Source organism: Castor canadensis, chromosome 9 (assembly GCF_047511655.1).
Source record: "Castor canadensis chromosome 9, mCasCan1.hap1v2, whole genome shotgun sequence".
Lineage (NCBI taxonomy): Eukaryota > Metazoa > Chordata > Mammalia > Rodentia > Castoridae > Castor > Castor canadensis.
In genome coordinates, this window is record NC_133394.1 from 54,061,365 (window position 1) to 54,126,046 (window position 64,682).

The following is a 64,682-nucleotide window of genomic DNA, read 5'->3' on the forward strand; positions in this document are numbered from 1 at the left end:
GCTAGCATGTGTTGCCCTTAACGCAGAGAAACTAAAGCAGATACCTTAAAGCAACTGAGGCCAATAGGAAAAGGGGAACAGGTACTAGAGAAAAGGTTAGATCAAAAAGAATTAACCTAGAAGGTTAACACCCACGCACAGGAAATCAATGTGAGTCAATGCCCTGTATAGCTATCCTTATCTCAACCAGCAAAAACTCTTGTTCCTTCCTATTATTGCTTATACTCTCTCTACAACAAAATTAGAAATAAGGGCAAAATAGTTTCTGCTGGATATTGGGGGGGGAGAGGGAGGGGGCGGAGTGGGTGGTAAGGGAGGGGGTGGGGGCAGTGGGGAGAAATGAACCAAGCCTTGTATGCACATATGAATAATAAAAGAAAAATGAAAAAAAAAAACTCCTATTCTACCACTTCAAACTATGGATCCCTGTTTTAAAACCAAGCCAGGGAGGCATGCTGCACAAAGGGCATTATGTGTGTCCATCCTCAGTGGATACCTGGGTCTCACACCCCGCAGAGACCTGGGTCCTAGAAACCAAACTAGGGGATGACAGGAGATATAGAAAAGACAACAGAGAAAATATGAAACATGCATAAAGCTGGGACCAGGTAGGCTGTGTGCTCAGATGGAGACACACCTGCCACCTCCATCTCCAGTGAGTTTATTACATACAGCAGCAACACGAATTTGGGACGCAGATCTTGGGGAGGGGGCATGACATTGTACTTATTGGGAACAGGAGGAACCTGTGACAGCTTCTCTGAACTTAAATATTAAAGGAAAAAATAACTGTACTGCATCTTGTCCACTTCTGCAGCTAAGGCTGTGCCAATCCAAGCATGCAAATTACTGGGCATAACTATACTTGCTTCCTTCTGTGGTTTGGGGCTGTGCCAAACTCAAACACACAACTTATTCTATACACCTGTCTGCTCCCAACACTTGGGGATTACCCCACTCTGCTGTTGCTAGTCTTTGCAGACTCATGTTTTCACTAGGCTGGTAGGAGTTGTTTACTGCTTGATCACCACCAAGATTCCTTTGAATATTTCCTGGCATTGGCTTACCTGGAAAAACAAGCTGAATGTTGGGTAATTGTCATGTGATCTACACTAGAAATATTTGTCTATCTAGACAAGGCAATAAATCATTTGACCTATTAACAAGTAGATATATAAATCAGATGGACATTTATACAGCCTGTTGCTATCAATAAAACACTACATTGTAGTCTGATCCTAAATTTCTTTATAGTAGGTAGGAAGGACAAGTTTAAAAGGTCATAAAATCATAAGACTAAGCTTTCTATGTCTTAACATCATACATACTTTCTGAGCTGTCTGACCCACATACACCATCTGTTATCTACAAACTACTCTTAATCTACAGACATGGACCTCAGTTCCCATTGTCTCCCTGGCCATAAGTGACTGGACTATGGATGAACATTACTGCCATCTGTCCTATTCAGTTCTATCTCTAGTGGATTTTGAATTAAAAGTGAGATGCTAGGTATCTCAGGCACATCAGACCCTTCAGCACATGCATGGAAATAACAGAAAACTTGAATCCATAAAAAAAGAGACAGAAGGAGGGAGGTGACAGAAGAGTCCAAAAGAGAGAGGGAAATCTAAAATCTCATCCCCAGAAAACTATTAAAGAGGGTAGGTTCTTTTGTTGCAAATGCCTTTCTAGTCCTTAGTTTATTGACCAGTTTTTGAAGCTTCTTTGGACTCGTGATCTTGGTTTCTCAGAAATATCTGCATATACCTAGGATAATTTTGCTTATCTTTAAGTCATGAAGGGTCACTGGCCTAGAAGAATATTCTTCCTCTTGGGAAAGATTTGGATTATGAATGTGAGCTGCTCGTGGCTCCTTCTGGAACATATTCGCTGATATGGCTCCATATTCTGGAAGGGCAGGAAGTATAGAGTTAGGACTAGAGGCATCATCAGAATTGACCGGATTTCCCCTGTATGAGTACATGTGTACCTAGCAGTCAAGCACCAATGAGTCATTCAGGGCCTTCACACTGGAGTGAAGGGGCTTAGCTTTCTTTGGTTATGTTTTCCTAAGTCCTGGTGATAGGCATGGAGATTTAATTATCATTTTAACTGCTTTGTTACCCTCAGTGAGGTAAGTCAAATAAATTACAATAATGTGCTGGGTTATGTTGACCTGATTGGAAGCTCAATTCATGGCATATTTGAAAAATATCATTAGCATAAATTATTGTACAAAAGGGTTTCATTGTGATATTTAAACAAGGTATATAATATACTTTGATCAAATTCATTCCATCTATACTACTCTTTCTTAACTTCCTCTTTCCTTTTCTTATAGCTTTCAGTGGACTTCATTATGCTACTTTCATACACAGATATAATATTCTTCTATCATATTCAACCAGTCCCCCTCTTCTTACCACCTCCCCCTCGTTTATTTTTCTGAATCCTAATGTATTTCAAAGGCAGAGAACCAGTAACATGTTCTGTAGGAAACAGAAAAAAAAAGTAAAATGTATAAGGAGATGGCTAGTCAGGTACCAATTTTAAATGACATTTTGAGGTATTGATCTTTCAGAAAATCAATATAGCTGACATTCCCACAAGCTTTGAATTAGTTCATTTAGTCAGTATACCTGGCTTAACTATTTCTACAAAGATTTGAGGCAGATTTAAAGAATTAAGTTGCCTCATAATATCCATGAACCTTTTAGTGATTTTTCTCCATATTGTTCTGCTAAAAGAAAAATTAAAAATGTGTTTAATTAAAATGATAAAAGACTGAATTTAGACTGTGTTTACCTATAATTACTTTCTCCTTATTAAGAGAATTTGGGCCACCTTAAAATAAAACTCATATCAAAATACAGCTAAGGAAGATGGAAAATCTCAGCGATATTAATATATGTATAGCTATTTAGAGTAGGTACTCCTAGTTTATCATTTTTATCTGCAACCTACTATTGATGAATATAGGTAAATGAATTTGAACTTGTAGTTCTTCTCTTCATTTATCTGCCCCAATTTCCCTTCTGATACTTCTTTGAAGTTCTCCAAAGTAATTTCCAAGTAAGGAGTATAACTGTCATTAGATTCTCTACCAACTCCTACCCAAGTCCCCAGAGACAATGATCTAGAAATATACGTTTCCGCGTCTCCTTACGATCCAAAGTCTTACTTCCTCTTTCATAATATATGGTAAGTTGAACTTTTTTTGGATATTTCTCTTTTTGTCATTATTTTGTTTCAATGATTCCTTATTTCTCAACTTACTTTCATCTATTTAAATACAAATTCTAGGCTAAATAATGAGTGTTTGTTAGATGATACTAGTTTGTTCCTTTTATTAAAGGAATTATAAATTATAAAATTGGGAAATGTAGTCTTTGATAAAATTTTATAAAACCAGTTTCTTGTTGGGTACAAATTAGACACATGAGGGCTCTACTTATAAAATAGGAACTAATAAATTTTCATTTTTTATTTCCAGTGTAAGTTTCAGAAATATTTTAAATTATGTATCATCATGATCAATGCTCCTGCTGGTATTGAGAATGCTGTCAAATTATTCACTATGGGGAAAAAAATGAACATTGTTGAAGGAGTTGGTGGAGAAAGATTGTAACTGTTTTAGATTTAGAATGACTGGTTTACCTGAAGTGCACTTCTCCAAATAAAAGTTGTGTGTCAAAAATGCCACACAACTGAATATCAAAAAGTTGTTAAATTTTTGTTTCATGTGAAAATGTTAATAAAATTCAGCGACTGTGAAACTGAATTTATTTATTTTTTCTCTTAGCAAAAAGGGTGATTCTAAGCCTTCAAAATTATTCACATAAGGTTAAACTTGGACTAGTGCAATATAAAGGTATTACCTTCAGGTTTTAAATGATTTAAAATTTTACTGAGTAAGGTAATGTATAAGAGGCTCATTTTTTCAATGATTATTCATCATTTTGGAAAGAGGCAGGTTATTTGAAAGAATCTCAACACTGCTAATACAAAATAATGTTAAACTTCAAAACCATGGAAGATCTGAACCAAACAATTTTTATTGAAAGAATTATATGCTGATATATGATAAAAACCATTACATTAAAATAAAAAATGCCATGAATAAAAAATGTGACAAAGCAATGAAACTCCTGTATAGCAATCTTAAGCAAATGAAAAAGCCTTTTTTCAAAAATGGAGAGCAGGAAGGTAAAATAGTTCCTGTCTGGGGCTTGGTACCAGTGGGAGAGGAGAAGATATAAGGAAAAGGTATAGGAGCATGAATATGGTAGAAATACTATGTACTCATATGTGAAAATGGAAAAATGAGACCTGTTGAAACTCTTCTAGGAATGGGGGATGGGAATAAAGGAGAATGGTAGAGAGGGTAAATTCAGCTATGATAAATTGTAAGAACTTTTGTAAATGTCACAAGGTACTCCCAGCACAATAAAAAAAAGAAACTTAAAAATGTGACAAAGTTAGGCAGACTTAGTATGAAGACAAAAGCAAAAGTGGTATATAAAATAGCTCAAATACCACACAACTATAACCAACTTATCTTTGACAAAAGCGCTAAAAATATACGATGGAGAAAAGACAGCCTCTTCAACAAAAACTGCTGGGAAAACTGGTTAGCAGTCTGCAAAAAACTGAAACTAGATCCATGTTTATCACCCTATACCAATATTAACTCAAATGGATCAAGGACCTTAATATCAGACCCCAAACTCTAAAAGTAGTACAGGAAAGAGTAGGAAATATTTTGGAACTAATAAGTATAGGCAAGGACTTTTTCAATGGAACCCCAGCAGCTCAGCAGCTAAGAGACAGCATAGACAAATGGGACTTCATAAAACTAAAATGCTTCTGCTCAACAAAAGAAATGGTCTCTAAACTGAAGAGAACACCCACAGAGTGGGAGAAAATATTTGCCAGCTACACATCAGACAAAAGACTGAGAACCAGAATATATAGGGAACTTAAAAAACTAAATTCTCCCAAAACTAATGAACCAATAAAGAAATGGGCAAGTGAACTAAACAGAACTTTCTCAAAAGAAGAAATTCAAGTGGACAAAAAACACATGAAAAAATGCTCACCATCTCTAGCCATTAAGGATGTGCAAATCAAAACCACATTAAGATTCCACCTCATCCGTGTTAGAATAGCCATCATTAGAAACATCACTAACAACAAGTGTTGGCAAGGATGTGGGGAAAAAAAGTAACCCTTATATTCTGCTTGTGGGACTGCAAGCTAGTGCAACCACTCTGGTAAACAATATGGAAGCTTCTTAAAAACTAAACATAGGTCTGCCATATGATCCAGCAATCCCTCTCCTAGGGGTATACCCAAAGGAATGCAACACAAGTTACTCCAAAGGCACTTGCACACCCATGTTTACTGTAGCACTATTCACAATAGCCAAGTTATGGAAACAGCCAAGATGCCCCACTATCTATGAATGGATTAAGAAAATGTGGTATTTATGCACAATGAAATACTACTCAGCCATGAAGAAGAATGAAATCTTATCATTTGCAGGTAAATGGATGGAACTGGAGAACATCATCCTAAGCGAGGTTAGCCGGGCCCAGAAGACCAAAACTTGTATGTTCTCTCTCATATGCAGACCTTAGATCAAGGGCAAACACAACACGGGGATTGGACTTTGATCACATGATGAGGCAAGAGCACAAGGGAGGTATTAGGATAGGCAAGAAACCCAAAAAAACAAGATAGCATTCGATGTCCTCAATGCAAAGGAACTAATGCAGATACTTTAAGACGACAGAGGTTAATAGGAGAAGGGGACCAGGAACTAGAGAAAAGGTTAGTTCGAGAAGAATTAATTTAGAAGGTAGCACACATGCACAGGAAAGCAATGGGAGTAAACTCCCTGTATAGTTATTCTTATCTCAACTAGCAAAAATCCTTGGTCCTTCCTATTATTGTTTATACTCTCTCTTCAACAAAATTAGAGATAAGGGCAAAATAGTTTCTGCCTGGTAGTGAGGGGGGTGGGGGGGAGAGAGTGGGGGTAGGGGAAAGGGAGGGGTGGGGGAAGGGGGGAGAAATGACCCAAACATTGTATGTACATATGAATAAAAGAAATAAAAAATAGCTCAAATAAATTAAAGTGAGTATTTTATATGGTGAGGGGCCATAATGATAACTCTTTGGTGGACTTAATGTCACTGCCATGTACTGTATAATAAAATTTAAAACTACATAAAAGAGAAAACAATAAGCCCAAGGGTCATTTGTTAGCCTAAGGAAATTTGGTCTTGTCTCCTCAATTATGTCTTTCTAACAGAGATATTAATTTCACCCTCTATCAATATATCTTGTAGTTACTGAAACACTAATATGCATTGCACCCTTTAATTGGCTTAGGAGACACACAAGAAAGAGCAGATACAATTATTTATGGGCTGGAGGTGTGGCTCAAGTAATAGAGTACTTGCCTAGCAAGCACAAGGCCCTGGGTTTAATCCCTAGTATTGCCAAAAAAAGAATTATTTATGCCACAGATATCTTTGGATCAATGTATTCTAAATTCCTGAGTATTAAGATAAATGTGCACAATCTTGATAAGGTATCATTTCATAATAAGGTATTTTAAGTGTATTCATTTCAGAACTGTTTTAGGACCATATCAAGTATTCCAAGTAGTAACAGAACTGTATTTGCAAAGTCCCTGGAATTAGTTAAGCTTTTTGCATTTAATTTTCCTCATTTGTAAGCTAGGAATAAATATTGGGGAGAGATATTAGTAATACATTCCAAGTGTTTGAAAGTGTGCCCAGCATAATGGAAACATTCAATAGATGTTAGACATTATTATTATCCAATCATTTTAATTTGTTGATTGCTTTTGATGCAGAAAGCATTTGCTCTGATTCTATTTAGGGCACTCTACATAGCAACTGAGCCACAGAAAGTTTAGCTCAATGCCCTCTGTTCAAATGGTAAATGTAATTAAGCTATAGAATAACAGTGGCTCAGCCCATGGCAGGGGATAGGCTACAGAGACACTGTGGGATCTGTTCCACATGTGTTTTTTCATTCTGGCACCCAGATGATAGGAGCAGTTTCTGTGTGAAACATTCCCATTTTTGTAGCAAAGAACATCCAGAAACACTGAATTGAAGCCCACAATTGGATTCAGATCCTCATATCCCATTTTGTAAGCCAAAGTGAGTCAGTGTTGTAAGATCAACATTAACAAACCAAGTCAGTGATATTTCACTCATAGGAGAAAAGAGTAGAGTGTGAATATTCAAGAACAGAAAGTACCTCAGTTGATGCTTTTTGTCACAAGCATTCATTTCTCTTCCTTCAAAAGGCAAGATACATTTACTCTCCTATGTGAGAAAGACAACACAAGAGTCGTATCCAATCACAGCATCAAATTCAGAGTCTAAATATTGAGTTTAGATGTGGCTACTTTTGATGGGAAGACCTATGAACTAAAACCAAAAACTACAAATGGTCTAACCCCATCTACAAATATGGTATTGAAAAATGGTGCTACAGTAAACACCCTCATTTGGAAAGGAGAAGAAGAAGCATAGAACTATTGCTGGTTGCGTGGCAGTTCTAAAATCCTTCCTAAAAAAACTGGAAGGTTTATGTTTCTGCATTAAGTGTTAAAATATTTTCTTATATTTTAGTCTTTAGTCTTGTTTCAACTTTTACCCTATGCTATGGTTTGGATCTGAAATAATCCTGAAAGGCCCTCATCTTGGTGCTTTTGGAAAGTGGAAAACTTTAAGAGGTGAGGCTTAGTGGGAAATTTTGGGTCATTGTCAGGTGTGCTTTCAAAGGGGATTGTGAGACGTGGGTCTTTTTCTCTCTTTCTTTTGCACCCAGCCATAGGCTAATGGGCTTCTAGCATACACTTCTGTCATGATGTACTGTGCTGCTACAGACACAAAGCAATATAGCCAATTGATTATGGACTGAAAGCTCTCAAATTAACCCTTTCCAAAAATAATAAACAAGCCAAAACAACCCTTTCCTCTATTTATGTTGATTATATAAGGTATTTGTTACATAAAGTTAACTAATGAACCCTAATAACTTTTATTTCTTATTTGTATTCTCTCTTCTCTCTCTCTCCTTGCATTCTTTGTTTTTCCCAGCGGTTTTAGTTTTCTATTAATGTTTTCAAAGAAGTATCTTTGAGTTTGGTTTAGCCTCTCTTTTTATATTTTATTAATGTCTTTTGTTATTTACTTCCAATACTTTGGCTAGTCTTTTGCTTTTCTCTGAAATTCTGAGCTGATCACTTAGCTTTTCTCAGATTTTCTACTTTTATAATATATACAGCTAAAATTACACATTTCCCTAAAAAATTTATTATTGCTTTGCATGAGTTTTCTTATATACTATGAGTTCCTTTGTTGGCATTCAAGTACATATTTTGTAGTTTTCAATATTTTCCTATTTTTAACTTATGCTGTATTGAAAGGCTTGTTTCATTTTCAACCAATAACTGTTTGGTGTTCTCTATAATTTCACTGAATTTCTTGATGACAGAATATACTCTTTATGATAGTGATTCTTTGGCACCTGCAGTTTTGCATATAGTAGTTTTTATAAATAATCCACATAGATTTGAAAAGAATAAATGTTCTCTATTGAAGGCATAATTATGTTTATATTCATTAATCAAACTTGTTAGCAGTCTATTTTTCTTTCTGCTATATATATTTCTAAGAGAAGTTTATCAAAATATTTCACTATATTTATGGATGTGTCACATTTTCATGGCAATTCTGTTAACCTTTGTGGTTTACATTTCAAAAGATATTCAAAGTTTATATTGACTGAGAACTATTGTATCTTCTAATGGGCTGCAACCTTTGTCATGAAGTTATGAGTTAATTCAGCCTGGTATTGGATTCCTGTTGTTGCCAAACAAATTTATACAACACACACATTATCATGTCACAGTTTCCATACAGCATAGGTATGACTTAGCTAGTGCTCCACTTAGGACTTCATAAAACTTCAGCCAGGGTAGTAGTAATGTGCTCAACAATGTCTCAGATCATTTCTGCTTTCTGCATGTCATTTCTTTCTGGGTTCAATTCCTCTTTTACTAAAAATTTATTTCTTTTTTGGTGAGATTGAGTTAGTGGTGAATGCTCTCAATTTTTGCTTGAAAATATCTGTGCCATTGTTCTTGGTTGATAGATTATCCAAACACAGTATTTCAGGTTGATGGCTATTTTCTGTCAACACTTTAAAAATGATTCCATTGCATTTTGAGATCTATTCCTTTTGGTAGGAAGTTAACTGATAGCCCAGTTGTCATTCTTTTGGTAGTAATGTGGCTTTTATAGGTAATATGGCTCTCTAAGGGTAAATATTTCTTTAAATCAGAAGATTCAATCCTAGAAAATGTGTGTGTGAACATCCATATTCATGAATATATACCCAATGCACTGCCATGTGCAAATATTAGATATATGTAGATATATATCCAGAGAATGACTGGAAGAAAAATAACATTTGATGAGAATTTTAAAGCTATTTTGTACTTCATATTTCTCTGAGCTGCATTCTTTGGGAATAACTTTAATATCCATTTCTTTTTTGGCAGTACTGGGGCTTGAACTCAGGGCCTTATGCTTGCAAGGCAGGCTCTCTACCACTTGAGCCACTCACCAGACCACCCAGCCCCTTGGGAGTAACTTCAGAATTATTGCCCTGATCCAAATTCTTTCTACAGTTTGCTCTAATATGCTATTTAACATATTCACTGAATATTAAAATTTCAATGATTATATTTTTCATGTATAAAATGTCTGGTATAAAAACCTGACCCCTTCTTCCAATTCTCTGGTTCAAACCCCTATTAAGTTTCATTTCTGGCCTGTTTTTCCTATTCTTTTCTTTTCTTGCTCCTGCAGATTTTATTCTCTTTCTTTGGACTTAGGCTATTGGTTTGTCTTTAAAACATTTTCCCACTATTTCTCTGTCAGTGGCCAGTTGGAAGCTTACAGGAAGCTTTTCCTGTAAGTGCTGCTCAAAATAATGAATAAGTTAGCAGACATGAGTTTTCTAGGACTGGTGTAGCAAATTACTGCAAACCGAAGCTTAAACCAATAGAAATATATCATCTATCAGTTCTGGAGGCTGCACTGGGCCATGATCTCTTGAAAGGTTCTGAGGAGCAATCCATCCTTGCCTTTCCTAATTTCTGATGGTTTCTACCAATCTTTCATGTTTCTTGGCTTGCAGATGCATCATTATTCCAATCTCTTCTGCCTCCATCATCACAGGACATTCCTTCCTATGTGTTTATGTCCAAATTTTTTCTTTTTCTAAGGACACCAATCATTAAATTAAGGCCCATTATTGTCCACTTATGACCTCACCTTAATCAACTATCTGTGCCAGAACCTATTTCCAAAAAAGATCTCATTCATAGGTACTGGGTGGAAGTTAGGGCTTCAATCTATTTTTTAGGGAAACACAGGTCAACCCATAACAGTAAGTACACATTTTTCTATTCTTTGGAAAGCCAGAAACTCATTTTTAACATGTACCACATTCACTGATCAGTGTTATCCTTAAATGGAAAATCTGTCAGTAACTGTGCACATTGAAATGCTCAGTATAAGCCATCTTCCAGAATGCAGAAATAGGGTTCAGCAGATAAGAAATTAAGTGGAATTGGACTTCAAAGACTTAATATAATCAATAAGTCAACAAACTTAGTTCTCTGACATTCTAAATAACCAGAGTTAAATATATTTTTGTTAGTTATATAATATATATTATCTGCCATCTCAGATTTCTGTTATATTTTTCTTTCAAAGTTTGGGTGGCAAGAACATGCTTATTTCATGATTATTACTGGTTTTTGTTTTTTATGCTATTTCTATCTCCAGTCATAAGCTTTTAATAAAGTGAGAGTTGTTTGGAGGGTAAAAGCCTGGCCATGAAATGCCTTTTTCATGTAATTATGACTGCCCTCCTTCCTGAAAACTGACTTTGCTGGCACAAAATGGGGAGAAAAGGAACTGATGCGTGAAGTTATTATTTCACCAAAATTAATCTTTTTTAGATTCCAGAATCGTAACATGAACAGAACAAAGACTACACAGCTTGTATAGATTTTTTCTAAGGAAAACAAGCTGGGGTTGAAGAATTGTGGATGACAAAAGTGAAAGATTAATAATAATGAAATAAGCCAGGGATGGTGACTCACATCTATAATCCCAGGTACTCGTGAGGCAGAGATTGGGAGAATCAAAGTTTGAAGCCAGCCTGGGAAAAAAGTTAACAAGGTACTATCTCAACCAAAAAGCTCAATATGATAGTGCATCAGCTATGAAGAAAGTGTAGGTAGAAGATCCCAGTCTGAGACTGACCCCAGGCAAAAACAGGGCACCCTATTTGAAAAATAACTAAGCCCAAAATGGCTGGGGGTGTGGTTCAAGTAGTAAAGCTCCTAACAAGTGTGAAGCCCTGACTTCAAACTCCAGTACCACTAACAACAAAAAAGTAGTAACAACAACAAAAAAATAATAACAACAACTGAAACAGTTCTGTAATGGTATAAACTTTGGGAAGGAATATGCTAATAGGAAAGTTATTTTTCTTTAGGTGTGTTTGTAAAGTAACGAAAGAATTAAGTATGAAGCCAGGAGATGGTAGGAGAAAGAAGGAAAGGTAATAATTGGAGGTCTTGGGAAGGTAATAGTGCCTCTACAAATAAACAGAATGTATCTTTCCTTATGTGGCTAGCAGGCAATCATCCCTACAAAATCTTCCAGTAGTAACATGAGTTACTTTTATTGTTCTATGGCAACTCTAGGTTTCCAAATTTACCATATACATTTTTATATTGCCTTAACTATGCTGCACTTGTTGTTCACTGTACAAAAGCACATTCTCTCTGCTTTGAAATTAACAAAGTGACAAAGAATTAAAAAGCAGTATTAATTGGAAGTGAAATCCTGCATTTGAAAATTTTAACATAAGATTAATATTATCAATGAATTGTGTTTTTTGGGGGAGGTTAACTGGAGTTTGAACTCAGGATCTTGCACTTGCTAGGCAAAAACTGCACCACTTGAGCCATGCCCCCAACCCTTTTTGCTTTAGTTTTTATTTTTCAGGTAGGTTTTGCCTGGGGCTGGCCTTGGATTATCATCCTCCTACTTCTACCTCCTACCTAACTGGGATTATCAGGTGTGTACGCCATGCCCAGGACATGAATCTTTTAAATAAGGCTCTAAAACCAGTTTCATTCCATTGGGGGCTCATTGTAGGCATAATTTATCTACTCATTGCTGTCTAATTTAAGGCCATTGAGTAGGAAACAGGTATCTGGGGAAATACAAAGTCACCATTAAAAACCTTCCAATTGCTCATTTGAAATCCTGAAAACACTATTTCATTTCTAGAGGGCTAACTAGATACTTGGAAAGATGTTGTTAAATATTTTCTGTTGCTCTGCATCATGGTTTTTTAAGGTAAATATTTTGCCTCCATTTTTATGAGAATATTTATATTTAGGGAGGTTAAATAATTTACTTAATGTTCTCCAGCTTGTATTTGGAGAAGAAAGATTTAAATTGCACTACACAAACCATGTGTGCTAGGAAGGATGGCACGAAAGTTTTATTATTACATGTGGAAGTGCCAGAAATAACTGTGGAGTAAAGCACTTTCTTCCTTCCATTATGCATAATATTTAGATTTCTTATTTAGTACTTTTGCCAAAAGAGAAACTGCAGACAAACTAAATTTAGCAGATTTTGTTTGAGCAAAGAATGATTTTTGAATTGTGCAGCACCCTGAATGAGAAAAAGTCTATTTGTCATGGGTCTTGAAGGGCTTCTATTACTCGGTGAAAATATATTTTAGTAAAATGCTTTAAAGCCTTACAATACCAAATCATATCAGAGTTTGTGAGAGCAGGAATACATGGGTTCATTACTAGAGACATGGGCCCACTGCTTCATAGCAACCAGTCTGTGTTTTCCAGGGGTTATGTCTCTACTTGCCATCAATTGGTAATTGATGAGTTTTGCCTCAAGGCAGTGTGTTTGTAATGCCTTCTAACTGTTTTATAACTTGCCCAGTTAAACAAATACACTTGTTGCTAGAGATTACTCCAGGCATGCCACACAAGGGAAACATTTGCTAATAGTCTCTTAGCTACTCTTTTAGTATCTGTGTTGTTACATGGAAGAGCTTCTACACAACTAGAAAGAATGCACTGAATATAGAAGCTGAATGAAATTCATCTCAAAGTGTTCAAAAGATCCAGCACCTGCTGGATCATCTAAGGTTTTTATGGCCTTGCAAAAATCATGGATTTGACAAACCAAACATTGGTTAATAAACCACTTAGGCAACTTTAGAACAGTCACTTCCCCATTTTCTTCGTAATTTGTGTCATTTTATCTACTCTATGATGAGTTATAAAGTGAAGATCTTTTTAGTAATGGAAACTTTTCAAACTTAAGAAAGACAAGGCAGCCATCTGGGCTCTTCATGAGTCCACACTTGACATTGGATGTGTACCCTCTCAAATGCCCATTTATTCCTTCATTCTGGGTACGTAGCAGTGCTTATTAAATAGATTGTTTTAGGCAGTGTGACTTGGCTCAATCTTATAGAAGTCATTGAAATTGCATTTCTTAACAATTCCAGTACTTGCTGACTTAGTATGAAAGTCTGCCAAAGCATTTCTTTATTCAATTATTTCCAGTTGTGCTTGATGTGGGATTGATTTTTTTTTTTTGAAACCACAGTTTTTGCATTAGAGTTTGGGAATTCTTAGCCAGTCTAATAGTATGAGCTTAGCATGAGCAGAAATCTCTGCTTGTCAGAATTCTTTCCATGAATTTCCTCAAAGATAAAACACTTTGGATTTATGGCTGCTTACAATAGCTTTCAGGAAAAGTACCAGAGGAAAACAATGAACCCTTTGTGGATAATAAGACTTAAAATGAGTATGGTTAAAAATCAGGTGAGACTGCTTTGTGACAAAGCACAGTTGACAAGGAGACTTGGTTATTTCTGTGGCATGTGACATTTTATAATAATACCTAGGAGTGAGGGAAATAATGTTATAACAATATTATTATATTTCTATAAATGTCATATAATTTCTGAAACATTAATTATACATCCACATAAATATAATTTAAAGAGGGTTTAACATTGCTTTTTGGGAATGCGCCCCATATAATTTATCACATAAGCCCAATTAGTTTAATATCTTTCTTTTCATAAAAACAAATATTCTTTTGAGATGTCTCAAGACCCCATCTGGAAAATCCCAGAGTTAATTTAAGGCCAAGAAAAAGGCTTAATTTATAATTTAATTTGGAAAAATTTGTTAAAATTATTAAGGGTTTTAAATTCTTAATCAAAATAAGATCACAGGATACTATGGGCAATAGTTAGTTACTCATTTAATCAGTGATAATTGAAAGACTTCAAGGGATAATACAGAAAGTTACATAGTTGTAGAAAAATCTTAGCTGTTTTAATAGAAAAGATTAAGTTTTCTCAAGTGATTAGAAACCTAACAAGACAGGAAATTAAGCCAAGTACCTAAAAGGTAAAGAAAAACCTTTCATAATTTTGTATTAAGAACAGACCCATATTCAAAGAAAACCTTCTTATTTTTACAAAGGAGACCAAATTCTAGTTTCCTATTGGTGTAATTTTGATATTCACGCTCAAATTTTAGAAAATATGATAAATAATTCTGTTAAAATCTTACGCAGTTTGACAACACTTAAAAATGGGCGAAGCACCCAGCCGTTTTGTATTTGCCTTTGAGATAGTCTTGCTAACTTGCCCAGGTTGGTCTAGAGCTTGTGATCCTCCTGTCTCTGCCTCCTGAGTAGCTAGGATTGCAGATGTGCACCCAGCTACTAAATTAAGTTTTTCCTTTATTATTTCTAGTAATTTTAATTGCATATATTAATTAAAATTCTGTAATTTAGTGAACTTTAATTTCCAGTGAATACCAGGATACTTTATGCTAAATGAAATTGCCACCAAGCATTTTGCTGCTACTGATACTACTTGATGCTAAATAAAAGCAATTGCTTAAAAGTATTAATGGAAATATCCAGCTGAAGCCGTGATCCTCAAACTTTAGTATTCAAATAATCTGAGAATCTTAGGAAAATTTGTATTAATTCAGTATATCTGGGCTGGGGTGGCGCAAGACTGAGCATTTCTAACAAACTTCAAGCAATGCCAAGATTGCTGGTCTTCAGACTGCAGTCCTAATGGCAAGGAGATGGCATAATTATTCTCAGATATGGCTGCACATAGGATCAGCTGGATACTTTGATTTAATTGGTCTGGGAGTGGCCCAGCACCAGTTTTAGGGTGTAATAAGAAGCCAAAGTTAAGAACCACTGAACTAAAAGCTAAACCTGCAGCTCTTTCCAAAGGACACAGTGGGACTTTGGTCTCTACCGTCATCCACAGAAGGTAGATTTAGAAATAACAATAATTCCACTCAGAAGTAACATTTCCTGAGCACTTGCTATATGCCAACAATTTTACAAATTATATTAATTCCCTCATTTAATTGTTACAAAACAGGGAGCTAGGTACCATTGCTGTTCCTACATATAGATGAAGAAGTTAGGGTTTAGAGAGACTGAGTGGCTTGCCATACAGCGATTAAATTAATAACAGGGAGATAACATCAGAAAATCTAGTGCCAGAGCCTATGTGCTTAATTACTATACTGCACAGTGCTTTGCAGAACTCCATGGAAATAAGCCCATAAGCTCTGTGTAGAAATCCAAATACTCTATAAAATACCATTCAGGCCATTATGGGAAAGAATGAAAAATCTCATATCCCAAGCACATCTCCTAGAACGCTTATGGAGCCTCCTTCTGACTGTTCCACATTCATCTTTTCTCATCTCCTCTCCATTAGTTTCCAGAGCCACGGCTTAACACCAGGCTACCCAGGTAACTACTGTAGAAGAACTAGAAGAAATTACAGGAGAATTACTCTAACATTGGATGTTAAATATGATGCTTTCTCAGAAGCCAAGGGAAGCAAAAGGCAAGCCTTTTGGGAATATCCTCTCATGGCTATATCCATTTTTTAGTCTTAGTATCCTCCTTTGTCTTCAGGAAGATAATCTTCCCTCATTTTCACTGGATAAACCCTCACTTAGCTACTTGCAGGTAACCTTATTGTCATGCTTAGTTCTTTTTCTAGAATGCACTCTGGTCTCCTTGAACCTTGGACTCCAGCAGGATCTTGGGAGTCAATAATCTATGACAGCACAAGACCAGAGGATTCCTTCCTGTTCTGGAAACCCACAGTTTGGATGGGTTATCTGGTGCCTCCTCTGGCGTCCTCTGCTGGTGAGATTTGATGATGGGTGGCTCCCTTCTGTGACTCCAACCAAATCTGTTCCTGGTTTCCTGTAACATTCATCTCTCTTTCCTCTTTCCCTGTCGCACACGAGGATGAATCTTTGACCTTTCAAGGACAAGACAGTATCTCAGAGAAGCTATGAAAACAGAGTAAGTGAAGGCACATTCCACTGGGCAGTGCCTGCTAATTACCTCAGGGTAGGAATATGTATAAAGATTTTACTGCCCAAATGAGGAAACTGTGCACCAAATACTACAGAGTGGTTTTAGTTCATTGTTTTTTCTCAGCCTGAGAGCCCCTTTTCTGAGGGGCTGCTGCCCTTCCTGAGATTATCTAGCAGTGTGTTGGGTAATGTTGCTGTTCTTACTAGTACATTGGCTTTAAGGAAGTGAAGGAATTTATGAAAGGAAGCCATGTCGATCTCTGTACTATTCTAAAGTTTATTAAAACTTCCTTTCATTTTACCTTGTGTCTAAGAGGCTGCATGATAAAAATAGAAAACTGTAGTGTCACAGAGATCTGTGTTGAAGTTTGTATCGATTATTTCCTAGTTATGGGACTTCAGACAGCTTAACCTTTCTGTTCTAAAAGGGTTTCATTTTACCTCCTTAGATTTGAGGACTAAATGAGATATGAAATCAGGTTAGCTAAACAATTTGCTGTATTCATTCCATGTAATCCCTACAACAGCCTTTTGGAGTGGGTATTATAATTGCCATTTCACAGATAAAGAAACTAAAGTTAAAATGATATGCCCCAAATTATTCAGATGGTATGAGATTTTGCACAAAGAACCTGGTTAAAGGAATGTGAGGCACAAGACAAACAATAGCAAAATGAAAAGTTATAAAATACTAAGGCAGAAAATTTTTAATCATGGGCTTCTCACGACTAGAAGTGTATAATTGTAACAAAGCCTCCATAATGAGGCCAAAGCAGTATTTCTGTGTGTATCCTTTGAATTTTAACATTGGAGTGCTATGTGCTCCGGTCTGAAAAAAAAAAAACAAAAAAAAACCAGGACCCATGATCTTAAAGGCAAATTTGAATGTAATGAAAGTTAGCAGGATACAGGAGGCTTTAAAAATAACATACAGAATGTTTTGTACAAATATGCTCCATATTCTCTTGCAATAAGTTATATCTAAGTTTTGATAGCAGATTTCCATTTCTAAGGAGCCACAATCTAACTCCATTTTAATAGATTTGGAAAATCTATTTCATGCCAATTACTCAGATCTGAGGCAGCTCTTTCTCAGTCCTCCTTACCATGGAGGACTATAATTATCTGGCCAGGCACAGTCAGTAAAGCCTCCTCAAATCATGTCAATATGAAGTAATTATTGCAAGTGCTGCCACCGCAGGACTGTCCAAAACTGGCATTTCAGAGCTGATTCCCTACAGATGCTCTTTAAAGAACAGTAATGTACACTTTCTGAGCATTTATCTTTTCCCCATAGTCCTCTTTTTTTTTTTTTTTACTCTGTAAGGAAGAAATGTCTGTTTTATAAGGAAAGGTTTATTCAGTTTTAATAACAGCCCATATTAATTTTCAGTGAGGTCTTTTTTAATTCTCTCCCAACATTAATTTAGAAAGGCAATTCTCAAAAGAATACACACTAAAGTATGCAATTTATAGTAAGATCATCATCTTCTGAACAACGTAGCACGTCCATGCAATTTATCAGGTCTATGAGGCTTTTGGGTAAAAAGATCTTATTTTCATTTTTTCCTAAGATTGAGCTTTAGGGAAAAAATTCATCAATTAAACTAGGTAGAGAAGATTATAGTTCACTGATCTTTCTGTTTTTGTTATTGTTTTTTTTAAATCTGTGGCCTGGGAGAGAAGATAGCATTTGCCTAATTTCTATAGTTATTACATTATTAGTGGTGTGAAACTTTCCTATTGCTGCTCTAGCAATTTGCCACACATGTAGTGGCTTAAAAGAACACAGATTTGTTACCATATGGTTTTGGATGTCAGAAGTCCAACATGGGTCTTAGACTAAAATCAAGGTTTCGGCAAACCTGTGTTCTTTCCGGAAGCTTAGGGAGAATCTGTTTCCTTACCTTTCCAGATAGAAGAGGGCAGCTGAATTCCTTCCATCTTCAAGGCCAGCAGTGTAGCATCTTCAAATCTCTACAGACTTGCTTTGTGTGTCTCATCTCTCTGCCTTGGATACTCCTAATGACCTCTTAAAAGCACCTTTGAGATCACATTGGGCACTCAAATAATCCAGATATCGCCATCTCAGTGTTCTTAATCACATTTGCAAAGTCCTTGTTGCCATATATGATAATGTAGTCCAGAGATTAGGATGTAGACATCTCTGAAGAGGCAGCTTTTCTGCCCACTGCAGTGAGGCATTGATTAGATGTCTGTAACTTATCTTTTACTTACATACCCACATGTATGCACAAACTATTACAGTTAGCGGCCAGCCATTACGATGCAGTAGGCCCCGGTGCTTATAGCACTACCACTTTGCAGACCACATGGAAGGAGAGACTCTGAAGGGAGCACTTTGTAGAATGGGTTTTCTTTATGGGTCAGCAAAGATAACACATGAGAGTTGACACAAAACACATGAGAAAATGTCACCTGGGATCTGCTGAACCACTGAGTGTGTCCAGAAAGTAAAGAAACTAAATTTCATGGGTGGCACATGGCTGTGTTTTAGTACAATTCTGAAGTTTTCTTAAGTCTGATGAAGGGTTTTTTTTTTCCCCCAATGTTTGACTTGCCAGCAAATTGTTTTGTAGATCACTGAATATGTCAACTCACTGAATGTTTTCCCAGGGTCTGTACCTTTAGATTTAAGACATGGTAGAATTTTAGAGCTCCTCCAATCCACATTTGGTGTGTTGTAGCTGAATAAAAGGACATACAAAAACTAGTTAGCTTCCCAGAGTCACAGAAGGAGAATCTGAGTTACTGGCAGACTCTGCCTTGACTGTTAGTTACTACAGAGCTCTGACTTCTATGTGGTGTTGCTTTTGACTTTGTTTATCTATGCTATTGAGACAGGAAAATAAAATGGCAGGCAGTTAAATTTGCATAGGAGAGCTTTACTTTTTGTAGTGATAAGAAGTAATAAGTACCAGTTTCTGAAATGCAAGAATACTCTCCGGGGAGGATGAAGTAATAATAATAATGGAAACAATGAACTAAAGGAGCATGATGTTCTTACACATACATTTGTATCCTATGTGTCTGACAAATGTAAGAAGAATTGTTGCATCTACCATAGTTTGGTAAAATTGTCATTGGTTTCTATTGCTGCTTTTACTGAAATAATTTTTATTGTTCTTTCTTTCTTTTGGTAAATGTTCATCTACTTTTCAGTTAAAATAAAGTGCAAATTTTCCTTTCTTGGGAGGAGAAGCAGGAATATACAATTGTTTGCTAAGGGAAATCATACATTTTTCAGCATTCCCCTCTGGGAAAAATGTCAGCTTCCTGGGATCTGAAATTATTTTCAGTGGTTTGTTTTTATACAAGCAGAATGTTCCCAGGCCTCCTCAAGTGCAGGTTGGAAATAAGGCTATTTTAACATTGCAGGCCCAAATGTCTTTAGTTCTTTGTCCCCTATTTGGTACTTAGGCCTCCTTCCCATCCCAGAGGCCACCTCTGCATCTCCTCCAGCCTCTCTCCAGGGGAGCTCAGTCTAAGCTGCTCCTCCACCTGATTTCCTCCCTGATGCCTGCAACCTGTTCTTCTCAAACCAGAAGTGGGGAGATTCCTCCCTTCCACACTCCCCAAAGCTAATTCTACATTAAGAGTACTTGGACATGTCAAATGTGAGAGCTTCTGCTCTCTCTCCTTGGTGGGGTTGAGGAATACAAATGACCAGTTTTCTCCATTTTTCATTCTTTTCATCCTGCATGCATACAGTTAATGTGAACAGACATGTATATGTGTGTGTGGGGGAGGGTGTGAGTGTGTCAGGCTCAGCTGGGACCACCTTTGATACTAAAAGAAGTAGACGAAACCTTCTAAGAAAAACTTAAAGCTACCTAACTTTCTTTTAAGAAAAATAATACTTTATTGAAAATACACTTAAGATAACAGAGAATTCAGATAAAAATTACCCAGTAAATCCTCAATTAGAACCTGTGTTATTTTTTTAAAATAGTGTTTTCAATAGCTGAGTCATGAAATCAACCTAGCTGTACATCAAAGGATGAATGGAAGACCATTCTATATCATGCCTATAATCCCTGCTACTTGGGAGACAGAGATAAGAGAAGGTTCACAGATAGCCTGGGCAAAAAAGAAAGTTAGTGAGAACCCCATCTCAATCAATAAACCAGCATAGTGGTGCATACCTATAATCCCAGCTACATGGGAGGCAGGGATAGGAGGATCACAGTGCAGTGCCAGCATGAGACCCTACCTACAAAACAGGTCCTGTCTGGGGGCTGGTACCAGTAGGAGGGGAGAGAATACAAAGAAAAGGGTGCAGGAGAGTGAATATGATGGAAATATTATGTACTCATGCATGAAAATGTAAAAATGAGACCCACTGAAACAATTCTAAGAATGGGGAAAGAGGGATAAAGGAGAATGATGGTGGAGTGGAATTTAACTAAGATATACTCCCAGTAAAACAATAATATGATAATAAAAAAATAAAGCAAAAAGGGCTGGAGGTGTGGCTCAGATTATAGAGTGCTTGGAAAACAAGCATGAGTCCCTGCATTCAAAACTCCAGTACTGCCAAAATAAAAAGAATGAACGCATGAAGAAAATGTGGTATATATTCACAATGCAGTTTATTCAGGCATGAAGAAGAAAATCATGTCATTTGTAGGAAAATGAATGGAACTGGAGATCATCATGTTAAGTAAAATAAGGCCAACTCAGATGGGTACTTCGTGTTTTCTCTCATATGTGGAATTTAGAGGGGAATAAAGGATAAGAAAGTAAAAGGGGGACAAGAAAGCATAATAGAAGGGGTGAGTATGGTCACAGTACATTACACACATGTATAGAACCATAGTGAGACCCATGATTTTGTGTAATTAGTAGACGATAATAAAATGTATAGTTAGCATCCAATTTCTCAAAAGCTATGCTTTTGTTTTCCCAGGCTACTATCAAGGTCCTCTGCTAATGGTTCTGTATCATGATATTAAACCTGCAAAGAGGTGTGAAGACACTCTGTAGGATCAAGACACAGTTTGGGAACAATTTTAATTTATGGGATTTTTTTCTAGGCAGGATTATCAGTTCCTTTTTCTTTCCCAAATTTTATCCGCTGACCATCTGCACCACCTCGACCCATTTTGACATTTCTGTTTCTTTTTAACTATCCTTACATAGATATTTTTCACCATTGCCCCAGCCAAGCTCATGCCTGGAGGCTGGCAGAAATGTCTGTTCTCCATCTCTCAGCCCTGGTTCCTCTTTGCTGTACAAATGCCAGTCTTGATGTAGTGTCATAACTTTAAAAGGCCGTGTTTGACCCTTCCATTTCCTCCATCTGTCTTGCTGGACTGGAGGCTGTTTTGAGATTCGTGACATGTTTTCTGCACCTGCTTCCCTCAGATTCTTCCCCTGTGCTCCTCTCACCACGGCTTTGACATCAGCCCTCATCTCTGTGCTCAAATGCCTCAGAAGAGAACTAAGTGGCTCCTTTGGTAATTAATTTGTTCATGTCGTATTTTGTTATGATGTTCCATTTCTGTTTCTTTGAGATTAAATCCAAGTGTCTCAAACATGCTTTGGTTTTCTTTCTTACTTTTTAAAGGCAGAGAAGTTTTGAGTTGGTAGAGAAAAAGAATGAGAAAAGAGGCATATCTGTGTGTTCTGCTAACCAATATTCAAATATTTATGTCCATATACTGTATGTGAAGCACTGGTCGTAATGATTTATAAGAAGGATATGGTCTTTGCTTTCCCAGAAGATGCAGCTGGAGGTAGCAGGGGTCCTGGGGTGGTGAGGGTGCACATAAGTAGAAATTCAGTTTAGTTACTAGGGAGGTAAGTTGTTTTTATTTTTTTATTACCATATATTAATTGAACAAAGTTTCATTGTGATATTTCCATACATGCATGTAATGTACTTTGATCATGTTTAACAACGATATTATTCTTATCTTCCCTCACCCCTCTCCCCATAAGTTGCTTTAAAAACAGACAAAACATATAGCCAGAGTCTGACAGTGGGAAGTCTGCTCATTGAGGGAGACTTCTAGGCTGAGAGGTTTGTTCCAGGAAAAAGAAAGAGAACTCAGATAAGAGAGAGGCTGTGAAGCTCAGGTTTCTAAAAGGAATGCAGCCTGGCTGGGGTACAGATTCGAAGGGTAGATGTGCAGGCAGAGAAGAACCTTGTAAACAGGTTCAGAAGGTAAGACATTTCCTGAGGGAAACAGTTTCTAGTAGAGCCTGGAAGTGCTTTAAGCAGGAAAGTGACAGACCAGTGAATTATTGCAATGATAAAGAATTTTAAGATGTGGATGGAAGGTGGTAGAGAGCTGTTTTAAATTGTCTAGAAGGAGTGGTGATTTGACCTGAAAACTACCATTGGAAGTGAGGATGTTGGAGAGGGATTTGGGCAGTGAGGTTGACAGGATTAGTGATTACCTCTGCTGTGCAGAGGAGGGGGATTTTCACTGATGTCCTGGGTATCTGCTCATACAAATAAATAGATATTGATATTGATATTGATGCTGTCTGTTGACTGAGAGAATACATGAGGAAGATTGGGTTTTGAAGTAATTTTGAAAAATATTAGGCTTGTATGTGTGGGGTAAGGGATAAAATTGGAGATAAGCATGCATGGATCTGGGGGATGCAGATTGGGGGATTATCACAACAGCTGGTGAAGTAGACAATTCCTTATCCACAATTCCAGATCTCAAAAGCTGTGAAAGTCAAAGGTGCTTTTAAGTTCCATGCAAATGCATTTGAATCAAAAGCGGGTATGAACGAATCTAGCTGTTTTGAGTCTTTATCCAAATAGTAGGATTTTTTATACACTTTCTGGCAGGACAGCTCAGAACACATTCCCATGTAAGCAATGCATGGCCTTTGTCCCCTTTCTTTCTTCCTTTCTCTTTCCTTTCTTTCTTTCTCTTTCTTTCTTCTTTCTCTCTCTCTCCCCCCTCTTTCCCCTTCTCTCCCTCCTTCCCCCATCTCTTTTTCTCTCTTCTTCCTTCCTTCCTTTTTTCTTTCCTTCCTTCTTCCTTTCTTTGTTATTTGGGGTTTTGTAACAGGGTAGGTTGGCTTCAAACTCATGATCCTCCTGCCTCAGCCTCCTGAGTGCTGGGATTATAGACATGTATCACCATGCCTATCTGTCCTCATTGGTTTTTTTTCTTCCTCTTTATTATGTGATACATTGATGATTGCCAAGTTTGTAATTTTCTGCATAGGTACAAGATGTCAAAGTAGTTCTGTGATTGAACTAGAAAAGAATTGAGTACCACCCAGGGTGCATGCAATGACTAATGGATGCTGTGGCAACAGGTTTACTCTTTGTGATGAGGATGAGCTTGTGTGTGGGGCACAGTTCTATTACATTAAATGGGAGCATATTGCTTATCCTAATGTTTCAGTGTGGGTAGAAAGATACACCCGGGTATTATGTAGCCAGTGTGGCACAGATTCATTTCAGTCTAATATGCTGTCCTTAGTTCAGAGGCTGGAATAATAAAAGTGCATTCTCCATGTCCTCCTGTAAGTAGGATTCTGGATATAATTTACAGTCTACTAAATGGATAATATTATGTGAAATTTGGAAAGTAAAAGTAAAGTGGGGGCAATTCTGTTGTTCATGTATTGTTTGTCTTTGGACTATCATCTGGAAATAGCATCTTCCCCCGTGGGCAGCTTCATGGTCATGCCCCACTTTTATTGTTAGCTTCTTGGCTTGTAGTAATAAGCTCATTGCAGTCTGGAGTTAGCAGACTGCTTCACAATTTAACAAATGGATTTCTGATTGTAAGGAATGTCTCTTCTTGTGTCTTTGAAGATGTTTCTGAAAGCTCAAACTTGAGTTTACTTCTGGAGATTTTGCAATAGCTCTGTAGGTACTGTAATTTAATACTGTGTAATAAATCCCTTCCTGCTCAGGTTAGCTAGAGAAAATGTCTTATCCTGTAGATCATGGCTGACAAAAGTGCCTAAAGCAAATCCTCAGGGAAAACAATTTATAACATGTGACAAGAATAGAGAACCAAAATGAGAGTGAGCAGAAAGGCAGAAAGGGAGAAAAAAGTATAATGTCCTGGAAGGCAATAGGAAGAAGACTGGGAGCAACTTCAAAATAGAGACCCCATGGAAGATAAGTGAAACCCATTGTTAACAGAATTAATAAGCTGAGGACATAAAGATTTTTTCCCTAATATTATAAGTATTTCTAATGATTATATGACAAGACATGGTCACAAAACAGCACTGTAGGAACCAGAGGAAAACCACCCTTGTGGAACTTTCATTTTGGATGAAGAAGACTAGGAAGAGAGGCTTATTTTACCCAGAGAGAGCTGAGAAAGATGAAGGCTATAAAAGGCCAACTGAATGGTACATTAAAATGGGTATCTTGTAAAATCTCCGTTGTTAGTGAGTACTTACTTTAGATAAATGAAGCTGAGATAAGTCTACTAAACACAACATTCACAAAATTCCCTGTCCACATACACACTTTGCCTGTCATCTAATTCTAACCAGGTGCTCTTACCGCTTGAGCCACTCCAGCAGCTCTGCCCTTTATCTTATTCTAAAATCCATCCTATCAAGAGTGTTTGAACTTCAAAAGCAACCCTGTAGTTTGGTCTTTTTCTTTCTTCCTTCCTTCCTTCCTTCCTTCCTTCCTTCCTTCCTTCCTTCCTTCCTTCCTTCCTTCCTTCCTTTCTCTCTCTCTCTCTCTCTCTCTCTCTCTCTCTCTCTCTCTCTCTCTCTCTTTCTTTCTTTCTTCATTTCAGCAAATCTAGTGTCACTTGATCTCTCAAGCTTTCCATTTGACCTACTAAACTGACTCTTGGAATTTCTTGAGCTCACTATTCTAAGACTAAGATTTCCTTACTGTTGATGCTCTTCCTATCAAATGTAGGTTCTTGTCCCCATTAGCACACCACTCTGACATATGACAACTATCTGCATTTGTTAGAAATTGTAGAAATTCCTTGGGAAATCAATATCCTATGTGTAGGTTAAAATTTTAAGATAGGAGCACTATGGTTACTGTTCTTATGCAAACGTCCTACCAGCTCCTATTTGCCACTGCTAAGATGAGACTAAGTCCAACATAGAGAACAAAGAACTTATATTCTTCAGTTGTTGCTTGCTCTTGCTCATTGAGCCTATTTTCTCCCTCCCTCTGATGACCTTTAACCATCTAAACCTGAAGATAATTCCATATGTAAAAACAGAAAATTCCCTCTATCTTGCCCATGTGGCTTTTTAGGGATTTCCAAAATGCTTTCTGATATATTTTCTCATTTTATCTTGAGATCACAGTGAAAGAGACAAGGCAGAGTTTTTAAGCCTTGTCTTAAAACATAAGAAAAATCTTAGTTTTAGAGATGTGAATAACCTGCAGTGGGTCACATAGCAGGGTAAATGCTCAAAGTTGGACAAAATTTTGTTCTCTTCTGATTCCTGGCTTGGCTGTCATTCATCTTCACAGTCTTTTCCAAACTTAGCCATGCTACCATCTTATTTTACTGTGTCTAGCTACCGCTGAAAGTTAGTAATTTTGAAAAGTTTTGATAGACTCAACTTTTTATTCAATTAGTTTGTTTAATGGGGAACTTTACACAATCATAAATATAAAACTAGTACCTCTTTCCAAATGGAAGATAAGCAACTACAAATACATAAAAATAAAACAAGGCCAGGCACAGGTGGCTCATGCTACTCAGGAGGTAGAGATCAGGAGGATGTCAGTTCGAAGCCAGACTGGACAAATAGTTCATGAGACCCTATCTCAAAAACACCAATCACAAAAAAGGGCTGGTGGAGTGACTCAAGGTGTAGGCCCTGAGTTCAAGCCCCAGTACCACAAATAAATAAATAAATAAATAAAACAAAATTATGGAAGTCTGGCTAAACAGGTTGCCTTAGTGTTTTGCAGCTAAAGATTCTGAATTATGCACCTACTTTATTATCATTGTGAAAAAAGAAAAGCTAGCAAATGTTAGAGAGTTGTTAAAGCTGTGGTAGCATGAACTGGAGACATTACCTGTGCGAATATAAATGGATTGAAGAGAATTGAAAAGAATAAAAGAATGGAATCACCGTAAGAATGAATGTTTTTAGGCTATGCTAAACAAGAATAGTATCTAATTAGGCTTTAAACAAGTATTCTTCACAAACACTTTCTAATTATTGAGCATATTTCTTAACTGCTAAAGGAAACCAAGCAATATAGCAACAGGGATAGGCATAAGTAGGATAATCTTTTCAGTAGAATTGCTCTTAGTTTTAAGAAATTGTTATTTTAGAAAATAGATTTTGCCACAATTACCAGGTGTCATTTATAAAGAAACTTTTAAGACTTCAGAATAAACTAAAGAGTACTTAGATGTCCTTCCAGTGCAATATTAGAGCCTCCAAAAGAATATTCTCTAAGGGGTTATGCACTTGCCTTTCAGCTACTTTATAAACTGTGTAAATTGTAGATAGCTGATAACAATGCAAATAATTTTTGTCTGTAGGCATTCAAACATATTCTATCTTGTAGTAAAAGCCATGTTTGAGTCCAACTATAAATTCATTTCAACATTTCCTTATTCCAAATAAACAAATGATTCTTTAATCTTTCCTCTGAATAGCCTGCAACATTTGTCTGATTCCCTCATGAATTAGTGAGTAAACAAAATCTTTGATATATATTCATTTTATAATTATATAGGAGTAATGATTTTATTATTACTTTAACTCTCTAGTGTGGAATTTATCTTTAACTCTCTAGTGTGGAATTTTGAAATTGAAGTTTAATTAAAAAAAAATTTTCCATCATAAGCTACAATAATTTGAAAAGACAACTGATGTCTACTTGATGGCACTATAATTATTGCTGTGATTAAACACCTATACCCATCCACTCCCCCCTCAAAACTCTCTTTTGACCTGCTGAGAAACATAGAAAAAGAGAAAAATTCCATAATTATTATAATCACTTATCTAATTGTGTGTTATAAGAAATGTAATGGGTGAGGTAATTCCATATTTCCATTTTAGACTGTTGTTGTCTCAGTCCATTTTCTGTTGCTGTATCTGAATACCACAAACTGGGCAATATAGCTAGAATCCAAGTTATTTAGTTCACAGTTCTAGAGACTGGAAAGTCCAAAAGCTTGGTGCTGGCATTTGGCTGAGGGCCTTCTTACTCTGTCATAGCATGGCAGAGGACCTCACCTGGTGAGACAGACCAAGGATGTTAGCTTGGATTTCTTCTTCTTCCAAAGCCACTAATGCATCATGCTTCTTATATGGCCTTATGCACAAAAATGGCCTTTTAGGTAGAGAGGGAAAGTTATGAGTGCCAAATAGCTCATTTTGGGTGCCACTCTTTCAGTGACGGTGCTGGAAATGCTGGCAACAAACCAGAATCAGAAGAACTGAAAGAAAGTGAGAGTATTTTCATTCCTTCCAAAGGTAGTGGGAACAGGGAAGCCCTGACCTAAATCATTGTCTACATCATTAACCAGGTGATCCTATTTGATTCAGCATATCACAACCCTGTCTACAGGCTGTCCTTTTGTTCCTCTCTCTAATCCAAGTCAGACGTTTACAAAAATTTTCATATATAAAACCATGTTACTGGACTTTGTACTGTGCTTCTGCAAATGTCAGAGGTGAGATGATGTCAATGCACAGATTGAGCTAGACACCATTTAAGCATCCCCTAGTACCACAGTCTTATGATGGTTATTATCTCCTTGCCAAGGAGGAAATTGAAGGTCAAAATACATGTTAACTTAGTGACATAACAGGAATTTTAACCAAACCCGCATATCTTAAAAGTTCAAACTCTTTCTGATTCCTACATTTCCTACACAGATAAATATTGGCCTGGGAGAAATAATAACAAAAGAAGGAAGGAAAAGGGATCTGCTTAGAGATAGGAACTTGTCAGTAGGTGGTACATAAAGAGGTGTAAAGGTACAATGTTGCCAGCACACCACTCTCCTTAAGTAATCTTCATTACTAAATATCACCTCATATGACACCCTTTGGAACGGAGTTTGCTCTGTGTATGCTTTCTATGTATAAAATATTGCCACGGTTGGAGTGTGTTCCCCAAATGCTCATGTATTAGAAGTTTAATCTCCAAGTTTATATGTTAATAGTATGGGGGGAAGCCTTTGGAAGATGAGGATTAAATGAGATAATGAGGGTGGAACACAAACAAACCATTCTTTGAAAGGTTGTGGAATAAAACATGTTCAAATGCTTCCTGAATTTCAGGGCTGGCCATTTTCTATCATTGCCCTTGTGAATAGTTGCATACACATGGACTACAGTGTCTAGAACTGCTCTGTTTTTGCCATTTTGCAAGCAATTCCTGATGGGCTATCAGTTAGCTACTGAGGTATTAAAAAATAACTGTTAATCTTCTTCAGGGATCACTGTTTTCAAGTGATGGAGAAGGAAGATGACATAATTCTTCTACCCTTTAAAAAATTTCAGGTTGTTGTCAAGAATCTTCCTCCACCACCTCATCCCTCCCACGCCTGCATCTTAGGTTAGTAAGTAGAGACATGAACAAAACACAAGAAATAAAACAAAAAGAGGTAGACCAACAAGTGAATCATAAATTGCTAGTTAGATAGGAGTGGGAGTTTGTTTTTTAGAGGCCAAAGTACTGACAACATTCTAAATCTAAAATTATTATTCTTAGATCCTATTGGAAAAGAAAAATATATACTTAATGCTGATTTTTAGCATAAAAATGAACAAACAGAAATAAAAGGAAACTTTACATTATTTTCACTTTTATCTTTTTTTATAGTTCACATCTTCAAGCACTGCACAAAAATCAGAAAGAATGCTTTTTTTACAGAAGTGTGTAAATCAAAATTAATAATATGCCACCTATACTCCTTAGTCTCTTATTTCAATAGAAATTAATTATCCCTGCAATAATAGGGAAAGTAAGAGTTCATTGACTTTATTTTAGTATTATGTCTTTGGATTCTCAAGCATTCTGAGCCATTAATCAGAATTTTGTTAAAATTAAACCCCTATGTGAGAAAACCAGAGATTATGTAGTTACAGCAGTTAAATTTTTCCTGCTGTGCAAAAGAAAGCACTGAGTTTAATTTCTGATTGCTCTTTTTCTACTTGCTCCAAGGACATTGGGAATGCAGTAGAACCCTGATAAATCTTTTAGGAATGAGCTTTATTGATCAAAAACATTTTAAATTGACATGTAATAATCATACATATGTATGGCGTACAGTGTAATGTTCCAATATAGTTTATAGTGATCAAATTTGAGTAATTTGGCATGTTTATCACCTGAGACATTTTTCATTTTTTTGTGATGAAAGCATTCAAAATCTTTTCTTCTAGCTATTTTAAACATATAATCTTATTGCTAACTATAGTCACTGTACTGTACAATAGAATACCAAAACTGTTCCTACTGTTTGTAACTATTTTAAGCCTCAAAACAAGTCTTGACAAATATAAATAGATTAAAATTATTTTTGAGTATCTTCTCTGGCTGCAGTTGTATAATGCTAGAAAGAAAAAAATAGGAGAAACTTTAGAAATTTTACAAATGCATGGAAATTAAACTACATGCTCTGAACAACTAATGGGTCAGAGAGGCAACATGTCCATTGGTCGTGCCTGCAACATTCTAACTGGTTGTACCTTTTTAGCTGTTGGGGTTTGAAATTTATCCAGTCCAGCCCCTGGTGTTTGTGATCTTCAACCCATCCCCCATACACACGGAAAGTCACAAGAAGGTCATGTTAACGTGAGGGTATTGTTGGCAGCTCAGGTTACAATGGAATTTTCCAGGGGCCCTTTAATCCTAGCTATTCTACATATTACCAGCCTAGCTAACCTGTCTAGTGAGCCAGGTGAGCTGACTCCTAGTTTGGTTCCAGGACTAGGGTTCCCTCTGCATCATATCCTTGCTTTCTGATGACAGGCATGCCCTTGTCCACCACAGTTGGTCCTTTACTTAGCTGGGAGTTGCTATAAGAAAGTTCCAAACTGTGACCTAACTAGGACAAGATGACCATAAGCTCCAGTCCATCTTTGAGCTCAGTCTTTGTTATATCCTCCAAAATTCTGCATAGATAACTTCCATCTCCTTGAGAATCAGAGATTAATTTTTCTAACTTGAGAAACCAAAAAACTCATTGGGACCTTTTACTCCTTTAAAGCTATTTGTTTTGCTTTCTTTCCCCCTGGGTGCCTTGATTGTTCTAGACACATTACCATAGCAAGTGTGGATACATGACAATGGAACATTTTTCTTTTCTTCTTGTAATCTTAGATGATTATAGTCATTTATTGATTGATTTTTATTAGTGGGTCTAAACTATGCTCACTTTTTTTGTTTGTTTGGTTTTTTGACTATTAAATTCTCTGGAGAAATCACCAGTTTCTTGGGCCAAATATACATATATACCTATTTTTTTTCCCCTTTTTCCTTTGTTTGCATCCTGAATTTATTTGGGATAAAAATAAAATCTGTGCAGTCCACAAAAACGTCAATTACAATGAAGGAAATTTAGTATCATGAGCAGCAGGTCCTCGGTCCCACACTTACCATTTTTCCTTTAAATTTTGTTCTGTATAACATCTAATTTTAATCATAAAACGAAGTGTCTGAACTAGATATGTTTTTCTTAAATTTATTCAGGCAGTACAGTTTCTAGAAATCAGGGAAACTTTGTGGAATACTGATTTATTAAATTTTATCAAACTAAGGGTGACAAATTTGTCAACAGAAGAAATTATGTTATATTGCAATAATCACAACTATTAAAAGCAATTTAATGCATCCAATGAGTCATAGTGAAGGATGGACTGCAGGAGGTCCCAAAAGGTGATAATTGGCCAAGGAGACACTTCTCCTTCCCAGGAAACTTCTGTTTGTACCTCAGAGACATCTCTGCCCTCAGGCAATACAAAAAGGCTATAAAAACCCAATTTCCAACATGACCCACGGGACCACCACTTTCTGGGTCCCCCTGCATGCCCCCATGCAGCTTTTCTCTTCTCTCTACAAATAAAATCATTGGGACCTCTGCCGCTGGAGTCCACCTGCGCTTTCATTCTCAGAGTGGGCTCAAGAACCCTGGGCCCCTGAAATTGCTGCGCGTGTCATCTGTGCATCAATAGGATGACACTCGTAGATGAAGGAAGGGTACCATGACTAAAAGTTTATCTGAGAAAGACAAAAAATTTCAAAATTCTCAATATTTCATCCTCTGAATTTTCTTCTTCACATTGAAGGAAATGCCAGAGTTCAAAATGAGATTGAAACCACTTTGTCCTGTGTACTAAAGAACTGGGATTTCAAAAAAGAAAACCTTTAAGAATTTGTATTAGTCAACTTTCTGGCACTGTGACAGACCACCTGAGAAAAGTCAATTTAAGCATGAAAAATTTATTATTGTAACTGAACAAAGCGTCTTCCAAAAGATCCAGCCCTTGCACTCCGGCATGGAAGAATTCAAACGGGACATGTGGGCATAATGAGAACAGAACGTTTTGTTACAGGAAAAGGGAAAGGGATTACTTGCTTTACCAGGTGAGAGGAGGCTCCGTGCCAGAGGAAAAAGGAAAAAGAAAGTCTGTGGTAGGTGGTTTTTATACCACCTTAAATTTAGAGACTGAGCGAGATTACCATCATTACCTCACTCCATTGACTTTTGAGCCAGGGGGAGGAGTTGTGTGGACTCTGCTATATACCTATGTTAATTCTCAGGTGCCCCACCCCTGAGGGAGGGAGTTCCCCTTCTTTCTAACTTGTCATAATTAAAATGGAACTCTTAAGGGAAGTCAGGGAGGGGTCCCAGACCCAGACTTTCCCTAATTCTAACCTGACTCATTATGGATCACAGTTTCAGAGCTTTCAGTTCATAGTTGCTTGTGCCAGTTGCTGTGCACTTATTGTGGACATCACAGGAGCACATGTCAGGCAGAGGAGAGATGTCCACACCATGTGGCTGTGAAGCAAAGAAATAGGGGTTGGGGTCCCAAGATTCCCTTCAAGAGCACACCCTTGGCCTGGGCATGGTTTCTAACGTCTATAATCTCAGCTACCTGGGAGACAGAAATCGGTAGGACTATGGTACAAGGCCAGCCTAGGCAAAAATGTAGCAAGACCCATCTCAACAAATTGAAGGTGTTGGTGTACAGCTGTAATCCCAGCTATGCAGGAGACATATGTAGGAAGATTGTGGTCTGAGGCCAGCCCTGGGGAAAAAAATGCAAGACTCTATTAAAAAAATAGTAAGTAAAGCAGAAAGTACTGGGGGCATGAGTCAAGTGGTAGAGCATCTGCCTAACAAGTGCAAGGCCCTGAGTTCAAACTCCAGTATCACACACAAAAAAAATCCTGCTCTCAATGACTTAACTTCCTTCCACTAGATTTCTACCTTCTAAAGGTTTCTTCCCCTCTCAATAGTGCCAAGGCTGCTGACCAAGTCTTTAACATATAAGCCTTTGAGGATAGTTCTAAAGGATAACAGAACTTTCAGACTACTTACATCTCTAAAATAATTCTTTTTCCATTGCTTCTTGTCAAATGTTACTTGTTCTGATTCTCATTGCTTTTCAACCAGGCAGGTTTATAATTTTCTGTAAACATTGACTCAAAGCTTTGAATAGGAAGACCATGCAAAGTGGAATTTCTGGCAGAATTTGTGCTTTATCCTAAAGCTTCCAGAAGACAATAGTATGTCCTAGTGTTGTGGAAACGTCTCCATGGAAACACTCCATCCCACAAAGGAGAGTAAAGTGGCACCCCCGGGCCTGCACTTTTTGCATCATAGCATGATACCTTTGAAATCTGAATCCTATCTTTAATTTTTATGTAAAAACTTGCTATAAAAATTTAAACTTATCACCTCAGAGGGAAAGCCCACATTTGAAACTGTTTCAGAAGACATATTGTTCCCCCAGAAACAGGCTACCCCATTGGGGGTCAGCAGGGCAAATCCTAAGTCCTCTCGGCTCAGGACCCCTTTTTGTCTATCCAGCATAGACTCATCATAAAAATACCACTGCTGAGCCTGAGAATGTTTCAATTCTTCTGTGTTAATATACTGGCTGTATATTGCACTGAGCAAGAAAAATTAAAGATAAGATTCTGCTAAATGTCAGGTTCTATGTCCAGACTAAACTCGAGGCTGCTGTATCTTCTGTGTTGACTCAGTTCTAAGTGATTCATTTTGTAATCTTGATATTGCTGCTTTTTTTTAGGAATGAAAAAACATAGACTAAATTTTCCAAAAGGAAAGGAGCCTCTACTTTGTGATGTATTAATCCTAGGTGAAAAGAAATGAGTGAAATATGAAAAGGGGGGAGGGCAGGATGGAGTGGAAAGAGTTAGATAAAACAACATCCCTGTCTTTTCTACAGAGTCATCTAAAGGATTGTCAGAGTTGATGTTCAGTAGTGAACATTTAATACTAAAACAAAAGTGGAAGAAAAGATATAAACATTATATTCTAACAGCTAAAATATAAAAGGGAAAGATTGAAGTAGCTCATGGATTGGTTCATAAATAATAGATGACAGTTTAAGTATTTTGTTTATTTGTGGTGCTGGGGATTGAACTAGCTTGTTCAAGCTAGGCGAGCTATCTACCACTGAACTCCATTCCAAGCCCTTAAAGGATTTTTTTTTAAGGCTAATAAGCTTAATAGTAAATGTTTGGATAAAGAAAAAGTGCTGGGGGTAGGGGTCCTAGCACAGTGGCTCATGCCTGTAATTGTAGTTACTCAGGAGACAGAGATCAGGAGGATCCCAGTTCAAGGCATGCCCAGGCAAAAAGTTTGTGAGACTCTATCTTGATCAATAAAAGGCTTCTTATGGCAGTACATGTGTCACCCAGTTACACAGGAAGTATAAACAGGAGAATTATAGTCGAGGCTAACCTGTGCATAAATGCAAGATCCTATTAAAAAAATAACTAAAGCAAAAAGGGGTCAGGGCAAGGGTCAAGCCATAGAATGTTATCTAGCAAATGCAAGGCCCTGAATCCAAACCCAAGTATTGCCAAAAAAAAAAAAAAAGGAGGTTAGGAAGTTATATAAAGATAGAAGAATAAAAATTATCATTAGAACAAAAACATGCATGTTCCTAAAATCCAAAACACTTAGAATAAACAAAATAGACCATGTAATGGAAGTTCCACTGTAAGTATAACATCAAATAATTGGGAATTTGAAGATAAAAATATTGATCACTTTAATAAATGTAAATGTGTTCCATTTACCTATTAAAATAAGTTTGGCTTAAAATCAAAATCCAGCTCTATCCCATATACAGGAGACACACTTAAAAGGACATGATTAAAAAGTCTAAAAGTAAAGGAACAGAAGTATACCAGGCAAATGCAAGGGAAAGCAGAAATTAGTCTTGATATTTAACTGTGCAGAACTTAGCCAAATTGTTAGCAAAGACAAAGGAGAAAATTTATAATGGTGAAGCCCTGATTTACAATGAAAACATAGAGTGACAAGTTATCTATGCAGATAATGAAGACATGTTTCTCTTCATTATTATATATATATTATTATTATATATTTCATTTTTTATATGTATATTGTGTGTATATACTATATATATATATATATATATATATATATATATATATATATATATATATATATATATATAGTATATACATATATATATAGTAGGAAATACAAAAAGAAACAAAAGTATCCCAAAATGTAGAGACTGTAATATACTAGCGACAGGTCAAGTGGACAGTAAGTAAGGACATAGAAGATCTGAACAACATAATAAGTAAAGGTCATATGAATATATATATATATTTGAACAATAATAGAGAATATTGCTTTCTTTTCTAGTGCACATGCATCATATTAAAAGCTTTACCATGTGTTACATCACAAACAAAACCTCTGTGGTAGACAGAATGACCTATAGAAGATGTCTGTGCTAGATTCCCTAGAACCTGTTAACATGTTCTATCATATGTCAAAAGGGGCTTGGCATATTTAAGTCAGGCTAAATATCTTAAAATATAGAAATTATTTTAGATTGTGTGGGTATGTCCAGACTAATCACAAAAGTTTTTGGTTTGGTTTTGGTTTTGATTTTTTTTTGGCAGTACTGGAATTTGCACTCAGGGTCTCACGCTGTGCTTGGCAGGCGCTTTACCAATTGAGTCACTCTCTTTTCAGGTGGGCATCTTGAAAGAAGGGCCTGGCGAACTGTTTCCCTAGAGCTGCCTTCTAACCACAATCCTCCTGATTAGTTAGGATTACAGGTGTGGGCCACGGGCGCCGCCAAGCCACAGGAATTTTTTAAAGAAGAAAACTTTGTCCAGTTGAAGTCAGACGACACTGAGACAGAGTAAGATTCAGAGATTAAAGGCACCACCCTGTACCTGCTGTTGCTGGAAAGAGCCAGGTGGAAAGCATGAGGAGGATTGAGGGCAACTCCAAGAGCAGACTGAACTTTCATCTACAGCCAGCAACAAAAGGAGGATCTCAGACCTACAATCACATAGAACTGAACTCTTCCCACAGCCTAAAAGAATCAGATTCTGCTCCAGAGTGGCCAGACAAAAAGCCCAGACCATCTGACATCTTAATTGTAGCTTTGTGGGACCTTGGGCAGAAAAACTGTATAAGTCGATCTGGACTTCTCACTACAGAACTATCATACAATAAATTTATCTAACTTGAAGATGCTAACTTCATGGTAATTTGTTAAAACAATAGAAAGATAACACAATTCCAAAGAGCAAAAACAATTTAAACAACCATTTCTGATCACAAGATGCAGTAAGATTATTAATTAAAAAATTAAGCTTGGGATCACTAGGCAAACATAACCTAAATTGCAAAATTTCCAAAAAAAAGATTAAAATAAAAATGTACATATTTGAATCCTTAAAGCATGAAAATGAAAATTTATAGTCTTAAATACCAATGTTGATAAATTTGAAAGTTAAATATCTACTTTAGCAAGGTAAGAAAAGCACATAAAATAAGCCAAATGAACAAAAGAATGTGACACATAAATCTAGTTCTCTGAAAAAAATTAAAACAGAAATTAATCATTAGTTTTAAGTAAACACATTAAAAATGAAAGGGGGAAATCACTGGAAAAGGCAATTTATAAATTTCATAGAGTGTATACTTTGCAAACTCTAAGTACATTTCACAAACTATTAAAGTAGACAATTTTCTACTTCTAGGAAAATAGAATGAATGTATAAAAATAATGCTTATAGAGAAAGTTTAGAAAACAATTTCCATAGAATACATAAAGAAAATTATCCAAAGGCTTTCTCCTCCCCTTATGCTTGTTTTTGAAGGTTTTTTATTTCTCTTTCGATTTTGAAAGATAATTTTTGCATATAAAATTTAGATTGGCAGTACTTTTTTCTTTTAGGAATTGAAATACACCATTCCATGCTTTCCTGGTCTTTAGAGAAGATTATGTTGAGAAATCTGCTGTTATTCTGACAGCTTTGCCCTTACAAATAACTTGGTACTTCTCCCTTGCAGATTTAATATTCTTTCTTTATTCTTTACTCTTTGCAGTTTAACTGTTTGACATTGACAGGTTCTTTTCTGGTCACACCTATTTGTGCTCCAAAATGCCTCCTGTCTGTACCTGTATATACATATCTTTTCTAAGATTTGGGAAATATTTTGCACTCTTTCACTGAATAAATTTTCTATTCTTTTCTTCTATACCTCTTTTCCTTCCTCTAGACCTATTATTCTTAAATTTGGTCTCTTAATTGTGTTCCAAATGTTTCATATGTTTGGCTCATAATTTTTTATTTATTACTATCTGAATACCTAATCTAGCTCCCTATAGTAAAGTATACATGACGGGGAGGTTGCTGCAGAAATCAAGCAATCTGTCTGCCTCAGGTATAGGGCTCACAGACCCCACCCATGAAGTAATCTACAAGCCACGGGTCTTGCTCCTTGCCACAGAGGGCAGGGCCACCAACAACTATATCCTCAAAGCCTGTGCTTATCACTACCCAAATTAATCAGTAGATCTGCATCAGACCCTGTCTTTCTCTATGACTGTCTCTCATCTTATGACTGTCTCCCACCCAGACACTGTGGCAGGGCATCTCCAAGGACACAAAATTGCAATTGTTCTGTGGTTTCTGATCTTTAGATTAGTTTATCCTCAAACAGTAGGCCACTTCTTAAGTTAGATCTTGTTATAAAGCAGGGTAGATAGATAAGGCAACAGGACAATTACAAACAAGTATTAAAAGAGCCAGACTCAGAAATTAGAACTAGGAACTAACAGAGCAGCTATCTCCCTTCCCATGACCTCCTTTTAGATGTTAAGCTTCAAGAATGTGGAGACATAAAGGAGCAATCTGCATCTGTCTTCTCCTGTAAGATGTTAAGAGGTTACAAAGCTCCTTGAATGAGTAGAGAGACAGAAAATTGGAGATATGTCTGGCAACTGGAAGAAACTTACCTTTTGTTCCTGTGTTTTGGGTAGGCCTAGACCACATCTCTGTGTTTTAGGATAATAAACAACACCCATCTTGGTCTCTCAGAGCCATTGTCTCTAATGACTCTGAGTTACTAGATGACATTACCATGTGTATTTCCTCAGTTCAGACAAAATAAAACTCATGAACAAGCTGCCATTCTGGAGTCTGTATCTCACCCCTGAACTTGAAGCAAGAGGTGCTTTCTGCCTCCTTTTTTTCCTGTTATACTAGCACAGATCCTTGCTAAAACTTCTACCTTGTGAAACTCCTTGAAGTTCTTTTCAGTGTGGATCTCAAGTTCCTGTGATTTTGCATGGAAACTGGGAAGCTGAGGAAACCCATTCATTCCTCATCCAGTAACAGTTATAGTAGTCTGAGATTTGGTTGGTGGTACAATGGATTTTTTGTTCAAAGGTAGCCTGCCATGCAGGTGGATTCACTTTCAGACCAAAACTTTGCCCTAGGTTTCAGGCTTACAAGAGCCATGGGCTTCTTTTGCAGCTAGCATTGTCAAACTTTTATCATGGGAGTCACCTATATGCTCTGGGCTTACCTTGAGGTTATGGCATCTGGTTCTCATCCCCTGGGGAGTCAGGGTTGGAGTTGCAGTCTACTTCCTACTTTGCTGTGTGTTGCCTTTCTGTTTCTTTGTGCTTTTTAGCTTTTCTAACACCTCTTTATTGATTCTTTTGCTCTTTTTTTCTCTCCTCAAAATATTCTTTCTCTTATTTTCCCAACTTTTCTCAGAATCACACAGAGAAAACTTCCAATCTTACCTTGGAGTCCTTCATTTTATTTGCTCATGTGGTTTTTAAGGGAGAACTTTACAAAATCCTTAAAGAATAGATGATCCAAGTCAAACTTTTCAAGAAAAAATAAGTAGAAGGTAATATTATTTTTTAAGGAATGTTTAATTCTGACACATAAACCTAGTAAAAATCTGGTAAAACTTTTTTCATAAACATTCATGAGAAGTCCTGAAATATAATGTTGGCAAAGAGAAGGCACTAATACATTAAACAATCACTAATTAGTAGGTTTTATTTCATTACTGCAAGAATTTTTCAATATTCAGATAATCCATACAGCATTAGATTAAAAGAAAAATGATGATTATCCCATAAGTACTGAAAAGATATTCAGCTAATTAATAACTGAGAGTTAATGGATAACACTAGATTCTCACTTTAGTGCAGGGAGGGGGGAAACTAGATGCATCCTTCTTATAATTGGGAACAACACACTATCTCCCTACTTTAAAAAATTTTATAATTTGATATGGACACACTTGAAATGCATGTATTTCTTTTTTTAGCTAATGGGATTTAATGGACAGGAATCCTACCCTGCAGACTTAAGAAAATGTCATGAACACGTTTCAGTATATCCATTTATTTATTCATCGAATACATATTTTTCCCAAGAGGACACATGCTTTATTTTTATTATTAGGAATAAAAGAGACAATCTAACTGTGGATGGCAGAGCCTTTTTGCCTTCATATGAAAGAACAGGAACCTAAATTTTCCTAAGTTAGAAATTCGCAGGCTTGGTGACCATTAAAATCATCATACAACCAATGACAAGGTTCCATCTACAAAGACTCTGACTTGATTAAAAGGTGATCCAGGTAATTCCAATAAGTAGCTGTAGCTTGCAGATGTTCACAAAATAGTAAATGGGAAAAAGAATCTTGAGTGTGGATTGACCTGTGCTATTGGAAACAAACTGCCAATACAAGCAAGTACCAAACCATTATGTTCCAAAATGAAAAACAGATATGAACATATGAAATATAGGTCACTGGAATAAGAGACAAGGTCAAAAAATAGATACAAGTTGACATGAAAATTTAATGCTTTATAAAGATGAGCTTTTTAATAGTGAGTTTTGGATGAGTGATAGGTTTTTTTTTTTTGAAAATAAAAAAAGTTATGTCTATATTTTCATTCCACACTTTAGATTAAATCTCAAATTGATCAGATCTCTCGATGTTAAAAATGAAATGGTACGGGTACCAGAATAACAAATGGGTGAATTTCTTTTATTTTTTTGTAACTGAAGAATGCCTTTCTAAATGTGACTCAAAGTTATGATCATATAATAAAAATTGTTCCATGCACTATTTACCCTAGTTTGCCTTAATTATATTTATTTTCAATGTGAGCCATGTTATAGAAATAACAAGAAGCAATGAACTCTTTTTCTTCTGCTTTTTCCCTACAAATTCCAAATACTTAGCTTTATTAGATATTATCTATTTTTAAAGAATTTAAATGTCAACCATTTAGAACATCTGAATTTAAATGTCAGCCAGTTATAATCTGTAAATTATAACAAGAATCATTACATACTGAAACTTTTTACTTTTGCAAAGAATAATGCTATTTTGTTTCTTTAGTGTACCATGACACTCTAACTTAAATGAATACAATCCCCAAAGAAACAAGGTTGCAAAAAGTCTTTTATTCTTTTACTTTAATACTTCAATTTAGCATACTTTTAACATTAAAAAATTGCACAAATTTTATATGCATACCAAGAAACACAGTCTAAAACACATCTCTAATGCAATTGTCTATTTATTTTCAATGGATAGGAAAAAAGCATTTTTCCTAGTATAGACAATATAGACAATTCTACAATGTTGTGACAATAATTTAGAGTATTATGTTATCTTCAAAATATTTTTAGTTCTTAGGTATAAGTAAAGCTCATATGCTACTTATGCTCCACTGAACTGAATATTCTGTCATTATTTCTCAGAAAAATATTAATTTAGAAGTTTTCCGCCATTGTAACCTCCAGTGCCATTTCAAGGTCTGTTGTTATCACACAGCTGCTTAAAATTTAGAATAAGCGTTAAGAATGTGGTAATAGAACAGAATCTCAAATTGCTTTTAAGACAGTTTAAGAATGACTGCAGCATTAAATTTCTACCAACAATTGTTGTTCTATCCCAAAATATGACGGAATTAGGAGAAAGAAGTCAGATAAACCAAAAGGTGTCTGAAAAGAGCAGAAAGTAATTTTCTTCAGATTAGATGGATCAAAACAGGTATAGCCAAGAGAACACTATTATATCTTTATCATGAAGTCAATGTAGAGTTAACCTTTATGGCCTTAAGAGCTGCATCTTACAAAACAATTTGCTTGTTCTGATATAGGAAAGACATGTCTTATTTGCTTATTTGTTATTGATAGTGTGCACTGGTCAGAGAGACAGCTGATTCCAACAAGCCATTTTAACATGTTTTGGCAAATTTTTTACTAACAAAAAAAACTCCAAGTAGATAATAGAAGGAAGTGAGAAATGCTTGTGGGTAAGAACTCACCACAGGTGCTCTCTAAAATCTAATTAAGGATGCTACACCTGCCTTCAGTTGGAGTGACAAAGAAGTGTGTGAGATCATGCATTTGAACAGAGGGAAAAGGACTTTCCTAAACTGCTGGACCAAAAGTTTAACACCTCACCTCTTGAACCTTAACATGTCAATACTTACAGGGTTCAAAGCTTTTACACTATTATTTGCAAGTAAATGCTGAAATTTTTGTTGAGTCATTCAGGAATTCTTCAAGGTCAATAGAGCATGGAAGCTTAGAAAACACTGAAGATGTTGGAAGATTCTCCACTTTCTATATATTCTTTACTGTCCTCAAGCTCATGAAATTAGTCAAAATTATCTCCCCAAATTAGAAATTCCAATTTCATGTGTAAAATAGCTTAAACTGTTGTGGCAATATAGTCAGAGGAGAAACCAAGCAACACTCGGAGGAGTGGAGAACTCAGATTTTAATTTTTACGCTAGCGGGCCCAGACGTGTACCAGTGTCTGAGCCCCGAACAAAGGATTCACAGGATATTTAAAAGGCAGTGCAGGGTATCAGGTTACAAGGAATGTGCTCTCCCATAAAGTAGGGCTAGTAGTGGGTTAGAGACCTAAGGTTTAGATAAGAGCAGCGGAGGGGGCCTGCTTTGGAAAGTTTATTTACAAGTGGAGACAAAGGAAGGCAGGAATGGGTGCTTATCTCTGCATGGTGCCTTTCATCTTGGTCCCAAACTTTTGCATGGCTCTAATGGGCAACTCCTTACAGCTCTGTCCAAGGTTACAGCTTTTAATTGACAGTTTACCATGTTTTACAACCCTGTTTCAAGGCTATCTTCCTCTTCATTCCCCCCTTTTGATGCTTTTTCCACTTGTGGACAAGCATCAACACTAGACTTTAGAAATCTTATAAGGTTTTTTTTTTGTCCCAAAGACCTATATTGTGTTACCAGGAGCTGTAACTTTATCACCTCCAATTGCGAGCTAATGAAGTTAGTTATGGCGTTAAGACGGCACCTACAAACACAAGTGTCAACAGAAGCATAAGGAGAGGCCAGGTAATGGAATGAGCCGGATCTCTGACCATTTCTATCTGCTTTACATAAACAACACTCTGTGTTTGAGAAAAGTCAAAGCCCTTCTTCTTGGCAGTGAGTAAATCCAACCTACTCTCATTTTGGAGGATCACTGATGCTAGAGAGTTTAGCTGGTCCTGCATGGTCACTATAGAACTAGCCACTTGTTCTATGTCCTTTGTTAGGTCCACAGATAATTAATTATAGTAGGCAACTGATGAGGCAGTCCCTCCTATGCCTGTTCCTTTCCCAGTCATTATCCCCAGTCCGATTAATAAAGGTACGAATCGGGTAGCTCTCTTCGACCGCACATGAGCCATTAAAGGTGGGGGTGTCTGATTGTTAGGCACTATGTTTATCTGGGGTGAGGAATGCTAATGTGCAAATGCCCTTCCAGTCAGCTGGCAAGTACTGGTAAGCAAGAGTCCCTCAGACAAGGAAGAATCCCAGGCTGGTGCACCATAGCCTGTCAAATGTACATCGAATGGCGGTAGCTGTACAGTTGAGATTCCAAGTTAAGGTTTCCTGTCCTAGAAGGAAGCCTTAACGGGGGTCATGGTGGTGGCAGATCAATGTCTTTTATTGGCCCAGGTCCACCTAGGTAATCACCTCTGGGTGGCCTCTCTAGATCTGTGGCTCTCCCTTTAGTAGTAAACTGATATGGGAGTGGGGTAGAAGGGTAGGGTGGCAAAAGGAGGTTTATTTCCTCCATTGTTTTATGACTTTAAGGTGTCCCTGTCTTTCTCCCAGCAATCCATATGCCCTATAATGTCTTTGTTTTTTTGTAACCCAGTTAGGCTATCAGCTTTCTTTATAGTAAATCATCCCTCTCCTGGTGCATTCAGAGATTGATATGCTGCACACGGGTGACAGATACTGATAAAAGGTGAAGGCATACCTCAGTTTTCCCTGGAAGGAAGGCGGCCTTATGCAGGCCGAGCAGTCATCCCAGCCTCCCAATTGGACAACCTCAAAATGTAGCAGAGTCAGAAGGCAATAACACATCAGAGACCTCATGCCTGAGACTGGAGTCTGGGCTACAGACGACACCAAACAGCAGTAAGGCTTCCTACTATGAGGAGGTAACAGAAGGCCAGCAGTAATCTCTGGCTTACATTTCAATCTTGGGGAGCAGTGACAGCCAGTCCTCGTGTAAACAGATTGCACAATGCTAATCAGCAGGATAAGGTATGGGTGACAGAGAAGAGGATACATCTGTGTCCTGGTGAATGAATCCTCAGGCTTCTGCCATGCGTTGACCAACCAGCTTCCGGGATATGGCTGGGGCAGGGCTGGAGATCTCAACAGTGATGGCATGCTGTTGTGAAGTTCTCTGGAACCTTAATCTGAGGGGTATTAGTTGAATCATGGAGAGCCTGTCAGACATTGGGCTCTGCAGGGGCAGCTGTCCTTTTATCCAGGAGCGATGAGTCCCGGGAGTGACTCCTGTAACTTCAACAGTCCTAAGAGCTGCCAACATTACTAGATGGGGACCCATACAACTGGGTTGGAGTAGTTTCTTTTTAATTTTTTTATATATCATATCTCTCCTTTTTTTTTTTTTAACTGAGTAGAATTACCTTGGCAACAATATACTGTCAGTATATATGTCCAAGAAAACTTTTTTTTTAAAGTTAAAAACACCATCTTTAAGTATTAAAGGACATGTTTAGATCCAGTAAAAATAGTTATTTTGTCTCTATTTAAGTAGAAGACCCTGTCTAAAAATGTGAGTTTGTGTCTGGAAAAGCTTTAATGTCAGATAGCCACACATGCATAAGAACCATTTCTTTAATCCTCTTGGCCTTGGTTATCTTTGAGAGGTCTGGCACCAATGACTCCATTGGAACTTTGATGGCATTCCCCCCTTTGTCTCCAAATTGTTAGTCTCCGAACAGTCTCTTCTGAAGATCTGTCTTCCATCCAAGTACTAACCAGGCCTGACCCTGTTTAGCTTCCAAGATCAGACAAGATCGGGTGCATTCAGGGTGGTATGGCTGCAGACTGAAGATCTTTCTTGATTGGCTGCTTTTTCCTGGATTCTGTTTGTTTGGTTTCAGTCCCACGTTGGGAGGGAATAATGAGCAGATCAGGTGGGAGTCAGTGCCAACTAGACCCTTTTGGCCAAATTTAAGCAACAAAGAGGCTTAGAAGGAACAGCTCTTAGGCAGTGCACTTTTAGACAAGGACAATACAAAACAAAATCTAACAAAAGCAGATGTCTACGTAGTTACCTTGGTTGACACATAGGCACTCATTAGTCATTTTTATGGACTTGATTATAAATGTCCCAGGAGGATCAGAACTGAAATGACAAAAACTTAAAAGAGCCATGGTTAAAATTTTGATGGACAATTTAGCAACCAACAGAACAGTACATCAGTACCACTAGCTTTTTGTTACCATGTTTATCTAAATTTTGTATTGTAGAAGACTTGATATACTTGAAAATACAAATATACTTAATACACAGGAACCAGCAACAGCATCACAACTCTATAGAGGTTAATACACATATTAATTTAGTTGTTGCTCTTGAAGTAAAACTTTAGATTTTTATCAGTTGTAGGGGGAAAGAACAGTTTTAGCAAACCCAAACAGCCCAGTCACAAACTAGCATAGGGTATAAACTGTATTAGAATCATCTAAGACAACAGTTGTTTAACCATGAGGTCATCTAGAAAGTTTTACATAACTGTTAGAAAATAAGAGGCATGGAATAGGCACAGAGACAGCTGAAACACTGGTACAGGGTTTATTATTTAGGCAGGAGCCTTGTGGAGGGGGACCCCAGCAAGACAGCAAGAGCCCATTGCCATATACAGGCTTGGGCTAGACATAGGGGGCTAGTGGAAAAGTACCAGGAAAGTCACTGTCTGCCCAGCTGTCCCTGGCATATATCCAGGATGACAAAGGTGAGCCAGCTGCAAGGAGGGGGGGTCTAGTCCTAACATGGCTGTCTTCATTGTTAACCCCAACATAAACCAACTCTTAAATGAACATGACTCAGTTACCTTAGTAGTTAAAACCCTGACAAAAATCACCAGAGAACACAGGTAAATATTTATGGGGACTAAGTGTGAAGTTAGGAAACATAGTGGCCAAGAACCATGGCTCAGATGTTGATAAGAAATCATATCCCAGATTGTTGACATTAACAGATGGCTCTTGACATATAGCAGAATCCCATTACCTGCAGTCAATGGAACCCCCCCTAAAATAACAGCCCCAATCTGGTCATCTCAGGGAAAAATTTCCTCCATCTGCCATGTGGAAGGAGTAGGACTAACATCTCCACTCTGTTATGTCTAATAAAAACTGGAGATCTTGACTTCCAGTGTAGTGCTCCTCTTGGAGTTTTTACTTATTTATTTATTTATTTTTATCCTATCTGGAAGGTGCACTTTGGCTTTACATAAGTAAATCTGTCTTAACCCTCATATCAGTGCAGCAGTACTCCCTGTGTTCAGCTGCCTCTTGTCTCTCTGTGTTTTAATAAACTCTTGTTATCTTGACAAATTTATGGATTAACTTGGAGTATCAAAAATTTTTGAGTTATCTTGACAAAACAAAACAATTATAAGACAATTTTTGTAAATGTTATCTAGACCAATATAATATTTTTAAGGTAGCCTTGTTGTTATGAGCTTAGAGAATTAAATTTTAGTTTAACATCAGTACATTAAACTTTGAAGTTATAAAACCTTTAATGTAACTGGATTTTAGTTAACTTTAACTAGTTATATACCATCTATAAGCTGTATCATTTTATGACAATTTACTCTGTATCTTTGTGACAATTTATTTTGTATCCTCTGGGGAGCTGGTCTTTATCCTCTTTTTTATCTAAAAGTATTTTTTTAACCCTTTATTTATTTTGAAAAAGACCATATCCTTAATACCTTTTATATATTTTGTTACTTGTTGAAAATAACTCATAAAATCTTTTAACTTAGAGCCTTATATTTGCATGAAAAAAAAAAACAAGAAAGAAAGCAACTCTGAAATTATTTTTTTGTATAAAAGCAATTTATAGAAAACTCATTTGTTAACAGACCCATATATTATAAGAGAGAATTAAATCCCAGATTTTATTTATGACAGAATGAAACAAGCTAAGGTCATTTTAACTACCTAAATTCCAAGACTTTGTTGCAGACTGTAGCCTCTTTTTTTTCCTTCCTAGCTAAGCCAGATTGTTAACCCCTGAGTGTCTGCATCCTAGTGAGGCCTGACTGAAATAAGTTTGAAAGCTTGTTTTTTTTGTTGTTGTTGTTGTTTAAGGTAGCAGTAGAACAGAGTAATAACTTTTACGTTTACTCTACAATAAGAATCATCCTTAAGGTGTTTACATATTTAAATGTAAAAGTCTAAGCAGTTTATAACAAAGATCTTTAAAACAAATATCCTGCTTTTTTTCCTTGAATATCATATTAACCTTATAGTATCAATTTAAGAGCCATTTTTAAGATGTTTACATGCACACACAAAAAGTTTTATAAATTAAGCATGCCAGAAAAACTGTCAATTTAAGCGCGCATAAAATGAGCTGGAATTCCAGGAGCAAATTAAATTTTGCCCGTGCTTTAAACAAATTCACATACACACACACACACACACACACACACACACACAAACACACACACACACATTCACACCAAAGTTATAACACCTTCCTTCCCCCACTCTGGGAGAAGCGCCTGACCTGTGGAACTCCTCTTGGAGGTTCCTGGGAGTGGATTAAGCTCCCCTTCCATCCAGTAGGACGGGACCTGACTGCAGACCTGTGGAACTCCTCTTGGAGGTTCCTGGGAGTGGATCAAGCTCCCCTTCCATCCAGTGGGATGGGACCTGACTTAGGACTGATTTCCTGGGGGTGGTGCTTACCAAGTCCGGACAAGACTGCCAGATGAGTTGGTCCACTTCTTGGAGTCCAAGCCGGGTCAAGACTGCTCAGAGAGTTGGGGCACCAGGGTGAAGGAGAACCCGGAATACCATCGGGTGGCGCGCCACCTCATTCAGTCCTGTGTCCCTCCCTACTCCAATGCAGCCCAGCCGCCGGCTGGTGGCACAAGGGGCCAGTCGGTTGGAATCTCGCTGGGGCCTCCATTTGTTGTGGCAATATAGTCAGAGGAGAAACCAAGCAACACTCGGAGGAGTGGAGAACTCAGATTTTAATTTTTACGCTAGCGGGCCCAGACGTGTACCAGTGTCTGAGCCCCAAACAAAGGATTCACAGGATATTTAAAAGGCAGTGCAGGGTATCAGGTTACAAGGAATGTGCTCTCCCATAAAGTAGGGCTAGTAGTGGGTTAGAGACCTAAGGTTTAGATAAGAGCAGCGGGGGAGGCCTGCTTTGGAAAGTTTATTTACAAGTGGAGACAAAGGAAGGCAGGGATGGGTGCTTATCTCTGCATGATGCCTTTCATCTTGGTCCCAAACTTTTGCATGGCTCTAATGGGCAACTCCTTACAGCTCTGTCCAAGGTTACAGCTTTTAATTGACAGTTTACCATGTTTTACAACCCTGTTTCAAGGCTATCTTCCTCTTCAAAACAACACTTGAGTATGAAAATTCAGTTCAACATATCTGGTATATCCTTTGCCTATAGAGAGATCTTCAAGGAGCAGGGAGAAGAATGGAGGACAGATCCTATTTAGGTAACAGGTCTTACCTTACCTTTCTCACTATATAAATTCAGTGCTGATTAGCATAATCAGCCCAGATGGTTCTACAGTTCAGGAAAGCTAATACCTAGTTAGGGTCACTATGAAGGACCCCTTAGTTGAGCAACTGAAAATGGAGGAAGAAAAAAGGAAAATGGAGGGGAGGAAGCAGAGTGGTTGCATAGATCTCAGGATTGTCAGCCACACGGGGATCTCATTGGCATCCTTTGTGGCTAGAGGTTTCCAGAGCCTAGGATTGGTCACAAAACACCAAGAACACCCTCCAAATTCATAAAATAACCAGAATAGTCCCCCTTGATTTCCTGATTAGGCCTTTCCTGTTAAAAATGAGCCCCAAACCAAGATAATTGTGTGTGCACATATGCATGTGTATTTTTACCTGGCTACATCTTTCATGTTCAGACCACATATCTAAACTTTGATTATTCTACTAATTATTTGCAGTAAACTTTTTGAAATCTACTGGACTGAGTTCAGATAGACATATTAGCAAGGGTGAAATTGTGAGAGAAATGCCAGGGTTGGCTTGTCAGGTTGAGTAGGGTTGGAGATGATATAAAGTACAGCATCATTCTGCTGGGACTATTTTCATGTTTAGAAAGTTTGAAGAACAGTGAATTTTAAAATTTTAATTAGATTCTTAGTGTAACAATGGGTTTGTTATAAAAAAAAATCAACCTCTGTATGAAAGCACACAGTTTGAAGTGAAAGCTTTTTATTGATACCTGCTCATTCCATTCTTGAGCTACAATGGATGTTAAGATTTCTATGTAAGGCATTAGATTTAGAATAGAACTTTTTCAAGAAGCACACTGAAATTTAAAGAAAAAGGACTGCAGTTATAACTCTGTGAAAAGTAGTGTTTAAAATTCCCAAACTAATATTGTAATTTATTAAGTACAAAATCAATTTTAAGGGGGGAGGAATGGCCCAAACAATGTATGCACATGAGAATAAGTGACTAGCAATTTTTTTAAAAATCAATTTTAAGCACAAATATATCCATGAATATACAACTAAATAAACCAGTATTTGTACTCTGGGAATGCAAACAACAGCAGATGGAATGGGAGACACATTTTAGACTTTAACATAAGGCCCATTTTTACAAATTAATGCCATTACTAGCAACTCACTCTCTGGATCTTAGTTTAATTTTAAATAATAGTGTCTATTATTCATTGAGCATTTACCATGCATCAGGTACTGTGCAAAGACTTTATGTGAAATGACTCAGTAGCCTATGAGATAGACAAAATTACAATCTCAATTTGTGCTGAGGAAAGAGAGATGAGACAAGCTGCCCAAATTCCACAGCAAACAAATGACAGCCAAGATTTGGACCTAAGCAATTTCTTCTCTATGAAGAAATGACAAAAATTTTAGGTGATGTGCTAATCACCCTGAGTTGCTCACTATCCAATGTATACATGAATTAAACACCACATTGTACCTTGTGAATATATGCAAATTTTATGGATCAAAAAATAAATTTTAAAATAGTATATATGAAAGTAATTCAAACACTATGAAGTACTATATAAGATACTGTGGTAGTCATATAAAGGAGCTAGAAGTATTGATAAATGCTGACTACGAAGGCAATGTTTCATCACTGTTTCAAAATACCTTTGGAAAATCAAGACATATTTCATAACTTAAACTGATGTATATATATGTATATATATATATATGTAAAGCCAAAAAACCAAATGCATATAATTTTCAGTATAATCTTAAATACTTATATTTGATATTGGCTGCTTTGTAAAATGAAATAAAATATAAAATCAGAATTAAAAATGTGCTCTATACAAACATTTTCTGCTATGTCATTTTAGTCCATGCAAATACACTGACATTCTCTAAGAATAGAACTTGCTAATTTAAGTTTTTTTTTAGGATTTAGCAGCAGGATGATGAGCATAGTTCAAACAGTAACATGTCCCTATTGTACTTCCAGTGGCATCAAAGCCCAGGAATATCACTATAGGCAAGAAAATGACCAAGGGATAATGCCAAAAAGGGAAGGTGTATGTCTAGGAAATGAATTTTAATAAGATGAGTGGGGAAATCTGAGCACAACCTTCCTATAGGCCTGACTCCACAAACTTTTTGGTTTAGTTAATTTTCAGATAAGGTCTCATACTTTTGGGCCAGGGCCAGCCTTGGATGCTATCTTCCTACCTCTGCTTTCTGTGGAGTTGGGATTAGACATGCATTTTCAGCTCCAACTCAAAGTCTCACTCCCTGTTATTTTAAAATAGAATATGGTAAGTTTTTGACTTACTTTATTAATATTAACTCTACCTTCTAAGTGACTATTTTGACACAAATGTACCAAGCTGGAAAGAAAAGAGAGAAGGAAGAGAAGAAAAGTCCAGTATGGGGCAGTAAGGCCAAATGCTCTTTTGGAAAGGACCCTAGAATCCTGGCATTGATGCTGACACAGACTTTTAGGCTGCTTGTATTGTACACATTAAAAAGGATGGAAACTTAGAAACACAAATGGGAAGGTGTCAACTGCTTCTGCCACCCACATCCTTGGTGCTGTCATTTATTCATTCCTGCTTCTCTAGGCTGGTAGTGCTGGAGTTGCTGGGATAGCCATCCTCACCCATTTCCCAAGTAGTGGGGTCAACAGTGCCTTGCCACTAAACCTGCTTACACAGTGACTGAGCCATCAGAGACAAGCTTGCAACCATTTAACTAGAGAACTTTGGCGACATGAGCACTTGGATCCCAAGCTGTAGATCCTGATGAACTTGGGTTTCAGCTTCTTCATGATATGGAAGTACTGGTCCCCTGGGATTGTGTAGCTCTTACCAGCATTAATATTTTTTCCTGGTGGTGACACTGACCAAGACTCATAATTTAAAGAGCTATTTCTGCCTCAAACATCACCAACCCCAGAAAACTCTGAGAAGTATAGATTTCTATGATCACACAGCTAACTTGTGTTTTTCTTCCCAGACTGTAAAAACAAAAAACCTGAAAATTACACACGCAAGCCAACCTAATAAATACAAACACTGGGTATAGTTTTCAGGATGGATGGATGAATCTCATGTGCTGTGTGTTATTTTGGAAATCCAAGGGAATTTATTTACAGAACATTTCCTGATACAAGAGAGTGGTGGGACTTTAGCCTCTTTACTGCATCACCTTACCCTGGAAATTTCCTGTGTGGCTATTGTTAACACAATCTTCAGTTAGGGAGAAGTATTCCTGGCAAGTGGTAAAGCACCTGCCTAGCAAGCATGAAGCCCAAGTATTGCTAAGAAAGAAAGGAAGGAAGGAAGGAAGATTCTCTGGCAAAGTGGTTTTCTGAAAGAAGCACAACTTATCTTATTTTCTCCTCCTCCAAATGCCAGACTTGGGATTTTAATTATTAAACAGTGTCCCAGGTTCAGGTATCTATACATGACAAAGTCAGAAGGAAAAAATCTAATTTGAGATGTATTTACTTACTCAAGAGCCATTTCTACAGCAGTGTAAAAGATATTATTCTTAGTGATTTACAAATATGAGAATGTTTAATTTTTATAACAGTTTTTTTGAGAAAGAAAACTTGTCTCTATAGATGACAAATTATATCCAGGTTTCTCCAGCAGGTATATGTCAGGGTCAGGATTCAAACCCAGGGCATGTGGATCAGTCACGCTGTGTTAGAGTCCTTGGCTGCTTCTGACACAGACTTGCTGAGACTGACTGTAAATGTAATCTGTGACTGGAATAACACACATTTAATCATGTGCATGATATTCAGATGGCTATGCAGTAGTTGTGAAATTGCTGGTAGAATACGTAAAAAAGTGTGACTAAGGATTCTTTCCTGATGTCAGTGCCTGTCTAATGAATTCAATGGTTACTTCTCACTTCAGAATTTCTAAAACAAATTATAGATAAAATTTCTGCCTTTGTTTATTGTTCCAGTTTTGGTCTTTGAGCAGTATACAATCAATTTCTTCAGAAAAGGATTCTGCCATCCAAAACTGCACAAAATTTTGGCTGTCTGCCTTGGGGACCTTGGGAACCCTTTAGCTCTCGGACTGTAATTTGAATGCCTCATGACTGCGTGCTATTTCACGTTTGAGATCTCTCTGCAGTCCTTGGATTCTGCAGCACTAATAGGCAAAGCATTTTTCCCTTTCTTTGGCCAAAACAACTATTTGTTACTCAGACTCAATTGAAAACTGATTTCCCATTCCATGACAATTGGCCTTTTCTGGGAAATGTAGCATCAGTAACTATTTTTGTAACAGTGCCTCATAAGTGGCTCTGAGGGAGAATTTCACTAATGTGTAGGCTACACTATCATAGGAATATCAGCAATTTCTGTTACCCTCGTCATAAGAAACCACGAGGAATAATAAAGGCTTATGATTACAACTTTTCATGAGTACACACACTACTGAGTAGAGCAGATTTACCCCACTGTGGTTTTCTTGACACAGCATCTATTCAATTGACTCTTTGCTCCATTGATTTGGCAATTATTTATTGATTTACATTGTTTTAATGTTCATTCCCATTCAATAGGAAGCCATAAAACAAACTTTATGAATTCAACTCTATCATCTCCCAAATTTGGGCCACAAATGAATTCTTTCTAGTTGGTTCTATGTCATTAGTGGATCAACTAAACTCATGCATGAAAAACCCTCTTCTTACTTAAAGCAAGGAGGTCATTATTTAAATTAGCGGCTCTCAATCTTGATTACCCCTGAGTCATCAGGAATTTTTTAAAGTATCTGATGCCCATGCTCATCCAAATTAGTTTTATCAGTATCTCTGGAAAGGCATCCAGACATCGTACTTTTAAATTTTCCCAGATGGTTCCAACATGTAGCTGAATTTAGGAACTACTGAATACCAGGGGATTTTTTTTTAATGATAATATAATTTAACAAGACAATAATAGGGAACACTTGTTATCTTGTTTTGTTATGTACCAAGCAGTGCAGAACAATGTAACAACTATTCCCTCTTGTTAACAATCTTATATGCATCATCTGCATTTTATAAGTGTTTTATGTAGAGAAACTTATTTAATTCACCCTATGTCCCTATGACACTATTATCTCCAAGTTATAGCTGATGAAAATAAGGAATAGAAATTAAATAGCTAGTTCAAAGTTACTCAAATTCTAAGTATCAGTCACGGTTTGTGCTCTGTCAGTTTGGCTCTTAATCCCTATCTTATTCTGCCTCTAAATTCTTGTATTTTTCAGTGGAGTAGATGTAGCAGCAGTGGCAAAAGTCATTAATAGAGAGTTACTATGAAAGAGGTACTTTTCTGAGTGCTTTATATCCAGAAACCCATGGAGAATAATTAGTTTTCTAAGTAAATACCAACTCTTATTAGTAACTGCTTGGGCTAATGCTATTTTTTTTTATTGTTTTACACTTTGAACAAACCTCTTTTCCTCTCACATACAGTCTCATGGTCATGGAACTTGTAAATAGCTCATTAGGAGCTCTCCCCTAAACTACTGTCATTCTTCCTCCAGTGCTAATCTCCTTTGCAACATTGCTGATTCATTTCCATTCAGCTTCCTTGATACCTCGGTTCTGTAGAAATAAACTAATTGTGGCCCTAAAGATAATGGGAAGAAAAACACAGGAAAAGTACTTGATGATACAGGCATAGGCTAAGACTTTCTGAATATGACTCTAATTGCTCAGAAAATAGAATAAGAATTGACAGATGAGATTGCATGAAATTAAGATGCTTCCACACAAGAAAGGAAATAATTACTGAAATGAAGAGATAACCCTCAGAATGGGAGAAAATCTTTGCAAATTATTCCTCAGAGAAGGGACTAATACCCAGAATATATAAAGAGCTAAAAAAAATTAAACATCAAAGGAACAAATAATTCAATTAATAAATGGGCAAATGAATTGCCCATTTATTTCTCAAAAGAAATAAAAATAGCTAATAAATACACGAAGAAATGTTCAACATCCTTAACCATAAAGGAAACACAAATAAAATAACATTGAGATTTCATCTCATCCAAGTCAAATACTGATCATCAAGAAAACAACAACAAATGCTGGTGAGGATGAGGTGAGGGCTTGAGGAAGGAACATATGTACATTGTTTTTAGGAGCATAAATTAGGGCAGTCGTTATGGCAATTGGTATGGAAATTACTCCAAAAAACCAAAAATAAAACTACCACATGATCCTGCTATATGACTCAGGCATATATCCAAAACAGTGTCAGTCAACATGCAATAAAGATACTTGCACACCCATGTTTATTGCAGCACTCTTCACAATAACTAAATTATGGAATCAGCTTAGGTGCCCATCACCTGATGGATGGATAAAGAAAATATGGTTGCTATACATAATCGAGTGTTATTCAATCATAAGGAATAATGAAATTATGTCATTGCAGGAAAATGGATGGAAATGTAGATCACCATGTTGAGCAAAAAAAAGACAGTGAATGTTTTCATTCATATGTGAAATCAAGATCTAATAATAACAATAATCAAAATAATAACATGACATGATTATGAAAAGGATGCTGTTGGGGGGGTGGAAACCAATGGGAGTGGGAGAGGGAAAAAGAGAGGTAGATGGGGGTTTAATATTACTGAAGTGCATTATATGTGTATTAAAATAACTTAATGAAACCCACTAAAAATTGTTTTAAAAGGTTAGGAGAGGTAGGAAAGGGTTAAGAAAGAATAATACAGAGAGTGAATTTGATCAAAGTACATTATATACATGTATAGAAATATCACAAAATGAAATCCCTTTGTATAATTAATTTGTTAATAAAATACCAGACAAAAAAATACCATGTTCTTCATGCCTCTTGTCCCTGAGATGTGCAATAAGAGGCAGAAAGAGGGACTCTCCTAGTCATAGACCCTGAAAAGTGGGACCTCTAATTGCCGCTTCTACTTAGAATTTTACAGATGCCCTACAATTCTCACAGGATTTATGTTCCTATAAACCCATCATAAGCTCAAAGCATTTGAAGTTGAAAATGCATTGAATATATCTCCCTAATATTATAGGTTAGCAACTCAGTGGACTATTGTCTATTCTCAAGACTGTCTGGCTGACTGGAAGCCTCAGCTCATTGCACTATACAATATAATGAGAGGATTATACCACGTTACTAGCCTAGAAAAAGATCAAAATTCATAGTTCAAAGAACAGTTTCTACTAAATGTGTATTACTTTCTCACCGTTGCAAAGTCAAAAATGTAAGCAGAACCATCGTGATGGAACTGTGTTTCCATTATGTCTTATGGTGACTGGCTGTTTCCTGGACACTAGCTTTCCTTTGAGGTCCTGCAGGTAGACCACTGAATTGCTGCTGAACTGATGCTAGCTAAACCTGGCTGTGGTCCCTGGAATTGGTCCCCCATGAGGAGCACCAAAATGTCACTCAGTTTGAAGTTGGCACATACAGTATGTAGTCCTCCATTGTTACTGATCTTTAACTCATTCTGAAAAAGTCTGTTGATTTATTTCTGTGACTACACTCCATATCTTACTTTTAAGAATTGGTTCTCTGTTTTTCTCTTTTCCGTTCTTCACATTTAATCCTCTGATCATGTCCTGACCAGAGACAATGATCCTTTTCTATTCCTTAAAGCCCCTTTGGAATCTGTCATTCAAGCCCTTAAGTCCACCTCCCAGCCTGGTCTCACAGCCTTATGTTAAAGCCAGCCACTCGGACTCCATTTGCCAACTTCTCTGATGTTTTTTACTTTATGGCTTACTACTGAAACTTATCTCAGTGACCTTCTGTGGCCTGAGGTTCTGGTGTGTTTCTGGCTGTTTGTCTTTTCTAGCCTGACCCATCCCAAGGCCCATTTCAGCCTGAGGTTTGGCAGCTGTCAAATTGGTAAGCAGGTACACAATATGTCTTAGGGTATGCACCCTTTACTCCTCACCCTTTCCAGGATCACTGACCAGCCTCCAACCCAGACTCATCCTTTCCTTTGTCCCTATAGCCCCCTCCTCAGAACCCTTGCCTGTCAAGTTCATTACCCAAGGTACCTATTCTTCAGGCTGTGGCTGAATATTGATCATCTGGATCACTTTTAATGAAATCAGAATCTCTGCAGGTGGGACCTGAGCATTGGTAGTGTTAAGAGCTCCCCAGGAAATTCTAATAGCAAAATTGTTTGCTACCCGCATGAAGAATTGAGTGGTTCATTTCAATAGAACAAACCAAGTGAGCCCCTCCATCTTCATCACAAATCCTCTCCTTGCTGGACACATTGTGTTCAGTGCCCACGGTGCGATTTCCAGTCATCAGCAGAGCTTACCTCATTGATCTCCATTTAGGATTACTTGCTCTATACCTCCAGTCCACAGCAAAAAGATGATTAATATTCAGGGCTGCTAGTTTTTGAGATAAGACAGGTTATATATTTTTCTAAATTTTCTCCTTCTGCATCAAATCAACAGCAGCATCTCTGCTTTATGTTATTCTCACTCTCTATAGAAATCACTTTTCAGAAGTATGACTTGATTTAAGCCATCAGTTTACTTCACGTTTGCTATGAGGAAAGACTACAGAATGTTCATGGCTATTGAAGACAACATCCATTATATAGTTCACTATTTCTTATATAAGGACTAATACAGTAAATTTCTCCCGGAGGTTGGAGCTATAAAAAACGTTGGTTTCTTTTGAGATGCCAGTCTGTTTCCTCTCTTTCTTTCTCATTCCCTTTGTATTTTCTTTTGTCCCTGACTCCCTAGCTGTCAGCAGCTGAGAGCTAAATCTTCTATTCAGTTCCTGTAGTGTAGCTTCCCGTAATCTAGATTTGTTGTTGTAAATATTTGCTTGGCCTTTGGACAAATTTCACGATCTTTTCTCTTTCTTTTTTCTTTTTGTTTTGTCCTAATAGTTTATATGTTTATAGTTTATAGATGGGCTTAAGAGTCTGACTGCCTGGAACTGTGAAAAGCAAACTACCTGTTTTTATCCATGTGCCCTTAAGCAAATTCCATAATAATCTCTATGCTTCACTTTCCCATCTATAAAATGAGGATAATAAAGCTTCCATGGTTGTTGTGAAAATTAAATAAAACAATGCTGTAAAGGATGATGCAAAAGAGATTAGTTTTACAACTTTGTCCTTTTTTATAATTGTGGTCGAATGCCGATTTCAAAATTTACCATCTTAAGCATTTTTTGTGTTAAGTGTATTTACATTGCTGTGAAATCAATCTACAAAGCTCTTTTCACTCTGAAAAACTAAAATTCTATGCCCATTAAACAACGCCTCTTCATTTCCCTCTCCTTAGCCCTGGGCAGCCACCATTCTACTTTACGCCTATGTAACTTTGAGTACTGTAGGTGTCTCATGTGAGTGGACTTCTACAGTGATTGTCTTTTTATGACTATCTTACAAGATATTCACTTAACCTAATGTCCTCAGGATTGATCCTTATTGTGGCATGTGTTTGATGTCTTTTTTTTTATAGCTAAATATATTTCACGGTGTACCTGTACATTTTGACATCCTTTAATGAGCACTTGGGTTGCGCCACCTTCTGGCTATTGTGAATAATGCAGCTACAAGCAACGGTATACAAACGTCTCTTCCAGACCCTGCTTATAGTTCTTTTGGGTACATAAACAGAAGTGGAATTGCTCAATCACATGGTAGCTTTATGTTTTAGGAACAGCCATACTGTTTTCCATAATAACTGTACAAGAATTTGCATTCTTGTCACCATGCAAAAGTATTTCCTTTTCTCCACATTCTTGTCAACACTTGTTATCTTTTGTCTTTTTTAAAATAATAGCCATTCTAGTTATTTCCCTAGCTATTAGTAATGTTGACCATATTTTCATACGCTTGTTGGCCAACTGTATATCTTTGAAAAAACTTCTATTAAAGTTCTCCTTATTTTTAATCAGTATTTTTTGTTGTTAAGATGTAGGAATTCTCTATATATCCTGGATATTAACTCCTTATCACATGTATTATTTGCAAATGCTTTCTCCCATTTCATAGATTACATTTTCATTCTGTTGATTTTTTCCTTTGATACAATGGAGTTGTAAATTTTTCTTATATAATCCAATTTGTCTATTTTTACTTTTGTTGCCTATACTTTTGGTGTCATATCTAAGAAATCATTACCGTATTCAATGTCACAAAGGAAAGGATTTTCCATATATTTTCTTCTAAGGGCATTATAGTTTTAGCCCTTATGTTTGTTTTTTACTCACTTTGAGCTATTTTTTAATATGATGTTAAATATGATTTAAACTTATTCTTGCGCATGTATATCCAGTTTTGCCAGCACTGTCTGTTGCAAACATTGTCCTTTCCCCATTAAATCATCCTGTCAAGAATCATCTGACAGTATGCATGAAGGCTTACTGTCATTCTGGAATTTCTATTCTATTGGCCTCTATGTCTGTCTTTATAGTCACAAGTACATTGTTCGAATATTATAGTTTTCTAATAAGTTTTCAAATAAGCAGGGCTTCCCTAATTTTGTTCTGTCTTTTAAAAAATGTTTTGCCTTCAAGAGCTCTTGAGATGCCATATGAAATTTAGAATGGATATTTCTGCTTCCGTAAAAATGCGGCAGGGACTTTGACAGGGATTGCATTAAATCTACAGATTACTTTAGGTAGAATTGACATCCTGACACTATTAAATCTTTCAATGCATGCACACAGGATGTTTATCCACTTATTTGTATCTTCTTTAATTTCTTTCAGCAACTTTTTTTAGTTTTCAGTACATAAGTATTTTGCCCCCTTGGCAGATTACATTCGTAAGTATTTTATTCTTTTTGATGCTATAGCAAATGGAATTGTTTTCCTAATTTCCTATTCAGATTGTTCATTGTTAGTGTATAGCTATTCAGTTTTTGCATTGATTTTGTCTTCAATGTTGTTGAATTCATTTATTAGTTCTAACAGTTTCTTTGATTCATTCTTTAGATGGAAAGATTTTTAAGCATAAATTACTGCTAATCATCTTTTATGGTAATTAACATGAATGTAAAAATACTCAATATTATTACATTATCTTTTCTCTCTGCCTCTCTCTCTCTCTCTCTCCCTCTCTCAGCACTTTTCATAAAAAGCAGTTTATTCTGGACCATCCCAAAATCACAATTGTTTAGACATTTCTGCATCTGTTTGGGTATTTGTTTGTGTGTCTCTCCTAAAAGTAAGGAGCATAGTTCAAAATATTGGTTCTATGCATTTTTTATAGTAACTGTGGCTGCTGTACATTTTTTTTTCTGCTACTATGCTGTCAGAAATGCAAATGTTAGAGCTCCTCAGCCCTCTCAGGCAGCTGCCACTTCAGAAACTCCAGCCAAGAGATCGTATGGTCTTTTGTAAACATCATCAAGCTGGTTTCTTAAAACTTTAAGTTTGATAGAGCATGCCTTGGCTTACCTCACCTCACACCCAAAATGACAGCAATATGCTTCTCAGACTGCTCCTAGTCAGACCCACCTCCAACTCTCCCGCACTGGTCAGGATTCAGAACTCTTAGAGGGTTCTCCCCAGCCTTTCTCCCTTTTGAGTGACAAGATTCTCAACAAGGTGAGGAAAATACTTACTACATGCTATGCTTTTAGTCTGCTTATTCCTTTAGTCAATGTCAAGCTAACCCTGCATTTCTGATGATTTTGTGCTCCTTTCTAAGAAAGATTTTATTATTACACCTCTGTCTGGCAAAATATACACTCGAACATTCTCCTTAACTTATCACTTACCTCTTCTTCTGCGTTTATCCAAAGACTTTTTCTCATGTTCCTACCCTTCATGTTAGAGAGCTCTTCTGTGATTCTCCTCTACCATACTAGCTTTTTTCCTTTGGAATAAGGACGCTCTATACCTCTTGTGTTCTAATGAGAACTGGCAACAAGTGCTAGAAGCTAGACTCACCTTCCCAGTTTACACTCCACCAGCATTCCTGAGCTCTGGTGTAATTACTTCTACCTTGGGATCTTTGGGGAAGCTGCTCTCCCTCAGTGTGAAATAAATAGTGTTTCTCTTATTCAATTTAGCCTTCCCTCTAGGCCTGCTTCACTCTTCACTTTCTCTGTGCTGCATTTGCAAATCTATCTTGGTTTGAACTTTCAGAACATGTATTTTCTGTGTATGGTTGTGGAACTTAACATCTTGCTTTGGCCTGTGGATATCTGTCCTGCCACACCAACATGCTCAGGGGGGTAATAAACTTTTTCGCAAAGGATCAGCTAGAAAATATTTTCTATTTTGAGAGCTGTGTAGTTTCTTTCACACATATGCAACTATGCCATCATTGCATGAAAGCAGTGTAGACAATATACAAATGAATAAGCATGTCATATTCCAATAAAACTTTTATTTTTATAGATGTCAAAATTTGAACATCATGCAATTTTCATATGATTATTTTTCAAGGAATTGAAAATAGGTACACCATTCTTTGCTCGTGGTTGCTTAAGAAAGGCAGTGGACCAAATTAGCCAGGCTGTACTTCTCTAACCTCCAATGGCTGAGCTGTATCTATGCCCTTATCAGCATGGTGTGGCTCCCTGCACAGTGGGAATTAACTTTTATTTTACTTGGCAGTACTAGAGTTTGAACTCAGGGCTTACACATCCAGCCTTTTTTGATTTAGGTTATTTTTTCATGTAGGAATTTTTAGTTTTTTTGCCCAGTACTGGCCTCGGCCCACAACCCTTCTACCTGTGCCTCCACATAGATGGGATAACAGGAGTGACCATCACACTCAGCTTATTCGTTGTTTGGGTTAGGCTCAAACTGAGATCTTTCTGATGTATGACTCCTATGTAGCTGGGACCACAGGCATGAGGCGTCATGCCTAGCTCTAATCATGCATTATTTCAATGAACTTTTTCCTACTCTGGCTCCACAAAGCTTTTTACACATCCCAGAAAAGTCATCAAAAAAGGTAATCTTTGCTTCTTACACCTCCCTAGTTAACGATGATCTCAGACTCATTTGGCATTTAGGAAAGTCCTGAGATATCTTCTCTTGGTCAGCTGAGGCTGGGATCCATGTACAGCTCTTCTCCTGGCCGTTTTGATCTCAATACCAAGGACCAGGGAGAAGGAGGGTGTGTCTTCCATCTCGGTGCCTCCTGAATCTTTTCAGAGTTATGCTATTTGATCCCTCCCTAGCCTCCAGCCAGAGAACTGGGCTCACAAACATGGGCTATTGCTCCCACAAGGAAGCATAGCGAGGCTTCAACCACCAGGACTTCTTCTTTAGGCTTCCTTCACAGTTACAATGCTATCCTGTGCACATGGTTGCTGTTCTGGAGAATCAGACAGCTTTTTTTAAATACAATAACATGGCACTCTTGTATTCTTTAAAAATTTTGTGTAACAACATTCCCCGGAGATGTATCTATTTTGTAGAAATGTGTGGGTAGATGCCACGGTTAGATGTAGACAACCGTCACATCCAGGGGTATGTCAGCAGGTGGATTTCTATAAACTTTTAGTCATTGGTTTATATTTCTCAGTTTTTATATTATCTTGAAAGTTAATAAAAGATAACTAGGCTAAAGGATTAATATCAATCAAGAAAAGAATTGGAACAAAATTATAAAAATGAAGATGTGTTAGTCTGCTCTGCTGCCATAACAAAATACCACAACTGGGTGGCCTAAATAATAGACATTTATTTTCTCATAGTCCTGGAGTCTAGAATCTCAAGATCAAGGTTCCAGGTGAGGGCTTTGTTTCTGGCTAGGAACCCTAACCCTAGGGTTAGGGTTTACTATACCTAAATTGGCCTTTCCTTGAAGCAGGGAGAGAGCGGGGTGGGGGGGGGGGTTGGGAGAGGGAGAAGGAGAAAGAGGAAAATCTTTTCTTATAAGGTCACCAGTTCTACTGCATTAGTTCCCTACCTTTATAAACTCACTTAACTTTAATAACCTCCCAAACAATCTATCTCCAAATACAGTCACATGGAAATTAGGACTTCAATATATGAGTGGGGGGACACAATTCAGTCCCTAGCAAACACTATGCATTATAATACTTATATTAATGTTTGAATGTTAAAGACTGGAAGGGAAGGCAGTAATAGTGGTGGTTGTAGGATGGACATGATAAGAATAAATAACATGGAATTTTGTTACTTTTTCCTCAGTGTCTGGAGAAATCACTTTGAAATGCAAGAAAAAAAAACCTGTATTGAAAAATATGCAATATGATACATTAAAATGTTGTAAGAACTTTTGTAAATGCCACAATGTACCCCTACCCAGCACAACAATAAAAAAAAGAAAAAGAGAAAAATATACAGATGTGTGCTTAAAAGAAAATCTCTAGATTCTTATATTGCTTGACTGTACTAGTGTAGTGGTATCCTCATTTTCCTTGCTAAGCAGGTGTCAGTGGAGGTCAGCAAATTTGTAAGAACAAAATTAGTTCTAAAGTCTTAAAATATTCAAAATTTCCACTTTTAAAAGAAAAGTAACTCATTATACCACTAATTTCAACTCAAATCCACCCCCTCAAAAAAAAAAAAAAGAAAGAAAGATCTGAATGACAAGATGACAGATGTTAGAAGTGTCAGAAAAGAATTTTAAAGCAGGCATTAGCTTTTATTTGTTTGTTAGTGTAGAATGTAGTAAAACCGAGCTACCAAATTTGAGGTAGTAGAAGGTAGGTAAGCTGTGACAGACTGTTCCAGTTGCCCTAAAGTATGCACAAAATTAAGTGACCAAAATTCTTACAGTGACTTGACAAAAGGGTGCTTGTCTTTTTGTCCCTCCCTTTGATGAAGCATTGCACCCTGATAGGCCTTTGGATGTGAGCAGTTCTCTAGTTCTCTAGAACAAAATTTAAGGGAAAATTTTAAACTTAAAGCATTCTGTTTTTGTAATTGGCTTTATTTGATGTATAATGAGCACAATTATAACCTAGTTTTAAGAGAAACTGGTGCCCATACTAGTAATCCAAGCACTCACGAGGCAGAGGCAAGAGGATCATGATTTTTATAGTCAGACTGGGCTACATAGCCAAACCCTGTTTCAAAACAAACAAACAAGTGAAAACCAAAAAAAAAAAACACGAAAAAAACAAACCAAACACCCTCCCAAATGCACGTGCACACACACACACACACACACACACACACACAGGGAAAAAGAAAGACATGCTTTCTTTTAGTTAATTTGTAATAACCTTGTTACTGTAAAACATTAATTATGTTTATAGTTTGATGAAACTGCCATTTTCTTGGAAGAAAGTTTGAGTGCAGACATTTGTAAAGGACTGCCATCTCATTTTAATATGTCCTTGTTACTCTTAACTTCTGATGGATACAGACTTATTTTTGCACACAAAAAAATTTAATGAGTGATAATGTACTCTAAATAGTAATAATTGGAAATTGTCAGTCAAAAAAGAGAAGACAAAAGAAGAATCAAGCAGAAACTTTAGAGCTGAAAAATCCAATAACCAAAATATAAACCCAATAGATGTGTTCAACATATGAATGTGGAAAACAGGAAAAAGTCAGTGAACTTTAAGATATAATTATAGGAATCGCCTAATCTGAGCAATGAGAGAAAATGAACCCCCTACCCCCAAAATGGACAGAGTTTTAGGTACATGTGGGATGATAATAAGATACCTGACCTTCATTTTATCAGAGTCCCAGAAGGAGAGGAGAAAGAAGGCAGGTTCTAAAAGGTGTGTGGAGAAATGAAGGTGGAAAATTCCCAAGATGTAGAAAAGTCATTAACCTTTGAATTCAAAAGAAGCTCAGGAAACACAAAGTAAGAAAAGCCCAAAGAAGTCAGCACAAGGCATCATAGCAGAACTTCTGAGAATTGAAGACAGTGGAGATGCCTTAAAATAACAGCAAGAGATGAATGACTCCTTACCTATAGAAAACGCAATTGTCTGCCAGTTGGTTTCAAATTAGACCATCAAAGACAGAAGGAAATAATCAGTCTCTTTACAAATGCTGAGTGGAAAAAAACAAGGCCAGGCGCCAGTGGTTCATGCCTCAGGAGGCAAACATCAGGAGGATAGATGTTCAAAGCCAGCCTGGGCAAATAGTTCACAAGACACTATCTCAAAAACACCCCTCACACAAAAAAAGGCTGGTAGAGTGGCTCAAGGTGTAGACTCTGAGTTCAAGCCCCAGTACCACAAATGAATAAATAAATAAAATTAAAATAAAACTTTTCAATCCAGAATTCTATATCCAGTGAAAATAATCTTAAAAGAAAAGGGAAAAAACCAAGACATTTTCAGGTAAAGGAAAAGTAAGAGATTTTATTGCTAGCTTCTTTAAATGAAATGGCAAAAGGATGTCCTGTAAACAACGGAAATAATAAGGAATCAACAAGAAAGAACAAACAACAGAAAGTTTAAGACTATGCATAAAGGCAATAGATTTTCTTCTCAGGTTTTTGCATTATATTTGACAGTTGAAGATAAAATCACAACACTGGCTAATGTGTTCATAATGTGTATAGTGGTGATATTTGTGACAATCATATTTGCAGATGGTTAAAGG

At 36.9% G+C, this 64,682-nt stretch overlaps 1 long non-coding RNA gene across 1 annotated transcript; it reads right to left on the reverse strand.

Moving 5' to 3' along the window:
• Positions 1-41,847: 41,847 nt before the first annotated feature.
• Positions 41,848-46,399, reverse strand: LOC141410886 (uncharacterized). The gene is made up of 2 exons (XR_012435694.1): positions 44,705-46,399; positions 41,848-43,816 (listed from the first exon to the last, which is right to left on the reverse strand). It is a non-coding gene; the product is annotated as an uncharacterized lncRNA (long non-coding RNA).
• Between the last annotated feature and the right edge of the window lie 18,283 nt (positions 46,400-64,682).